We start from the raw sequence: 53,589 nt of genomic DNA, 5'->3' as shown, positions 1-53,589 counted from the left end.
TGATGTAACATTGTTACAATCAGTTCAAATGCCACTAAAGATGAAGGTACATGTAGATTGTAAGAGTGGTGTTTATAAATAACCTATATTTCAGAAGAAAAAGGCGACACATCCGACTCGCGGAGTTCTAGCTTTTCTATATATCTAATACGGACACCCTGGCTTCCGGATCCCGGATCCGGGGTTTTCACCCCTACGATTTTGGTACGTCATGTACATCTTTTAGTAATATTAGACAATATGGCGGGTAATATGGACCAGGAGCTGTCAGAAGAAATCAATCACGTCTTTGAAGATATCTACGCTTCCAGTAAAGTTATATTTCTTTCTAAATAACAGATTAAGTTAAGTTATCTTAAGGTTGACTAGTATGAGAACTGATATAATCCTTAAAGACATGAAATTGGGTAGTGCAGGATGAAAAAACCCAAACAAAACAGGCAACATACACTTCACTGTCTTCAGTCCCGGCTTGATCCGTACATGTCAGCTGTCAATAAAAAAATAAAACACAGATGGGGCATCCATCTTTTTTTAAAACTATTTCCAGACAAAAAAATCGAGTTACCATCAAGTCTCTATAAAGATTGCAGGCTCTGAAACACATAATTTTTGTCCAACCTTTACAACAGTGCACAAGTCAAGAAGAGTTCCAGGCTTTACATTTGCACCGCCATTTCATTTGCTGAGATGCACTCTATTCATGATATCCCAGAGTCAATAGTTTCGGCGCCTTTAAGCTGTTTAACTAGTGCATGTTTCAGGGCTCACACTGGCTCAAATAAAATAATAGCCAATATTTTCTACTTAAAAAAATAATAGCCAAAAGTTCAGCGGACTATTCACGATTTAGCGATCAACAACATAAGCAGTTGATTAAATAAACATTACATATAAAACTTTTTCAGTTTTATAAAGATTCTCAAATAAACTGATACATTTGTGTATATTGATTACTACCTTTTTTTTAACATAGAACCACAACTTTAATTGTTATTATAGAACAAAATAAAAATGTTATATAGTACAATAACTGTATAAGAATAAAATAAAAGATTCATTATAACTTTACATAATGCTGTTATCAGACAATTTCTTTTGTTTGTTCTAATCAATTTTATCAGCTATAACCACTGTCAATTTCCACATTTCACACAGAACTGGAGATCTAGGTCATATTAGCCTATAGAAATAACACTTGCAAACTCATTCACAGAATGCAGCCTTTTTTTCTGAATAACTTACTGACAAATGGCATCATCACCAATGTAATACAAATTTTCTGCCATAATAGTAAAGATTTTTAAACAGAACATAGCTTATTTTCACCTTTAAATAAATATCAAAATTATCGGTGTCGCGAAAATATGTGACAATCGGATTTTTTCTGTTTTCTGAAGAAATATTCACAATTTTGGTTGTTGTGCAAATAGTTGGTTGGAAGTAAATACTTTTTAAATATTTTATCAATGTTTTCCACTGGCGATTTAGTCAAGCAGCTTAAAACAAAAAAAATCAAAATTTGCCATTACTGCAATTTACGGTAAATTTTGTGTTGGTCCTATCCATTTTATCAATTTTAAGAAGATTATTTTGTGGCTAATTGACGGATATTTGATGGCTATTATAATGCTGGACAATATCTTTAAAGTACTTAAACAATTTTACATATCGCATGTATTTTTATCACCTGCATGTATTTTTATCACCTCGGGCAATAGTAAGCAACGCGTGACCGATAAAAAGTTGACACTCAATTTTATCTACCCTGCTGGTGTTAATTGGGTCTACTGCAGTCATTATCGATTTTTACACCTTATGTACTGTTGGAAGTAAAAAATAATCGCCAGATTTTGTAGCCAAAATGCAAAAAATAATCGCCAATCTTATAAAATGATCGCAAATGGCGACTATGGCGACCGACAGCGTGAGCCCTGATGTTTTTATATTGACTTTAATCATTAAATAAAATACATATAAAGTAACTATGGCATGTTGTTTATCCCTGCAAACCATTTTATGTTTGTTACAAGTTCAAAAACACTTAAATAGTTTTGTACTTTAAAAGTAAACAGACCATGGATGCATCCATTGTTGTTTACAGTCATATGAAATGCCTTTTGATTACACCTATTTTTTCCTTATATAAATGGTACCAAATAACGGATCCATTCTGAACGGTCTTTCACAATTTTTAGAATGGGTCTGACAGTTTGGATATTTTTTCACAATTGTCATGGTACCGGACGGGACCCATTCACAATTTAAGTGAAAAATGGTTATTTTAAAAGGATATTTCACTGTAATGCAATATGTACAGCAAAAGAAGTTTTTAAATGAGCAAACCTGCAATGTAATTTGAAAATATATTTTATTTCATATAAAACTATCCATTATTTAGGAATGCCATACACCCTGGCTGTGGTCTTAAAGGGTGCACCTGTCTCACCTTGAATGCATTTACCATTTATCCTGATGAATAGCATCTGTTTTTTTGTCCCCCGCCTTTTCGAAGAAAAAAGGGGGATATAGAAATAGGCTCCGTCCGTCCGTCTGTCTGTCCAGCCTTCACACCTTCGTGTCCGGTCTATAACTTTGTTATTTATCAAAGGAATCTGAAATAACTTGGCACAAATGTTTGTTATAATAAGACAATGTGTCATGCGCAACAACATGCGCAATATGGTGTCCCGTCCATAACTTCTTCATAGATCAAGGGATTTTGAAGATACTTAACACAAATAGTCACAATGATAAGATGATATGTCAGGCGCAAAACATGGGTCCCTACCTCCAAGGTCACACTTAGAGGTCAAAGATTACATAGTCTGATGTAGGGTATGTTTTATGTCCAATCTATAACTTCTTCATAGTTCAAGGGATTTTGAAAATACTTGGCACAAATAGTAACAATAATAAGCTGATATGTCATGCAGAACACCTGCACCCCTACCTCCAGGGTCAAGGTCACACTTAGAGGTCAAAGCTTAACATGATAGATTTTTAAATTCCTTGTTTCATTTTATTTCTTTAATAAATTTATTGTTGCATTTGCAGATAAAGCATTGATCATAATCTTGGACTGAAAGCCCTGAGATCCATACCTCAATCTTTTGAAATAGCACAATTTTATGCTTCATATAAAACTTCCCGAGGCGGGGTAACTCTGTTACAAATTATTGTTACTTACAGAGCTGAAAAAATATATGTTCGTTTAAAAAATGCTTTTTTTCTCTATCTTTTTTAAACTTTATAAAAAATAATTAACTTATTATGAATTCTACTCTGCATCAATTAAAAACTAATTAACGTTTTCAAACAATATAAGCTGTACACCATATGTTACAGTGAATATTATGGGCACTTATAGTCACATGACACTTTAAAATGGAGGATAGAAATAGAAAAGGACCGGTAAAGACTTTCCAAAGGCTGTACATGTATTTGCAAAATTATGGCTTGCATAAACATTGATTGATTTTGCTTAAGTAAAAAGATAAAAAAAAATACAGCACATATGATGAAGGTGAAGTATTTTCAGTGAAGGGTCTCTGTCTTTCCACATGTTTTAATTATATGTTGTCAATACATGCTTGCAATGCAGTCAGCAACTTTTGACGTCATACGAGGTCATTTCACCAATTGTAAGGTCAAAACAAAAATGGCGTCGAAATAGATGAGCGTCAAAACATATAACCGGACGATACCATAATAAATCTAATAAACATTGGTTCTTTTTCCATCTGAAACATAATTCAACATTCTGTCTTTTAACAATAAAGGATTTTAAAATAACTTATCACTAGTATGTTAGGTCAAATTATTGAATTTTGGTTAGATTGTCATAATTTTGTACGGATTTGTTTTATACTTGGACAAAACATGACCAAATAAACATATTGAATAATTTAGGTGTGACTTTGACCTTTAATTGATCTTAACCTTCAACATCAAATTAATGAAATTCTCTTGTTTTTTTGCTGTGACTGGTTATAACTTTGTTATCTATTTATTGATTAACTTCATATTTAGTCACAACATCTTTTATGCCAGGACCTTTATATATATGTCAAACTCAAATTGATGACAATTTGTGTATGAAGGTTAAATTATTGAAATTTCACTGATTATTGCTATCATTTGCTGAAATCAATGGATTAATTTCGTACTTGGATGAAACAACCTTTTGGACAAGACCTTTTAAAAAGTTGAACTGACCTTGAATTTTAAATGACCTTGACCATCTAGGTCAAATTACTGAATGTGGTTAAGTTGTCATAATTTTATTATTTTTGGAGAGATTTGATTTATATGTGGACAAAAACAACTCTTGTGACCAAACTAACCTGATGAATAGTTAAGATATGACCTTGACCTTTGATTGACCTTGATGGTCAAATGATTGAATTTTGCTTATATTTTCTTAACTTTGTCATTTATTTATGGAAATGATTCATACTTTGAGAAGGTAATAAGTGTGACTAGACAGACCAATTAAAGTTAAAAAAAGGAAAATCCTAATTTTTTTCTTTAATTTTCTTTTTAACAATTTGTTTAACCCTTTCCCCCATGAGCATATTGTGAAAAATGGCCATTTTCACTGAAAAGCCTCCTCTTACAAGTTCAAACTGCTATGAAACTATGAAAAATGCTTCAATACTAATCAAACTTGGCACAAATGTTTACTGGACCATTGCCTTTGTAACGACATGCTCAGTCTTAAATTTCCTGTTATCATGACAACGAGGGGACATCTCAAAATTGCCAAAAATCACTATTTTGCCTTGATATTTTCCATCAAAATTTATTTCAAAGTGCTGCAACTTCTCAAGGGATTGAGATAGAGTCAAGGGCTTTTCAGCGTTGATTACACGTTACCTTATGATCAACCTGGGGTCATTTTAAGCCTCTCATAAGTCCAAAATTTTCTTGGCGATGAGGGGGACTCCGCCCCCTTTCAAACCCCCCAAACAGAAGGGGAACCCCCTGATGTATCTTTTGGATGGGGGGCGGCGCCAAAAAAGTGCTCACATTTTTTAGCAACATTTCTCAAACAAAAACATGTGTTTGGGGCCCAAATAGGACATTTTTTCACAATTTCAGGCCTAAAAAAAGGGGGGGGGTCGAAAGTGCGTTGTTTCGCGTATATATGTGGTAAAGAGTTAAACCGATTATTTGTTTGCTTATAGAAAAAGTAAAAAAGTTGACAGTTGCTCCCGTTAGGCAATGGCTCTTGTTTAAAGTCCTTTGATGATTGTGTCTACTTATGATTATTGATTTAGTAAAAAACAGTGAAATATTCTCATCAATAAATTACGAAATGTCCTGGTTAATGGATTATATGAAAGGTTAGATAATTTCCATAGCTACACATTTACTTGCCATAGCTTCACATTTGCTTAAGGTATTCACTTGAAAGGAAATGTCAGTGCTATGAACAGAAATAGAACAGATACTTTATTTAGGACTTCAACAGGGTACAATTATTAATACAAGATAGTTTCCAAGATAAGTTTGATAAAAATTACCTTGTGTCAAAAATTAGGTCACAGAAAAAAAAATCATTTTAAGTTTAAAGGAAACTTGTTAAGAGAGTTTGTTTTGAAGATTTCTAGTTCAAATTATTTGAACCATATTTAATATGTGTCATATAGAGTCAAAACCTTTAAGGTGAGTCAGGCTGGCTTCTATCTTATTCTTTCTGTCAGAAGGGTTATTCTAACCCTGGTGTGATAATGCATGGGTGCAAGTTTTCAGGCATATGCCTGAAGTTCAGGTTTTTTGTGACAAATTTCATCATGTTTAACTATATGATTATGTAGGAAAATTGATTATGAATGACAGTTTTCCGGTTTTTCCAAATTTTCAACTTGCACCCATGATAATGACATGGAAATAACTGGAATGCAGGCAATGGAAACTTTTCTAGCCACCAGTATATTGGGAAAAGGACCCTGGCATAAATTAGGCGGTCTTGAGGCATTGTAAAGAATTAAAAGAATCTTTGTTGTGTATGGCAATAATTTCCTGAGTCTGATCAATTTTCAGAAGGGTTTTTGTTAGTTTCCGTAATTTATTATGATTAACACATGAGGCTTTAATCATAGTATAGTTCTCATACATTTAACCATACTTAAACCGCTTGTTAGCCTTGTGGTGAGTACGACATAATGGTCAGGGTTGCCAGCAGACTTGAAAAGTCAGGGAAATCTGATATTTTTTCAAGGTCAGGGAATTGTCAGGGAATTTTGAAAATTGGTCAGTGAAGAATAAAAATCCTAAAAAGTCAGGGAAAAATAATTTTGAAGAATTTTCCTTATATGTATAAAGTAAAAACTGGAAAAAAAACATGTTCACCTCTTTTAAGAGCTAGAGCTTAGATATCAAGCATGTAACATCTTCTAGTGTGTGTCTACCAAGTTTGTTCAAATAAAAGTCCTTGGGTCAAAGGGGGGGGGGGTTACTGATTTTCCTTTTATGTACATAGTTAAAAAAAACGAAACAATATCTTCTTTGAAAAACACAAAGAGGTAGAGCTGTAATATTTGGCATGAAACATCTTTTAGTAAGTGTCTACCAAGTTTGTTAAAATAAAAGCCCTTGGGTCAAAACTGGTCCGGTCATGGGGGTCATTAATTTTCCTTATATGTATATATAGTAAAAACTAAAAAGTCTTCTTAGCTAGAGCTTAGATATTTTGCATGAAACATTTTCCAATGGGTGTTTACCAACTTTGTTCAAATAAAAGCCCTGGGGTCAAAATTATTCTTGTTCATGGAGAGTTTTTATATTCAGATGAGTAATTTCAGGGTCATCATGGCCCTCTTGTTATTAATTATATTGGCTATAATGGCAGTATTCTGTAGCTCAAGATAATAGTTTTGCTTCAGACTTGATCTTATCAAAAACATTTTACTGAACACAAAACTACCAAACTTAGATGTATAAAGCATGTTTTATTGACCATATTGTTAAAAGCATTAAAAAAAAACAACAAAAAAACTTATGGGTGCAGGGCTTTTTTCACAGGTTGGGGAAGCTGCCCTGCCCTTAATTTTGGGGATACATTAATGGTATATTTGCAAAAGGGGAAGAAAAAAAACTTGATGTAAATTATATTTTGTGTGAAAACTGCATGATTTTAAAGAATTTCTTTTTGGGGAAACAGTCCTATAATGGCTCCTGCTATAGAAGGAAAAAAAAGCCCTGGGGTGAATTGGACGTTTGTAGGGGAGGTGGAGACCGTTTAAGTTTGGTAGTTTTAGTCAGTGAAAAACCTAATTTGGTCAGTGAAAAGTCTGGGAAAAGTCAGGGAATTTTATTTATCTACGATGCTGGCAACCCTGATGGTAATCGCTTAGTTGAAAGTTTGATTCTTTGCGAAATCTTTTGTGTTTATTCTTAAACTTATTATGTTCTTTCATTGAATTTATATTCAATATGAATTGATAAATCATGTGTTAAATATCTAGCATTTATAAAAACATAGTGGTCAAGTTTTGCAAAAATATGATAGAAAAATATTAAAGAAAATATATATAAAAAATGTTTCATCACAATTCATACCTAAAACCTACAATTTGAAACTTAAAATCTTACACCCTGTCACAGAGACTAGTTTGCCAAGTGTTTTTGCAAATGTTATTCTTCAGTTTTACTTTAAGTTACACATGTACTTAGTATCTACATTAGAATCAGTAAGGTTTACTTTGGAATGCGAAAATTACCAACAAAAGGTCATTGAATATTCAAATGTCTCAGGTCAATATTGCCAAACAATAATATATAATGATCTTACTATGCATAAACATAAATAATTACGTATGTTAAATTAAATGTACAGGAAGTTGTTGTATTTTACAGTAGTCAGATATCAAAGTACAGGTTTGTACCTTATTATGATAATGGGTGGATTACAAAACCTGACTGTTTTAGGTGTTATCTTTCCCAATGATCAATGCTTTATCTCCATGTTTACTTGTTTTATAAAGAAGTGATAAAATGACAAATTTTCATGATTTATATGTTGCAATTATATTGTTCTCCAGTACTGATTAAATAAGTCATGCGGTGATAGAAGTGGAGCTAAAATTAGAAATAGATTAAGTTACTCAAATTATATTACGTAAATCAGAAGTGGATGTTATTTTATTTCAAAAATGAAAGTGAAGAAAAAATATATTAGGAGTATAGAAAAAGGATATTAAAAATAAGAAGGTTTAATATGAGATGAGCTAGGGTGTGTTTTCACAAATCAGTGTAAAGATGATGTTTGAATTTTCAGATGACCCGAATAATGACATCATAGGAGAGACTGGAAACTTTGCAATCGATGTTCAAACTCGGACACCCAAAAGTTCAAAAGTCTGGAAGCTGAACTATCTTGTAAGTGTTTAGATTTACAGATTTTTATAAATTATGTCCCCTGAAAAGAGGTACATGATCGTTATTTAATGGTCTGTCTGTAAAGGAGAGCTAGGGAACATTTTTTAGAACAGTTAAGATATACTATGTTCATCTTGAAGTGAAATATTTTAATTGTAGAAATTTATTAAAATCTAAGAAAATTCTTGCTGAAACAGAAACTGTCTTAATTTGAATAAGATAATGTCCAAACTGTGTTTGGGAAGCTGCATTCCCTATTACTGGTAAAGTTAATTTGGTCCTTTAAGAAAACAGGCAGTTTTTTTAATGGCACAATGTATTTATATTGTGGTTGCTGGTAAGGGTGTAGAATCACGGATGTGGTAGAATAAAAACATAACATGCATTCTCTGTATGTACTCAAAAGATTTTTTATAAATTAAAAAAAAAATGTTTAACAGCTATCAGTATATTTAAGCATAATATATCTTATAATTATTCATTCCATCTATACTGTTGAATAAGTACTCTATACCTAGTCTGCATGACCAACCAATTTTACATTTAGTGATATTACAAGACCATCAGCTATAACTATACAAGACCTAGGTTTGCAGCCCAAGGTCATAAAACTTAGACTCAAGTTTGGAAAATATTTCATAAAAATGCATTGATGGGTCATTTTTGGTCAACAATTATGTCATTTCTGATGACTTGCTTAAAATGTATTTGACATATTGACAACATGTCACACACAAGAATTGGGTATCCAGCTCAAAGGTCAAGAAGACATATGTCACCCAGTTATTTTAAATTGTGATTAATTTTGTGAAATATGAATAGATGTAACTTTATCATTCACAGATGGATTTTGAAATGAATATGCATAAATGTCTGGCACATTGAGCTGTAATGTGTTGTAGACACGGCACAAAGGCCAAGGTCACAGTTAATATTTGAAGCAAATGTTTTTGTTTAAAAAATTTTGGTAACCATACCTTCCCTGTGGGTCAAAGGTCATGGTTTCTTTCCTGGGACATTTGTCTGTTTCTTATATGTATTGTGCTAGTTTGAAAATGTCATAATTGAGCACTTCTTTCTATTTAAGGAAATAGATTATAAATTGTGAAATGGTCAATGGCTATCTGATATCATGTCAGGAAGATCTTTCTAATCTATATAATATCTTGACTCTTGTTTACATACATGTAGTACAGTATATATTAAATCTTTTATACAGTTTAGGTGGCTGATGTATAGTGATGACTGACTTTCCTTATTAGATTTGTCATGCTTTTATTACCTTTGGCATAGATATAGGCCAGCCTGCACGTCCTTTCAGACTAGCTAGTCTCAATACTGTTGGTAGCTCAAGTTTTATTATATTGAAACCCCTTTAAGGCAAGGTCATTACACAAATTCAACAGTTTAAGGGATTGTCCAACAATAATATTGACCTGTCACTCTTGCTTTTGACTGTATGGTCAATTCCATAAACCTTACGATCTACATGTAAATTGATATGAATGTATATAACCAGTTGTTAGATGGTCTAAGTTAGAATCTCTCTTACAGCAATTGGTAAAGGTCTTTCACTTTAAGAATATAGACATAAACTCGTAGGTTCGAATCCTGGATCAGCCACTTTTATTTCTTTTGACTGCAACAGAGACCATGATATGGAGAAAATTATTATAAACCTTGATGATATATATATATAGTGATGGCTCAAGCAGTGACACAGCAATTGCCAGTATGCGCAGTACTACTGACAGTTCTAGAGAAATCTACTTGTCGATTCATCGATTTGTTATATAGAGAAGCTGTACTTTTTATCTGAGACTTATTATTTTAACATTATGTAATGAAATATAAAAATGTAACTGTGTATAAAAACCTCTACTTTGAAATAATGTGTTGTTGGTTAGGAACGAACAAGAGACCTTCAGATCTGCAGCCTGACATCTATACCAATACACCACTTTTAACTAACATGTGATGTAAACAAATAAATAGCGATATATTTGATTTATCCGTTAGATGCCAGTTTTTTGCCCCAAAAAAAGAGTCCCAGGTAATTTTGTTGGAAATATATTTGCTTTTTCCCCGAGTATACATTTATTTACCCATTATAAACAGGTTCTTGTGTAACGGGGAAATTAACAAACCCATAAAAATATTTTTTAAATCTTTTTTTTTATTTTTAAAAAAATTTCCCCCAAGTACACCAAAATTTACATGTCTATTCAGGGGGGGAGGGGGGGCCCCGCTTTTTTTTGGGGAATTCCCCCCTATTTTCCCAGAGGCGGGGGGAAAATTTTAAGAAAAAAGAAAAAAAAAAATTTCAAAAAATGTAAAATTCTAAAATTTTCCCCGAAAAAAAACCCCCCCGGTTTTTAAAAACCCTAGAATAGACACTGCTTTTAACATGTAATCACAAGGTGTTGTCACTTTATTTCACAAGCAAGAAAACTTCATGTTTATTTAGCAAATTGCATGTGAACATATTAAAATATTTTCTATTGATAATAACAGTGCAAGCTTTCCTCATACATAATTCTTGCATAAATCTAAGGTAATATGTATTTCGCAATCCCTTGATAAATACCGTAAATATCCTAATAAACGCCCCTCCCCTAATAAAAGCCCTCCCCCAGGCTTTTTGATATGGAAAAAAATCTGCTCATCAGTGGTGAACTCTTTAATAAATCCGTAATTTTATTCAAATCCTTCAGAATCCATTTTATTTCAAAGTAAAAACAAAAATGTATTACATGAACTTGAAATCTTAACACATTTTATTGTTATTACCAACACTTGTTAACACTAAATGTATTTTCAATGATTTTTGGATTTAGGAAAAAACCTGTTGTAATAATAGCCCCCCTTTTGGAAAATGTTTAGCCCAAGGGGGCGTTTAATAGGAATTTTACGGTAACAGTACCCAGTAGTACATACAATATTAATATTGCATCATATTGAAATTTAACACCCCGTTACTACCTTGTCATTATTATGATTTTTAAAAAGTAGAACTAAACAGAAAAAACCCAGCACACACTCACTCAAAAAAGAAAGAAACTTTAGAAATGCGCCTAAATCAAAATCAACAAAAAAGGACAAAACCTGTAAAAAGCATTGAGGAAAATGCATGACAGATGAGATTTTAGAATGAGATAACATATAACGGTTACTATGCAATAGTTGTATAGTTATTTTACAATGCTTTTAAGTTGTAACTGTATATTGGCACATTAAGTGTCGTAATGAAAAGGATTTTTTTCTCTTAAACAAAAGGCAACCTGTGTTTTATAATGTTTAAATAACAGATTTATATCATTTATAGCATGCTAGATGCTTATTATATGATGAAAAAAACAGCATTAAATGTGAAATAATTTTACTGTCATAATAGTAGCAAAACATAAACCAGGTAATATTATGTCATCAATAAAAAAAAGTAATCTTTGTAATTTTATTAATGTCTAGAAAGCAATGGCCAATGAATATCAATTCAGAAACTGTAACAGAAAAACCAAAGATAAAAAAGAAATATTGTAATTGAAATAATAGCATTTTTTGTAAGCTTTTTACCTTTAGAAGGCTGGTGAAAACTGATTCTACCAACATAACCCGTGCATGTTATGAATTATTGTAAATGATGATGATATTTAAGTTAAGATAAAAATGAGCATTTTGAACTTTGAAGACCTGTGTCACAAGAAAAAAACTAGGCTTTCAGACCCTGGGGTATAGTCTAACATGACTCATTACTGATAAAAATTTGGGATTAAAATTTCCTGAAATAAAGCACAGTTTACGACCATGTTTCTTCATACGACACCAGTACTGGTTGGTTCCAGGAAGCGGACTCGAATGTGATTAATATAAGTTGCAAGAACTTGCTTCGCAATTGAGTTTAAATAAATATGTTTAAACCAAAGCACAGTTTAAATGTTAGTGCACAAGTCCTATTATCAAATCAGCCGAAGAAAGTTTCAAATATCACTTTAAGCAAGTTAAAAAGTTACAGCAACCTTAAATGGTAAATACATGGATTGCTGGTTAAGTCTGACTTGGCTCTTGGTGATGTTTTATCATGTATTGAATTGTAATTAATATAAGAATCAGATTCAGTAAAGGGATACTCAGGTAAATAAATGACAAAAATATTAAAAGGATTAAATGTACTCAAAGTCCCAGAATGAATTTCGGTATAAATTCTATATATTTCAGGTTTGAAGCGTAAATATGTCTAGATATATTGAACTAAATTTAGACGCTGACAGAATCATCAAGTAGTTTTAAAACAAGCCATGTGACTTGAATTAACCTTGGAAGTTACAATAACAGATATTGTGGATATTGTATGATTGACACAAGTCTAGGTCATTTATTTGACATGTTCTTTAACGTTTCCAGAGTTCACTGTGGCAACTATTTTGAAATCTAAAGCTCTAACCTGGGTCAAGATAGGAAACCACCATTTTATTCTTTATAAAGAAGTTTTGTTCCTTTGACTGCCTAGTGTATTTATTTTGAGGACATTTACAGAATAATGAATAAAAAAATCAAAACAAAGAAATGAAAATTTTGCCTGTGTCTCCCTTTAAGGCTTACATTGGATATGAACACTTGCTTTGCGGTCAAGCTTAAGTTATGTCTTTCTTTCCAAGAAGTGGGGGTATATTGTTTTGCTCATGTAGTAAATCAATTTGCAAGTTTTATCTGATATAGAGAACACTTGACCTACAGTCCTTGAGATTTGGTTTGGAGTTTTTTTTCATTGTTGATGACCTCAATTGATTTTGTTGTCAGTAGTTATAGGTCATTATGACATTGGCCATAAAAAGCTTATCTGATTATTTTATCGAGAACAATTTTGCCAAACATTCTAAGATGTGGCCAGAATCTTGGTATTGACCTGTTGACAATTATCAATCAAAGTCAGGAAGTCTAAAGGTTAAAGTCACTGTGACCTTCATCACAAAAAGCATGAATGATCATTGATTGAATGATTGAACTTGGTCTGCAACCTGTCCTTAAGATTTAGTTCGATGGTTGGTCAGAGATGACCGAATCATTTTGAGGTCAGTAGATGACAGGTCAAAGGTTACGGTCACTTCGACCCTGACCACTTAAAGATTGTCGAATCAATTATTTGAGATTGCCTTTGCCTAGGGTCTAGAGATTGGATATGACCTGTAAATTGCCCATACTGATTTTGTGGTTAAGTCAATGACATGGTAGTTACTGTGTCTTAGACTGAAAAAAAAGTTTATCTGATCATTTACTTTCAATGCATTTGTCTAGAGTCCATATAGTTGTTAGGCAGGGTTGTCATTAACATTTTTTGCAGAAGGTTTGTTTTGAACTTGAGGCGGTCATTTCTGTCTTTATCATGCATAACAAAGAGTGTTTTCTTAATTTTGAGGCGGCCCATAATGCATTTGAGACAGGCATTTTGGCCTCCTGCCGCCTCTTAATGACAACCCTGGTTAGGTAGGTTGGTCATGACTGTTACAAGATCCCACATAGTTTTAAAGTCAGTAGGATAAGGCCAATGTAATCGTTATAAATGAATTGGTCTGCAGAGCAAAGTTCAGATTAGGTAACATGAGTGATTGGATGTCATTGGGGGTGGGGGTAAACATGTTTCACAAACATCCCATGTTTAAACTTCATTCACTAAATGAGCTAAAATGTCCTTTTCTTTACAGGAGGCAGCCATTTATTTACAAGAAGGAGAAAACAATGATAAATTTTACACACACCCTAGAAGTCATGAAGCCTTGCCTGCATACCAAATTGCTCATAATAGATGGTTCCATGTGCTTGATCTTGTTGCAGCGGTGCTTGTACTCCTACTGGCAGCTTGTGAGAGGCCAGCTGTAGATTTCCTTAAGTTACCTGTGGGGGTAAGCTGGTATAGTAAACAAGATGCATTTAGTTTCCTTATTGGTTCAATTTGTTTTCAGCTCACCTGTCACAAAGTGACAGGGTGAGCTTTTGTGATCCCTTTTCGTCCGTCTGTCCGGCGTCCGTCCATAAACTTTTGCTTCAAATGACATCTCCTCATAAACCACTAAGCCAATTTCATCCAAACTTCACAGGAATGTTCCTTTGGTGGTCACCTTTAAATATTGTTCAAAGAATTTAATTCCATGCAGAACTCTGGTTGCCATGGCAACCGAAACAAAAAACTTTAAATATCTTCTTTTAAAGAACCCAAAGAGCTAGAGCTTAGATATTTGGCATGAAGCATCCTCAAATGAGTGTCTACCAAGTTTGTTCAAATAAAAGCCCTGGGGTCAAAATTGGCCCGGCCCCAGGGGGTCATTAATTTTTTCTATATGCATAAAGTAAAAACTTAAAAAATCTTCTTTTAAAGAACCCAAAGAGCTAGAGCTTAGATATTTGGCATGAAACATCTTCTAATGAGTGTCTACCAAGTTTGTTCAAATAAAAGCCCTTGGGTCAAAATTGGCCCCGCCCCAGGGGGTCACTGATTTTCCCTTTATGCATATAGTAAAAACTTAAAAAATCTTCTTTGAAAAAACCCAAATAGCTAGAGTTTAGATATTAAGCATGAAACATCTTCTAATAAGTGTCTACAAAGTTTGTTCAAATAAAAGCCCTGGGGTCAAAACTGGCCCCGCCCCAGGGGTGTCATTGTTTTTAACTATATGTGTATAGTAAAAACTTAAAAATCTTCTTTTAAAAAACCCAATGAGCTAGAGCTTAGATGTTTAGCATGAAACATCTTCTTATGGGTGTCTACCAAGTTTGTTCAAATAAAAGCCCTTGGGTTAAAATTAACTCTGCCGGGGGGGGGGGGAGAAGGTCATTGATTTTCCTTATATATGTGTATAGCAAAAACTTAACATCATGAAAAATCTTCTAATGCGTGTTTAAATTCCAAGTTTGTTCAAATAAAAGCCCTGGGGTTTAAACTGTGGCAGGAAAAACAGCTTTAGAAGAATATTGTTCCCAATTTTAGTCCAAAGGACGTGGATGACTGGAACATTAATATTTTTTTTTGTGCAGATTTTAGTTGTTTGTACATTTGAAGTAGAAGTCTATTTTTATTTGTCATTTGTTATAAATTCATGAATATTCATATACACGGATAATGAGAAAGATGTTTACAAAGAAAATGTTCAACTTGCTTTAAGAGTAAATTTGCATGGTTCTAATTATAGCATTTATGTTCTGTATATATATGTATAGTTCTATATATAGATTTTTAGTCCCCTACCGGTTTAACCGGAGGGGACTTTAGGTTTACCCTCCGTCCGTCTGTCTGTCCGTCCGTCAGTCCGTCCGTCCACAAAACTGGATCCCGCAATAACGCAAAAAGTACTGAAAATATTTTTATGAAACTTGATATATGGATAGATGGCAGTATGGAGATTATGCACGTCTTTTTTGTGTCGCCTTGAAAAGGTGACATATAGGGGTTACTTTCGTCGGCGGTGTCGGCGGCGTCTGTGTCGGCGTCGTTGTCGGTGTCGTTGTCGGCGTCGTTGTCGGCGTCCCCTAAAGCTTGTCCGGAGCATAACTCAGTCACTATAAGTCTGATTGACTTCAAACTTGGTATGCATGCTTCTTTCAATAACCCGAAGTGCAGTGCACAAGGACCGGTACTCTGCAGTTCTTATTTTTTGAGTTATTGCCCTTTGTTAATTTTCATACTTTAATTTTGTCCGGGCCATTTCTCTTCAACTAAAAAAGCTATGGACTTGAAACTTCATAGGATGATAGATCTCATTATTAAGAAGTGCAGTGCACAAGAACCAGTACTCTGCACTTCCTAATTTTTGAGTTATTGCCCTTTGTTAATTTTCATACTTTATTTTTGTCCGGGCCATTTCTCCTAATGTATAAAAGCCATGGACTTGAAACTTCATAGGATGATAGGTCTCATTAAGAAGAAGTGCAGTGCACAAGAACTGGAACTCTGCATTTCTTATTTTTTGAGTTATTGCCCTTTGTTTATTTTCATACTTTAATTTTGTCCGGGCCATTTCTCCTTAAGTATAAAAGCTATGGACTTGAAACTTCATAGGATAATAGATCTCATTATTAAGAAGTGCAGTGCACAAGAATCGGTACTCTGCATTTCTTAATTTTTGAGTTATGGCCCTTTGTTAATTTTCATACTTAATTTTTGTCCAGGCCATTTCTCCGAAAGTATAAAAGTTATGGACTTGAAACTTCATAGGATGATAGATCTCATTAAAAAGAAGTGCAGTGCATAAGAACTGATACTCTGCATTTCTTATTTTTGAGTTATTGCCCTTTGTTGATTTTCTTACTTTATTTTTGTCCTGGTCATTTCTCCTCGAGTATGAAAGCTATTTACTTGAAACATCATAGAATGAAAGATCTTATTGATAAGAAGTGCAGTGTACAGAAACTGCTGCTCTGCACTTATTATTTTTTTAGTTATTGCCCTTTGTTATTTTTCATATTTCATTTTTGTCCTGGCCATTTCCCCTAAACTACATTGTTCACAAGGCGACACATCCGACTCGCGGAGTTCTAGTTTTTTCTTCCTATGTTGAAAATTCTGGTTGCTATGGCAACAAATAGTCTGAAAATATGGCAAATTTAACACATAAACTGGATCCAGTGATAACTCAAAAAGTACTGAAAATATTTTTATGAAACTTGAAATATGGGTAGATGGCAGTCGGGAGATTATGCACATCTTTTTCTTTTCTTCCTATGTTGAAAATTCTGGTTGCTATGGCAACAAATAGCCTGAATTTCAAGATTTCTGATTTAAATTTTTCAGCTTTTTCACTATATGTTCTTTATTTCTTAAGGTGTTTACTTCAAACTTTAAATATAAGTTTCTGGTCATCAACCACATCATATGTGACAAGGTTTATAACTCTAGCACAAAAATATCAGTATTACCTCCCTTGAACTTAGATTTTTTAGGGGAAAAAATGTTGTCTTTTTTAAACAACTTCTTTATTTCCTAATGTATCTACTTCAAACTTCATATATATGTTTCTTATTATCACTCGACATTTTTGAGAAGGTGAAATACTCTAGCAAGACTATTTCCAGAATTATGTCCCCCTTGAACTTAGATTTTTTTCGAGAAACTGGTATTTTCACTCCAACTTCTTCATTCCTTATATGATTTACTTTAAAATCCCACATCGTAATAATATGACAAGGTTGTATAAACATAATTTCCTTACTAAGCATGGAAACTTAACACATTACTGTGATATAGACAAATTTATTTTATTATGTTTTGTGGTCGATATTTTCAAATACAGACTTCATCCTCAAATTCATTATGAATGGCAATACACAGGAGTGTATGACAATTAAAGAACTTTTTGAGGGACCGGTAGGGGACTACTGTATTGCCCGCAATACTATCAAATGCTTGTTGTTCTTATAATAGGGACATGGTTATAGATGCATGTTTCTTTTTATAGGTTCATGGATCCCTGGAAATTCTACTGTTGCTGGTTCTCAGCTTGGAGTTAGGAATCAGAATGAAATGGTTGGGCTGGAAAGTCTATTTTCATCATCCAAGAACTGTTATGAAGGTAAATCAAAGTTATAATTTGTAAAGAAATTCATTTTATTAGCTTGACTGTTCGAAGAATTTGGAGAGTTATTATACTCTGTCAGTCATTGCTGCATTGGTGTCAAACTTTGGTTTAGATTTTGTTTGTAAGTTTATATCTAGAGAATGGGTTGAAGCTTTACACACTTACTTTAGAGCATAATAGGAGATCACTGTCTGAGGCCCATAACTCTGGATTTTGACAGAATTATGTCCCTTTTTTCACTAAGAAAATATTACATTATACAGGCTCTTGCTTTACTCTCTAGCACTGAGAATAGTCAAGCATGCTGTTCTACTGACAGGTCTTGTAAACATGGTTAAATGAATGTTGGCAGCAGGTGAGTCATTCTGTGCACACAAAAAAAACGCCAAAAACATAAAAAATCAAACATTTTTCTCATAGGATTTTAACATTTTTAAGCTAATTTTCACAGAATGATTGTAAACAAGTGTCTTGTTTTAATGGAAAGCCTTGTTTTGTGATATTTTCCTATCACTTGTTTGATTTATTCCTGCGACTTTTGTGTAATGAATTTATGCTGCTTTGAATTGGAAACAGTTCATTTAAAGTTTAAGTTTCAAAAGATTTCAGTATCAAAATGCAAAAAATGAGCTGCCACTAGTATAGAGCAACGTCAGACTGTACAGTTGTGAAGACAGACAGGCGTGACTATGCTGGTGACAAATGCTAATCACTTCTGGTTGCAGCAGGTTAGGCATTACAGTACTTTTTAATGTGTGTCCACCCGCCTTTTCAGGCACTGAGATGTCCCCAACCTTGTCCTTAAAGATTATTATATGCCTAAAGGTGACCTGTAAATTTGGAGTTCAAAATTTTTAATTCAATAATTCACTGAATGATATAAAATATGTATGTACTTTTCAATGTAATTTAAGTGTCATTCATATAAAAATGTACATGATATACTTTACTGTATAAAATTGCCAATTACATGTGTTATGTCTTTGCAATTTTATATAATGTATGTTATATGGACATTTAAATTTTTTTAGGTGGTTACACATTCTTTTACAAATGAAGAAAAGTTGTTTTTTTTAAATGATAAAATCAAAGTGTGTTGTTTTTTCAGACGTGTATGTTGTGTATTATGTTGACAGAAGCTGTTGTTGTATTGATTAGACAGACCAATCATTTTCGTGTTACACGGGCATTGCGACCAATATTTCTACTGAATTCCCATTATTGCAGGAGTGTTAGAAGGTAAGGCTTTTCATTTGTAATAATTGTACATTTTGATTAGTATTTTTCTTTATGTATTATTTATTGAAACAAGTGTTTGAATAATATTGAATATTTGAATCAGATTTTAACATTTAACCCTCAATCTTTGATGTTATGGATTTTCCTGGTTTTTAATTTCGAACAGTCCATTCAAACTGAAAGGGATTTCAATATCAAAATATAAAAAAACTTTAGTTACCAACAGAATGTTGAACAGTCCATTAAACCACAGACTGTACAACAGATGTGAAGGCAAGTCTGGCTCTATACTGGTGACAAAGGCTAATCATTGGGTTCCCTAGCAACCCCCCCCCCACCCCCCGAACTGGATTACTTTAGGGTTTTTTCCCAGGATTTTGTGAACTTGACCCATACCCATGGAACTGGGAATTTCAGCGATATTTTGTTAAAAATTGGGAAAAAATGCATGATTGAAAATTTGCAGTGATTAAATGAATGCAAACAACACTGTCTAGGATGGCATCTTCAAAAATTTAAGCACTATAACAGTGAAGAAGTCGTTATTTTCAAAGATTTTAGAGTTTTTTTACTCAACATTTTTATTTTGTAATTTTTAATTGGGAATTTTTTCCTGTGGATTGGGAAAATAATATTCTATTTTCAATTGGGAATATGACCGAATATCGGCTATAAAACAAGCAAAAAAAAATCCCTGTACTTTATTCTTTTAATAGACAAGAGATGCATTAGGAATTTTGGAAATGGCTGATTTAATGTTCAGGATATTTTGAAACTAATTGTCAACTGCTTTGTTTAGGGACATTAGTAAAAAAAAACAACAACTTTAAGTGAGTAACATACTGATACAATATAGAACTAAGTCAGAATGAATACAAGTGCGGGCTGGTCTGGCTCTTTATTAGTGGGAAAGGCCCAAAGTGATCACCACTGCTGTTTAAAAAGTTAAAGTCTTTATTGACATACCTTACAGAATTTTCAAAAGTTGTGGAGTTAGTGAAACTATAAATTAAAAATTAAATTTATATCCTTGATGAACTGTTGACCTTTGAGTTGATAACTTTTCATGTTAGATGTAAATATTTTACTTAAATTGTACTTTAATTATATGTATTTTGTTTGTGTATACTAAAATAATGAATTGATACCTGTTTACATTAAATAATGAACTGATACCTGTTTACATTTGATGTTTCAAATAACATTTTTAAGACAATAATGTGTAAATTAAACAGCGCTCTGTTGCTCATTTTAATAGTAAAAAGTTTTTCTTCATTTGTTTTTTCAGAATAGCACGACAAACATTGCAGTCCCTCCCCCCTATTTTTGACATGTTAGTTCTACTCATGTTCATAATGCTGATATTTTCTATTTTAGGTAAGTATAAGTTCATTTAATATAATTGTTGTGTCATATTCATGTTATTCACAGTAAGTCACTGTTTTATTGAGAAGAATGGTAAAGTGTGTGTCTTGTATATCTGAATTTGTTCACTTGGTCATATGTGATATCAAAGATTATGAAAATAAAACTTGTTTTTGTGACTAGCTTTAGAATATGTTACGACTTACTAAGTCTGCACTGGGGATACACTCAAAACTGTACCTGATTCAGCAGTTACACAAAACTACTTGATTTGGATAATAAATAAATACAGGGTATTCACCAAAACTGTACTTGATAAAGCAGCATATGGTTGGTCTCTTTGTCTTCTAGTACTAACATTCATTCCAACAGTGTTTCATTATTATGTGACTGGAAAAATAAAGTTGAAGGCAATTTAAAAAAAGAAAATAGTTTCAAATATAAATGTATAAATGCATATCAGGGTGACATTTGTATAGTCATTAAAACAAAATATATATTGCTAGTAGGGCATCCATGGCAGAGTGGTTGATGACATTGAACTACTTGCACTTCACATATCCCTCTGGGCTTTAATTTCACTCAAGACTTCACACTGTTTCATGTGAAGCACCTATCAAACTATAGCTTAAGGAAGGTCTTTTATTCTGCACTGGTGCCTCCTTGTGCTTTTAACGGGCACTCAAAGTTGTCCTCCCAACAGTAAAGCTAAAAAGTTGCTATATGACTTTTCAGCTTTGACGTGAATAAAAACCAAGTCAAAAAAAACAAAAAAACTATTTAGGCACACATAAGTGATGTAATTCTTCAGTCATGTAGATGTTTAGGTCTTAATTTGTTAATTATGTTATCGAAATAAGTATTTCCATACCCCTATATTGTGGTAAATGTGAACTGTACAAACCTTTATGTATATACTGATGCATGAAGTATTTTACACCCTGTCTTACAGTCTGACCGCTAGTATCAAACATACATAGATTAGCTGTAGAGTTGTTTAGAACATGTTTTATTTATTTCTTTTACAGGATATTATTTATTCTCCACTGTGCCAAATAATCCTGTAAGTTATTTTATATAAATATTACCACCTTTGATCCCATACTTACATGTATAACATAGACAGTAAAGATGAGTGGCGGCATGGCTGAGTGGTTTAACATGTTGGGCTAGTAGTCTAAGTATTGCTGGCTGTTTGGGCTGACTGGGCTCAGGCCCCTGTCAGGGGTAAGCCGTTGTTTCCTTGAGCAAGAAACTTTACTCTCATTGCTTAATACTGGTTGATTCCAGGAAGATTCAAAAATTTATCTTAGCTTACTACATAATTAACCTAAATTAAACTTACTACAAACTAAAGATGTTAGGAGTTGCATTGTTTTGAAATTGTAAAACAAATATAAGATTTTAAAGAATAAAAAATGAAATTTTAATATAGGCATCAAAAACCAATGCATTTCAAGATATAAGTTTGACAAATAGTAAATGATGCTAAATTACATTTTATTGGGGTTTTGAAGATTGTTATAATGAACCATCCAGTTGTAACCATGCCCCTATTCAGCCCCTTCTCCACCTATTAAAAACTCCTCATCGCTGTGACAGAGACTTTGATTTCTTTAAGCTATCCAGCTAGCTTACGGAATGTCAGTGGTTCTACTCAGGTGCCTGTTCGTTCCTGAAATAATACATTGAAGGGCACCTGAGGTCTTCCTCCACCAGTAAAGCTAGAACATCACCATATAGTGAAAATATCATATTCACCTGTGCATTGTTTAACACTTTGGTGTACAACTTCATATCTCATCAACTAGTAAAAATATTTGCTTTTAAGTTAACACATTGACTGTGACATTATAATTGAATGTCACTATCTAAGGTCAATAACTCTAGCATTCATTTTGACTGAATGATTGCCCCTTTTTTACATAGAAAAGTTTTGGTTAAAGTTTTATATACAAGATCAATCTTCAACAGTAAAAGTATTCACTTATAATTACACACAGTCTTTGAAATCACATTCCAAGGCCCACAACTCTGACATGGTGTGTGTCTGATTCATTGTTCTTCTTGAATTTAGGAAATACCTGGTTATAGTTTCGCTTCAGAACTACTGAAGGTACTCATTTGATAATTGATATGTTTCTGTTAGGATCAAAATTGAAGGTCAAGTCCAAGGCCTAAAATTCTGGCTTGGGTTTTGACTGATGTATGGCCCTTTGTGAACTCAGAAAAATCCAGATTTAAGTTTTTTATGAAAGATCAATCTTTAAACTACAGAAAATGGGCATTTGAAGCTTAACACATGTCTGTGTGATTATAAATGATGGTCACTTTCCAAAAGTTCTTATTATGCTATGTATTTTGAATGAAATCTTTCCTTTTTGGTATTTCCTACATTTCCAGGCTCTTGTTTCAAGCACTAAAATCAAAACCTGAAAATACAATCACCTTTGCAACAATTTAAAAAAAAAATCTCAAGAAAAACATTTTGTAAAAATTAGGGATTTATCTTTGAGGGTATTTGGAAGCATATGGATGCAATTAATTGATTAGCTGTTTTTTTCCTTAGTTTTCTTTGCATTAGTTTGGGATATTTGTTGTTGTTGTTTTTATAATTTTTGATTTTAGACTTTTATCATAAGGGAATTGTTTTATTTTTCAGTATTTTGCAACGTTAAAGGACAGTTTTATAAGTTTATTTATATTGCTGACTACTGCAAAGTAAGTATTTTCTATGTTGCTATAGATCATTATCACATGTTGTTTTTTAAACACATTAAGTAAATTATACTGTATATTAGCTATAGATCATTATCACATGTTGTTTTTTAAACACATTAAGTAAATTATACTGTATATTATCCCTAGATAAAACATATTTGGTGTAACAGTTTACACACTGTTATTTAAATAAGCTAATTGATTTCTGTATGTATTATTAAATGTATCTAGAAAAATAAGGAGTGCTGTTGTACTCACCCAGGCGTCTGTGTCACCGTTGCACTATGATAATGTTTTTTGTGTGCAAGTTTTTATCTCCCAAACATTTTTTCATTTATTTGAGAACATAATAAGAGGTCACTGGTGAAGGGCCATAACTCTATCATGCATTTTGACAGAATTATGGTACCCAGTTTCCCCAAAACCTCAAGGTTATTCTTAATTTGAAATAGGGAAAAATGTCTATGGGAGCTAGCAAAGATAGTTGGGGTCTTAACAAACACTATTGCCAGTGATAGATCTTCATGTGTACATTGTTTACTGGCATAATCCTTGCCGTATAACCAATCTCAAAGATTAACTTCTTATGATATACATGTATTTTCATTTTGTCAATGGACTAAATAGATTTCAAAGTAGGTTAAGTTTGTTACACTAAAGTATTGAGTCATAAGTTAGAGCAGCCAACAAGTTTTAGGTAGTGTCTAAAATTTTTCAACAATTTATAATCATTGCTTTTTAAATAATGGCATGTATTTTCAGTTATTGTTGTATAAATAATTGCACGTATTTTCAGTTATCCTGACGTGATGTTACCAGCTTATAATGACAGTAGATTTGCAGCACTTTTCTTTATAGTATACCTTGCTATAGAATTATACTTTGTTATGAATTTGGTATGTATTTTCTAAGATATTCTTTTTTTTTTTAATTTGTAACTTTATTTTCTGATTTCACATACAAACATTATAACATATCTTGAATTTTACAAAGACATACAATATTATATAAATGCATATAAATTCACAAGGACATTACATACTTATAGTATTTTCTAAATGTATATGAACAAACATTAGACATTTTCAGATACTTCTTTATAATTTACAGTTAACATTTGACCTATTCTCTATTTTACTATAAATGAATATAGCAATGTTTTTTTTTTGAGCTCGTAAAATCAAAAATGAACATTAATTTTCTTATAAACAAACTATTCTCTGAAATTGTTACAGTCTAAGTCTAAGTTCGTTTGAATATTCAATATCACCTTTTCTGAGTATATAGAAAATTTAACATGTTCTGAGACCTTGTTACAAATTCACAAGTACATACAATAAATTATAATCATATACAATTCTTAGTCATTATAAAAGACATTTATTAGGATATATATCTATTACTTATACAGAACTCAAAGATGGCTAGAGAGAATATTACATCCATTTACTGGAAAGGAAAAAAACAACAACAATAATATGCCTTCTGAACAGTCATGAATAATGACTAATGTCTTTGTTAAAATTATTATAGTATATATACCTTGTTATAATGATTTGCCTGTAATTCCAGATTGAATTTTTTTTATATACAAAAGAGTTATCTAAAATATGAAAAAACATATGCATTAAGGGGTCAATTTAAATCTTAGAATTATCTACATGAACTCAAGCAGAATGACACTATTCTTGCATAGTTCTAACAATATAAGATGTTAAATGCATAGTTTTAACAAAATCATATGAATGTTTAAAGTTTGAAGAAAAAAAAAAAAAAAAATTCTTGTTATACTAATTTTTCTAAAGAATAAAAATTCATTAAATGATACAGTGGGGTGACTATGACGGAGTGGTTAGGGTCACTGACTTTGAAATCCTTTACTCCTAACTTTGTGAATCAAACATCAACACCAAAGAACTTGATCCTTTCATAAGAAAAGATGTCCAGGTCCATGTCGCCATATCAATTTAACAGTGCTAATGAGAACCAAGTTAAAAAGCAAAAATGTAGAAAATTATATAATTTCTAATTATTAATGATGAAAAGAAATGTTCACTATTAAAACACAGATTTTATGAAACCGGTTTTACAGAATAAATGTTATAAAGCTTACAACATGCTTCATATGCAACATTTCTGGTCATATATGTTCTATGTTTCTTATTTTATAGTTTTTGGCTGTAGTGTATGACACATTCTCAGGGTTTGAAAAGAAAAAGTTGCGTAAACTTTTCTTCCATAAAAGAGAAGGTTGCAGACTGGCCTTTAAATTACTGACCACTAAAAAGGTATGTCAATCTAGAAGTTAAAATGCTCTCCTTCCTTATTTTAAACTAGTAAGTTAGGGAAAGGCCATTCATTGTTATAGTTATAGGGGGATATAGTTTTGGCGTTATCCGTCCGTCCATCCGTCCGTCCGAATTTCGTTTCCGGAGTAGTTCTCTGCAACTACTGGCTGGAATTCAACAAAACTTTATGGGAATTATCAATATCAAGAGGAGATGTGCATATCATCGGCTTGTTCCGGTCCGACCCTTTAACTCAAGAGTTATGGCCCTTGATTAGTTATGTAGTATGTATTTAGAGTAAAAATTGTTTCCGCACTACTTCTCTGCAACTACTGGCTGGAATTCAACGAAACTTTATGGGAATCATCAATATCAAGAGGAGATGCGCATATCGTCGGCTTGTTCCGGTCCGACCCTGTAACTCAGAATTATGGCCCTTGATTAGTTATGTAGTATGTATATAGAGTAAAAATCGTTTCCGGAGTAGTTCTCTGCAACTACTGGCTGGAATGCAAAGAAACTTTATGGGAATCATCAATACAAAGAGGAGATGCGCATATTGTCGGCTTGTTCCGGTCAGACACTTTAAGAGTTATGGCCCTTGATTAGTTATTCAATATGCATATGGAGTAATAATCGTTTCCGCACTACTTCTCTGCAACTACTGGCTGGAATTCAACAAAACTTTATGGGAACCTTCAATACCAAGAGGAGATGCGCATATCATCGGCTTGTTCCGGTCAGACACTTTAACTCAGAGTTATGGCCCTTGATTAGTTATGCAGTATGCATATGGAGTAAAAATCGTTTCCGCACTACCTCTCTGCAACTACTGGCTGGAATTCAACGAAACTTTATGGGAACCTTCAATACCAAGAGGAGATGCGCATATCATCGGCTTGTTCCGGTCAGACACTTTAACTCAGAGTTATGGCCCTTGATTAGTTATGCAGTATGCATATGGAGTAAAAATCGTTTCCGCGCTACTTCTCTGCAACTACTGGCTGGAATTCAACGAAACTTTATGGGAACCTTCAATACCAAGAGGAGATGCGCATATCGTCGGTTTGTTCTGGTCAGACACTTTAACTCAGAGTTATGGCCCTTGATTAGTTATGCAGTATCCATATGGAAAAATATTTGTTTCCTCGCTACTTCTCTGCTTCTACTGGCTGGAATTCAATGAAACTTTATGGGACACTAAGAGGAGATGTGCATATAGTAGCCTTGTTCCCGGTCAGATATTTATGGCCCTTGATTAGTTATGTAGTATGCATACATCTCATTGGCATTTCCAGATTTTACTATTTAACACAAAGTTATGGCTCTGTTATTGCCCTGAATATTTATCAAGTTCAAAGAATATTACTGTTAATGCCATGATAAATTTATAAATAAAGCCTTATGTCTTCAGTTGTTGTGTTAATAATAACCAGTACTCGGTGGGGGATATAAATTCAACGAATTTGCTTGTTATAAAAGGCATCTTGAGTCTGCTCCCCCCCAGAAAAAGTAGAAAGTCACTGTATGATCCTAACAATGTTTAAAGCTTTTGATAAACAAATGTTTACACGCCTCTGCGGTCGAGGGAGGGGTTAGAGTCGATGACTTCTAATCCAGTTATCTCTCTGGCTTGGGATCGATCCCCAGGAGATGCTTTGGCAGTTTAGCACGGAGGAAGGTAGTCTTGTACTGGTGTTACTCTCCAGGAACGATGGTTAGGAATCTACCTGCTTATATGACTGAAATACTGTTGGAAAAAGGCATAAAATGAAACAAACAAACAAAAATATAAACAAATGTCACTGATGCGTTATAAATAGATCTAGGGACTCTGTTTACAATGATACGATGCACTTTTCCAAGATAAAATTACTGAAATGTTGAATTTGAAACTACACAGAATTGTTTTTTCACCAGAAAATTTAAAACTGTAGGTAGCTTTAACTAAAAATAGAAAATCTTAAAAAAAACTCCAACCCACGAAATGAAAATGTAGGGTTTAATGCAGTGTTCACATGTTGGAGAAAGCTTCAATTAACATTTTTCTATTTTACATATTACAGGATCAAAAGTTAATCTCATTGAGGGCATTTCTTGGAATTTTGGAATATTTTAGACCAGACCTGAGTAAGTTTATGTTATAAATAGCTAATTATTTCATGTAAGTAAGCTATCTAGCTAGGTTACAGAATGTCATTAGTTCTATGTAAGTAGCTGATTGTGCCTGAAATAATGCAAGAAGGAGCAACAAGGTCTTTCTCTAAACTCCTGGGCCCGTGTTCACAAAGATTTAAGGATCAGGATCAAATCTAAAAACTTTAATATTCTTCAATGTTCATGCTCATAGATTAAAATCTAATATTAATTTGATAAAACTGGACTTGCAATAGCAAGTTTATGAAATTTTAGTATAAATTGTTGTTATTTTTGCAAGATACGGGCATTTTACAGTTGATCCAAATATTGATCCTGATCCTAAAATTGTTCCTGATTTTGATCAGAATATTTTTGTATTTGTTTTGTTATTTGTTGATTTCATCCCCAAATAATTTGATTTCTTTGCAAATCAGCAATTTATTACATTTTGAATATATACCATTTAATTCAAGGAAAACACAATTAATTTTAGTAACATAAAACAACGAAAATAAAATCAGGATCACTTAATCCTGATCCTGATCTATTCTTAGTGAACTCAGGGCCTGAACCCAATAGTCACAATAAGACCTTAACACTCTTGGTGTGTCCAAAAAAAATTTAAATAGATAAATTGATTTTTAAATTCTCAGTGCCAAATTTTGAATATTGTATTTTTCTTGTCATATTTTATTCATAGTGTGTAAATATTATTAATTTACAGGTAGAAAAGATGGATATTTGATGTTTAAAGCATTGAACACAAAAAAGAATGGTAAACTGAGTTTAGAGGAGTTTTATGAGATTTACGATTTCTGTGATCTCAAATGGAAGGTAAATAGCAAAATATCAAATGTTCTTTTTTTCGGTCTGTTTTAAACCTGCTGAGTAATGGATTTGCCAAACTTATAATTTGGAACAGTCCATTCAAAGTATAAGGGATACCATCATTGAGCTGCACAGATGTGTATGAAGGTTGGCCTGGCTTCATACTGCTTGCAAACTGAATCACTTTCAGTCCCTGAGCTGATTAAAAGTAAAGTTATAGTGGCAGAATTGAGGGTTTAGAGGAAAGTTTTACTAAGGATAGTTTGATTTTATGGTATCCAACATTTTGTTATCAGGTATCTGTAGTTCATATCTCCCTTTCTGAATTTATTGATCTTGATCTGGTTCACTGACCTTTGACATCTTTGAATGATCCATTGTCGGTGATGATTATTATTATTTAATTGTATTTATAATGTGTTTTTATCATCAGGAACTCATCAAAACAGAACTATACTCCCTGTGGCCACCTGAGCTGAAAATAGAAAAAAATCTTTGAATATTTGTAAAATAATAATTTCAGGGGTCATTGCCAAGCTTTATATAAAAGAGTTTTCCTTGAACCTTTGTGAAATATATTGATGCATAGAACTTCACTTCTCTCATATAAAGTCATGCTTTAGCTTTATACAGGCAATATTTTGTAATGTTACTAGGTAACATTTTGCTACTAATATTCTTTTTCCACAGATTTTTCTTACACTGGCTGAACTATTTCTATGACAGTTTCTAAAATCATACAGTTTAAATGGTTGTAGTTTGTAACTTATGTTAAAGAGCAAATTGATCAGGTTCTATTGTTCACAGTATTGGATATATATATAAGTCTTATATACATGTTGTAGTTCTATATTTTATTGCAGTCTACGTCTGTAGAGGAGGAACTTTGGTCATCTAACTTCAGACATCCGTGTAACAAAATATTTAAAGGTATATATTTCAAAGATATAATTTCTGTAAGCACACAGTAACAATTTTACAGTTTAAATACTGTTTTATCTAGAAATATATTAAAATAAATATGTATATAGCAATTTATGTTACTGCAATTTTTTAAGTTATTAAACAGTAATCAAATATAAAAGACTGGGAATGTTAGTTCAAAATCATCATATTTGAACAATGCATTTGTTTGCTTTTAAAATCTTTTAGATATTGGATATAACAGCCTTTCTGATTGGACAGTCCCATAGTTGACTCATCTATGTCAAAGGTCAATATTGTATTACTCAGCCAAAATGTATTAAAAGATACAGTTTGGTGCAGTTTCAGTTACAGTTTTTGCAAGACATGTTAAAAAAAAGAAAATATAAGGTATTCTTTTGTAAATGATGCCCAGAAAATTGAAAGTTATTCAAAGAGTTGTTTTAAACAGTATTTTGATTTTATATATGATTACTGTTTGATGATTCAAAAGATTTACAGTAACATATAAGTGACGATTCGACTCTCATGAGTAATCATCAGGGTTATAAAAGGTATGTAAGGTTCATTTCATGTTAAATTATTAATGTAAGCATGACTTAAGACTAATTGAAAATTATAAAATCAAAAATATAGGTGAGTTGGATGGCCTATAAAGATTAAGTGAAATTTATACATGTTATTTTGTGTGTGTTTTATTTTCAGCATTATACTGGTTTGCCACATGGAAATGGTTTGATAGGGTGATTTGTAAGTATGCAAGTAGTTAAAATATCTTTATATATGTATCATAGTTCATTTTAATTAAACTTTTTAAAGGTAGATGCTTTTTGTCATGCAGCTCTTCTTAAGAAATGTGTAATCAAATATTGTTTCTTTATTTAGTCCTGTTATTTCTGAAATTTAGCATTTAATTTAATTAAGAAAAAAATAGGGTCAACATAACGAAATCATGATCAATGCAAACAATCAGGGTCAATGTAAATAAAATCATTTTCAATGTAAGTAAAATTAGGGTCAATTTAAACAAAATCAGGGTCATTGTAACAAAGTCTGGGTCAATGTAAATAAATCTGGGAGAATGTAACAAAATCAGGATCAATGTAAAAATTCAGGATCAATGTAAAAACCAAATCTGGGTCAATGTAACTGAATTAGAGACAATGAAAAGGAAAATCTATAAGAGTCTATGAAGATGAAATTAAAGCCAATGGAACTGAAAGAGCCATTGTAGGTAACATTAGGGTCAATGTAAATGAAATATGGGTCAATGTAAAATAAGAAATCTGAGTTGCATTTCAAAACAAAATTAGAGTAGTGCAAAAGTGTTTGGGGTCAAGGTAAACAAAAGTCAGGTTCAATGTAAACATGAGTGTAAACAAAAACCTAAGGTCATTGTAAACAAAAATCAGAATAGTTTACATCAAATGAAATAAGAATCATTGGAAAACAAAATTGGGATCTGTACACAAAGTTAAAATCAGTTAATTCTAAGGATAGTTACATCAGTTTGGATTCAAATGAAATTAGGATAACAAATGGGAGCTGTACTCAAATTTTGAATCAGTTAATCCTAATTCTTACTATTTTGTGAAAATGGGGCCTATATATAGTACATGTATATCCTCCTGTATAATTGTATGACAAAGTTTTTGTTATAATATTATTTATTTATTGTAGATTTGATAATAACAGCCAACTTTGTATCAATCCTGATAGAGACAATACAGTTCTCAATGAAGGGGATGTCTGTAAGCTCCCATACTTACAATCTCTCCTATACATCAATAGCTTTTGTGTGCAGTAAGTAACACTTACATTTATTATTGATATTTATACATCATTATGTGACCACCTTTGTTCAGTGTCATTGAATTCATATCAACTGTCTTTCACACCGTTTTGTATATTTTACTAGATTCATGAAATGTTTTTTATGCCCCTGGAATCTATAAATCAGAGATAATGGTTTTTGTCATTGACCAAAAGCTCAAGGTCGTCACAGGGGCATTGTGTTCACTCAAACATAGCACTTGCTTCATCTTACTGTATATTTGATAGCGGTGCAAAAGGAAAGACTGGGCATACCTAACTATGTTGCTTCTTTAAATAAAGTCTAAATTATTATTATTATCTTTGTTCACATTGAGTAAAAGGGTAGTCAAAAACAACGCAGAACTATATTGGGATTATCAAGTCTTACTGGTTCCCCTCTGTGAATTAATTTAGATACAAGGTGGCACCTGAGTAGATTCACCAACCTACTGTTAGGCTTTCTGGATAAGTTCATCAATTAAACACCCTGGTAGGATTTGAACACCACAGTAATTTTAGTGGCTACTTTAATAAAATCAAATAAAATGTTAGGATTATAATGTATAAGTTAAAAAGGCTATCAAGATGTTAGACTTATGGAATCATTGAAATATTGATGATGCATGATAAGTACAATGTAGAAGATTTCAATTAGAATGGAAAACAGTTGAAAAGTTTCTTGTATGAAATTATTTCCTTCATTGTTTCTATTTTCTTCAGTTTATTGTGTGGAAGCAATGATAAAAGTATTGGGAAAAGGCCCACTGGAATATTTTACAAATGGTTGGGACTTGTAAGTATGAATTATTTGCATTGTTTTCATGAAGTTGAAAGGTTGATATAATATTCATAATTTGTGAAGGCCCTTATTAACATTTTTAGAGTAACAAAATGCATGTGAAAAGTGTAGTTCAAACTTGTGCTCTCTGGTGTTCAAACTCACATAAACCACTGAACCAAAGAACTGATTTCTTTGACTGATACAATTATTTAAGACAATTTTGGTAGATATGTGCAATATGGTATTATGAATGTTAGGTTAATATACAGGTATATTTGGCAGGTTTGAAAAGTTGCTAAAACATGTATATATTCAGTTTTATATGTTATAAAAAAGATGCCTAATGCACCAGAAAATATCTTGCATTGTCTTGAACTTAAACTTAGAGCTGCATACCGCCAGATGAGCCAAAATATTTCAAGAAAATCAACCTTAGGAAAAATGTAATAAGATTTTAAGAAAAGTAAACATATTCACCACTCAAGAAATAGTTCACATTTAATATGCACATAACAACTGCTTTTGCAGTATTTATCACCATATTTCTACTGTGTGGGGCAATTTTTGCATATTGTGACCCATTTTAGTTATTTTCATAGTAAGTACTGTTTGCAATGTGTAAATTACTTTCTTTGTTCACTTGACAATATTTTAATGTTTTAATACATTTTAAATTTTTTCATAACATTAGCATGAATCTGGAGGCATGCTTCTTTAAGACCTTCACCTTACAATCTTGGAAACAATTTAACACATAAATGTACATTTTAATAGTGTTTTTCATAAAAAAACAAGATAGGCCCAAAATGTTTAGCTGGTTTGGGTAAATCTTCTCATTTAGGGGAATTTTAAAATTTGAATAGGGACTTTTCAAAACTTTTGTCCATGTTTTATTTAACTTCTATCATAAAAAAATCACTTCCAACATAAAAAAATCACTTCCAACAAAGCAAATTTCCTTTTACTACATTATGACTTAGGTATGATTAATGGTTTCAGGTTTGATTTTCTGGTGACAATTCTCAGTCTGGCAGGTGTGTTAGGGGAAGCATATTATGACAGCTTCTATTATGTAACTGTGCTACGACCGTTTAGATTACTGAGGTAAGAACTGTCCTAATTCAGAGCTGTAGAATTCTGTCTCTTTCTTGTGACAGATCTGGCTGCCATGCCATACAGCCCACTTAGCTCAGTAGAGAATAAATAACTGATTTGCAATTCAGAGGTCATTGGTTTGATTCTCTGGTAAGGCAAAATTTCGCTATGACAATAAATCTTTGACATCAAGTCTAATGGTCATTTGTTTGTAATGACTGATTCAGAGATTACATTGAATTAGTAATCTGTCACTTGTGGAGAAAAAGTAATTACAAACTTAGTTTTCAAGCAAAATAAGTAGGTAGACTAACCACTAAGATTTGACCAATTTTTTTATGTAGAAATTGGCATTAATAAAACCCAGACAAACAAATAAAACAAACTAAGGTACGATATTGCTAGTGCTAAACTTTTTTCTCTTCTTTTGCATATTATTTTAATGTTATGAAACACCAATGATGTAATTGATTGTAGATAAAATGGATTGTTTTTTAAAACTTTGTATTCTTATTTTTTTAGATTATTTAAGATAAAGAAAAGGTATAGAGACGTGCTTGGTACATTATTCATGTTGATGAACAGATTATCAGGGTTTGTATCTCATTATCATCATGAATGTATTACGATATTTCATAGATAAATAATCACTTGTTACATAGTTTTTACCATATTGTTGATGTTATAAGACTTTGATGTTCAAGTCATTCTGTATTTGCAAGTTTCATTAGCTCAGTAAGGAGACTTGGAGGATACTTTATCACCTTAGTGCAATAACTGGTTCACTCCTATTAAATTTAGAAGGACTTTACCTGTTATTGCACTAAGGTGACAATGTGCAGATCTTAGATGCATGAACTTATATCCTCTGCAAGGCACAAGTTTCATAGTCAGTTATGGTTTTTTAATCCTATAGTATAAGTTAACCAATACTGCTCCAAATAATTGATATAGGAAAATTGGAAATTACTTCGGGGGAAAAGGTGTTAGTATTGGTATAGAATCATGGATGTTTTGTTGAGGTAATTGTCAAACAATTGACAACTGAAATACTTTGAACTGATTAAATGCATCAGTATGAAAGATAGACCCTGTTAACTATAGCAATGATTGTAACCAAAGACTTTGTTTTCTATAATGTGAGAATCTGTCAAGTTATATTCCCAGGAGGTCAGTGATTTTACCAATGTATGCTTGTAAGAATACATGCAGTTATAAAAGTAGATGCTATAATAACCTTTTGAGTTACTTGATACACATTCCTCAAAATGAACTACATTTTCTTTCAGATTGGTCATTGTGATAATATTGGTGTATTATTTCTTTGCCATTATTGCTATGGAAGTTTATCTGAATACTGATCTTACTAATTGTTGCAAGTAAGTTTTTATCCATCAGTTACCATAGAGTTATTGAGATCAGGTAGGTGAGATAGTGAAGTGAGATAAGATGAGTGAGATATTGAATGAAGTAGGGTGTCTGTGAGGTAAGATGTGTGAGATATTGAGTAAGGTAAGGGGTGAGTGAGGTAAAATGAATCAGATAGTAATCACAGTAACGTAAAAAGTGAGTGAGGTAAAGTGAGTTTGTGATTGAGGTACGGGATAAGTGGGGTGAGATAGTGATTTTTAAAGGTAAGATGAGTTATGTAATGTGAGAAAGTGGGTGAGGTATTTAGGTGTGTCAAGATGAGTGAATAGTGATTGAGGTAAGTGAGTGAGATAGTGATTGAGGTGAGCGAGATAGTGATTGAGGTAAGTGAGTGAGATAGTGATTGAGGTAAGTGAGTGAGATAGATAGTGAGTGAGGTAAGTGAGTGAGATAGTGATTGAGGTGAGTGAGATAGTGATTGATGTAAGAGTGTGAGATAGTGAGTGAGGTAAGTGAGTGAGATAGTGATTGAGGTGAGTGAGATAGTGATTGAGGTTAGTGAGTGAGATAGTGATTGAGGTAAGTGATTGATGTTAGTGAGTGAGAAAGTGAGTGAGTGAGATAGTGATTGAGGTAAGTGAGTGAGACAGTGATTGAGGTGAGTGAGATAGTGATTGAGGTAAGTGAGTGAGATAGTGATTGATGTAAGTGAGTGAAATAGTGATTGAGGTAATTGAGTGAGATTGTGATTGAGGTGAGTGAGATAGTGATTGAGGTAGGTGAGTGAGACAGTGATTGATGTGAGTGAGATAGTGAGTGAGGTAAGTGAGTGAGATAGTGATTGAGATAGTGATTGAGATTAGTGAGTGAGATAGTGATTGTGATAAGTGAGTGAGATAGTGATTGAGGTAAGGTGTCTCTCTCAACAGTTTTCAGTGATTAAAATGATGATGTCTTCTTGTAACAGGGGGCTAAGCTCTACTTTAAAGTGCTGCTTGGTAAGGGAATTAATCAGCAACTTCATAAAATGGAGGCTGACATTCTTACACTTAGCCATCACTAGGTTACAAATAACCATTTCCAACTATATGATTTAGTTTACACAGAAATTAATTTACTTTGTGTTGGAAGCTGTAAGTTTGTTGAAGCAGAATATATTCCCGGAACAATCCAGTACTAAGCAATAACTAGATTTCTTAGAAATAAGGAAGTACTTTCAACTTATTCACTTCCAAAGAGTTCATTTCCTGAACTATCACAGTGTATATTTGTGTTGACTAAACAATGCCATTAGTTTAGTTAAATTTTACCCACAATACCTGGGTTGTGACCAAAAGGCCCCATAAAGAAGTACTGAGGTCTGAGAGTATATGTATAATGAATGTGTTAAAATGAAACAAAATCAACATAATGCGTTTGCGACCAGCATGGATCCAGACCAGCATGCGCATCCGAGCAGTCTTATCAGAATCCATGCTGTTCGCTATCAGTTTCTCCACTTGTTATACCTTGGTTAGCGAACAGCATGGATCCTGATCAGACTGCGCGGATGCGCAAGCTGGTCTAGATTCATGCTGGTCGCAAACCCATTATGTTGGTTTTGTCATGGCTTGGCTCATTTGAATATTTACATTGTTGGTAGTGGTATTAAATGGTTTTATGTTCATGCTTTTTTTTCTTCAGAAACACAACTGTGGAATCTTACTATGCAAAAAGCAATGTGACTCAGGGTTATTATTACCTCAATAACTTCCACAATATCTTTATATCAGGAGGTAAGCATTGGCAAATATTTCATGTGTGTATTTTGCTTGTATAGTTTCTGATTTCCTGAAGTTGATGAAAGGTTGTTTTTTTTTTACTCACTTAATAATTATTTCAGTTCTATAAAGACCTTATGACATTGCATGTTTGTAACATCACTTTTCATTGGATAATCATGTTTTTGTTATTTATATATACACAGCTGCTGTCAATTTTTGATGGATTTTTCCTGTAAGGAATTTTGCAGTATAATATATATACATGTACATGTATTTGCTATTAAAGATTCATAGTATTTGCAGTATAACTCAAGCTCAGTGGGAATGGATATATAAGATTACAAACAGAAGAATAAAAATGCTGAAGTTATGTTAATTTATATGAGCCGTGTCTCGACAAAATCAACATAGTGGGTTTGCGACCAGCATGGATCCAGACCAGCCTGCGCATCCGCGCAGTCTGATCATGATCCATGCTGTTCGCTTACCAACCCTATAACAACTAAAGAAACTGATAGCGAACAGCATGGATCCTGATCAGACTGCGAGGATGCTCAGTCTGGTCTGGATCCATGCTGGTCGCAAACGGACAATGTTGGTTTTGTCATGGCGCGGCTCATAATAATTTTCTTGTATTTTTAGTGACATTATTTGAGCTAACTGTAGTAAACAACTGGTATATTATAATGGAAGGATATGCCCACCATGTCAGTGAATGGTCACGATTGTACTTCATGTGTTTTTATATAGTCATGATGGTAAGGTATATTACAATAAGTTATAATACAGCATATCTTACCATTTGATAAGATGGGGCGTCCGTGGCTGAGTGGTTAAGGTCGTTGACTTCAAACCACTTGCCCCTCACCAATGTGGGTTCGAATCCTGACAGGGACTTGGATTCTTTCATGTGAGGAAGCTATCCAGCTAGCTTACGAAACGTCGGTGGTTCTACTCAGGTGCCCGTTCGTGCCTGAAATAATGCACGGAAGGCCACCTGAGGTCTTTCCTCCACCAGTACAGCTGGAACGTCGCCATATGACCTATACTGTGTCAGTGTGACGTAAAACCTGATCAAACAAAAAAATTTGACAAGATAATTACCCCTTAACTTGCTGGAACAGAAAGTAAGCCTTAGGTTCCAATAAAGAGCCAGATCTTAGGTATTTGATTGGTCAGAAACTGTCACAGACTGTACATTGACCAATGAAAATCCTGACATTTCAGACAGAATTCTGATAAAAGTTTTATAACCTCAAGGCCAGGTTCTGTCCATAGAAAAGGGCAAATGTGACACTTATAAAGTTTAATTATTGATTTAAGAGCATGTTAGACCCTAAATATGCCAGTATAGTCACATGAAGAAAGTAACGTCCAGTGTGAAAATATTTGTCATAAAGGTAGCAAAATGTAAACAAAGTAGTATTTTGACTTCTGTACAAAATTACTGTAAATGTACTTTTTTCCAAAAAGCAACAGTAGCAAAAGATGAGGCAGGTACATGACCAATGAGTTAAATTTTGGAAACTATAAAGTGACATGAAAAAGTTTTTGAAAGCATTATTTGGGTTCAATGGGGCTCTAAAAATTACCAGTGTTTCTGTAGTAAAAAGGGAATAAACAGGATATATCTTACATAATATACCATGATCATTAAAGTAGATTGCAAGAATTCATTATGTGCTTTGCATTGTTTTTAATATGATCCTGACTGACATTCCACACATTGGTGTCCCTCTGGTGGTCCGTCATTTTCTGTGCTGGTAATAATTTGCACCTGACCTACAAACAATCAAATACGAATATGCCTGGATAAACTATGGTCATATGTAAAATATGTTTGAAAAAAATAATTTCAATAATTGTTCTTTTGACAGGTGGTGATGAATATAGTTGTAGCATTTGTACTCGAGTTGTTTTTATTCCGGATTACATACAGACGTGCTATGCATCTAGAGGATATTGATGGTGAGTCTACTTTTACTTTATCCTATTTTTATAATTAATTAGTATAATACATATCCAGGGTGTCCATGGCTGGTTAGTGTGTGTGTGTTCTAAGTTTATTTAGGGTCCATCCACCCTTTCAGGCTCTTTGAGTATGACCCTCCCTGGACAAAAGTCACCAATCATGTCCTTAAATAGTATTAAATTGCCAAATGGTGACCTTTTTTTTTTTAATCCAGTAGTTCATTAAATATAAAAATATGTTATTTCTTTTGTGGCTGGTTAGCTTTAAATTCCTCAACACTTGTAATTATTAATTTATAAATCAACCTAACTGAATTTTTCTCATGTGAAGAACTTGTATAGCTGGTAGTTTAGTGTAGGTCAGTAGCTCCACCCAGAGTTCAAGGGTTTTCATGAAGGGCATTGTAATATTATATTGATTTTAGCATTAAACAAAGTAGAGCTTAATATAGTAAGTGTCTATGTGTATTAAACAATCCCAGCCCTCACTCCCCACCCCAAAACAAAAAAATACCGTAGTAATAATAAAAAAAAAAAAAAAGAGATCTAAGTCTCATAGTAAGTTATAGTGCCTATTTAAGTTAATATTGCAGGCTATTTGATTAAATGGAAATTAATGTAACTGTTTATTTGGACATTTATAAATATGGTTTGTCATCTTTTGAATAAAGCACTCTTTTGTTTGGTGGTAAATGCCGTAGACAAAGAAAGTATATGTCTGTTACAGAATTTAGGACTTCTTTTTAAACAGAAGACTGCTGGGATATGACTAAAATGACAGTTAAATAGATGATATGCCTCAGTAACAAAACAAAACTTAAATCTCATATATTCAGGCTACAGTGTTAGCTAATTAATAAATTAACTACATGTGTCTAGGGAGTAAAAGTCACTGATATAAAACCATTTGTTCCCAAATGGCGATTATAATAATGACAGATGTCCACTCCTGATTGAAATTCTGCTGGGATGGACACCTGAAAGTTTCTCTCCACCAGTAAAGCTGTGAAATTGCCACAACAAATGCCAGTGTGCCATGACAGTGTGAGATAAGACCCAAGTGTAACATGTGTTGTTATGTATTTTTACAGATCATTTAAAGTTAACAAAGGAGATAAGCTTGAGTGTTGATGAGAAACATATGTGTGATCAACCAGACAGTATTATGTTAGGTGACCATATCTTCAACCAGGCTCACTCCCCTGACATATCTGTAAGTATATACCATGGATTTGTTTACGAAACATATCGGTCTCAGCGGTGTTTTTATAATATATTACCAGTTTTCAGTTTTGATGTGTAGGAATTAACCACGAAAGCCGTGGGCCTGAGTGGTTAATTTTTTCGCATCAAAACAACAAAACCGGTGTTAAATAGCCAATAAACATCGCTCAGACCGATATTATTTAAGAAATAACATCGGCCTGAGAGGTGTATATCGGCTATTTAACATTGGTTTGGAGTTTTGATGCGTAGGACGACAAAACTGGTGTTAAATAGGCGATATACACCTCTCCGGCCGATGTTATTTCGACTCTAACAGGATAAAATAAGGAAAATCACTAATGTTATTTTTCAAGCGGAAATAACTTCCAGTGCCGATTTTCGTATAACGCTGATCGTTTTTCGCACCCTACTGTTGCAAAGATATAGAAATTATCAAACAAAAGAAATAATAAGAAAAAAATGTTATTTTATCCAGTTTTCAACAATAAAAACTTACGTCGTATTGTGTTTACATCTGTGTCCAATTTATCATTCTTGTATGTACGAAATAACGTCAGCTTGTTTATGAATGAGTTGTTTACTTAGGATGACGTCATTACGCTGCTCACTGATTGGCGCCGTTTTGTTAAAATATTTATTAATCGATATGGATCTAATATGTGGTGTTAGTGTACATGAGATATTATTTTAATATTGTATGAAAAGAAAAAATTAAACGAACTGAAAATATAAATAAAAATGCTTTTTATTGTTGCTTTAAAATGCTTTGAAAACTACACAATTGAGGGTGAAAACATAACAGCGCATATACAAGTAGTCCCTAACCGGTGTTTATTGGCAGTTTAACACCAGTTTTTTCCTTCTTTGTCTATAGTGACAAAATCATGTGAGTGTTAGAATTTGATTCTAATACGACAAAATAAGAAAAATTTTATTGCTTTTTTTCCAAGCAAAGATTACTTCTGCTGCCGATTTTCATATAAAGCTGTGTGATTTCGCACCCTACTGTCGCTTAGATACAAAAGAAATAAAAAGAAAAAAAAAAATGTTATTTTATCAAGTTTTCTACAATTTAAACTTACATTTCAGACTGGAATGTATTTTGTTTACATCAGTGCTCGATCTTTCATTCTTGTCCGTTTAAGGTAGTACACCCCTAATGGGCACTATAAGGAACTGTTAAATTGACAACATAGGACAGTTATATGCCTTAAATGTCACCTGTATGCAAAATTTAAACAAAATTTACCGTGTGGTTTATGAGTTATGGACATTTTTCTGAACTAAAACTTTGCCATTAGAAGGGCTTTTTTCAGAAATGGGGAAACTCTAAATAATCTATAATATCATCATTATGAAAAATGTTTTTCTATTGCTCATTGTTCAGAAACAAATAATGACATTTAGGTAACAAATTAAACAAGCCAAATGATTGTTTTTAAACGAAATGTTTTTAAAATGTAAAAAAATGTAATCCTACTCCACCCACTTTTAACACTTATTTGACCATTTCCATGTGTAAAAAGCCTTTTTTAAAATATCCCTAAAATTTTCAACAATTAGGGGCTGTTTTCAAAGTTTGCCTAAATTTTCTTTAATGTATATTGGTTGGTCTTGCAAAATATAAAATACTTTTACCGTGTAGTTTTTATTTTATTAAACTTTGAAAATATCTGGTATCATATTTGCTATTAAATTTGGCATTATTTAGTAAATAAATACCTACACAATTTTTTTTAATTAAAATTAAGCATTTTTTTCTTCCATTAGGGATCTGAGAGATTAATAAAAAATGTTAAAAAGAAAAAAAAAGTTGCCCCTTCTCGGGGTTGAACCCACGCCCCTCGGTTTCAATACACTTTACAGTGATTCTAGAATACTCTTCAAAGTGGAGATAGTGCATTAGGGGTGTATTACCTTAAAATGACTTCATTCTGGCACCTTTAGTTGTATACTTATTATGATGTCATTACCGTGCTTAGGAATTTGTGCTGATTTGTCTTTAATCATATAAGTTTTATTTATGATCTGATATGGATCAAACCTGCGGTATTAATGTGAGATATTATTTGAACATTATATGAAAAGAAAACATTGCAAGAAGGGAAAATATCAATGAAAATAGGTAACCTTATGTTCAACCGGACTCATTTATCTAAAATATCCGCAAAAGGTATATGTATATTCAGTGGATTCCTGATATTAACAGAACACATGACTTTGTCCAGACATGCTCATCTGACATAGAAGTAAGTACAGTCAAACATGTATTAAGTGACTTCCCAAGGGAAACACAAAATATGGTCTCTTAAGACAAAGCATGAGAAAAAAAAGTAAGAATTAATACATGACATATCTCTTTGGCAGTTGGGAAGTTTTTTCAGCTTCAACTTTAGGATTAATTTAACTGCTGATAAAGTTCAAGGTCAATTCAATGCAGTCTAAATATCAACAGCAAAACATAAACACAATCTCAGTAGGGGTGGAGAGTTGCATTGTTCTATTGCTTTTATTGGATAATACACGTCATGCGTATAAGAAACTTCATTTGCATACGCTAAAAACGGTTTGGAAAATTGAGTTTTTCACACTTTTGATTATTGACACATGTGAAATCACGAGGCGACTTTCTCTACAAACACAAACACTTTACAGGTGAAAGTGGTCGTTTGATGAAAAGATTGGCCCCAGTTAGCGAACTAATTAATAGTCGCCGGTGGCATTGAGCAAAAGTCGCTGAATACATTAAAGGTGTATAGAGAAAATGAGACGGGGGGGGGGGGTGTCAGGGAACAGGGGAATATACAGTGGTTGCATAACACAAGTCACTTAATGCACATTGTCCCATGGGCAAGTTAGACTGTATTTAACATGGTTTTGTTATATAAGCATAATAGGTGGTCTCTGTTTAACCAGACTCATGTTATGATATAGACAAATAACTAACTTAATTCACATTTTGAAAATATTATGCTAATTTATCTTAATGTTGAATACCATTATGAAGTGCCTGTTATAATTTAAATTTTGTATTTTCAGACACCTTTGTTATATAGAGGGGAGAGAACTAGAAGTAAAGAAGATTTCAGCTTGAGAATGTATCAGGATGAAGTTATGGTGTGTATATGTTATTTTTCTCTTATTTTTGACCTATGATAGTATACTTATCATAATTTAATAAGTTTATTTTACTATTTATTTACAGGAGTATTTCACCAATATCATAATTTAATAAGTTTATTATATTATTTTACCATTTATTAACAGGCTTGGATACAGGAGGAGAACCACGAGAGGGAGGACGTCATAAGTGGACTGGAGGAAATGAGGCGGCATCGTAGATCAACTGCTAATTCTCATAATGGAATCATGTGATAGTATGTAGACAAGAGGCGGAGTCTTAGATCACAAGAGGTGGAGTCACAGATTATCCACCAACCCTTATATTGGAATCATGTGATACTGTCTAGATAAAAGGTGGAGTCATAGATCATCCATCAACTCTTATGGTGGAATCATGTGATATTATCTTGATGAAAGACCCAGTCATAAATCACTGTTTAACTCACATAGTGTAGTCATTTGATATTATCTATGCAAGAGGCGGAGTCATATATCGCAAGAGGTGGAGTCATACATTATCAACTAATCCTCTTAATGGAATCATGTGATGTTATCTAGGGAAAAGGTGTTGTCATATATCAACCACCAACTCTCATATTAGAGTCATGGGATATATAGACTGAGTAGGTGTCATGGATCAACTACACACTTTCATAATTGAAATATGTGTTATTACCTGGACAAGAGGCGGAGTCATAGATCATCCATCAACTCTCATAATGGAATCATGTGATATTATCTAGACAACAGTCGCAGTCTAGATTAACCATCAACTCTCATAATGGAATCATGTGATATTATCAAGACTGAGCCATAGACAAAAAATTAAACACCAACTGTCATAATGACATCATCTAACATTACCTGGTCAAGAGGCGGAGTCTAGATCATTAACAAACTCTTATACAATAAAGTGGAGAGGGTTTTTTTGTACTGAATGAAGTACATGTATTTCTATTATAATTTTATTGATTGGACTATTTTAATGTAAAATTTATTTCTTATCTGTCTGATTGAAGTATCCGGTTATATGTTATGAAGTTGGAAATAGCTGTTAAATATAATATTTATTATAATAACAGAATGGATGTACAGTTGTCATGCATACAGAAGTAGCGAGATAATTAGCTCTAACATAGTTGAATTATGGTGCTTTACCAAAATAATCAAAGAACTGATAATCATTTACATGACAACTCTACGTTTTGAAAATAAACAAACAAAAAAAAATCAAAAATTGGAAGTTGAGAAAATGAATTCTTGCCATTAAATGTAGTGTGCCTTTCTTTGCCTTATTGTAATACTTAGAAAGTTATTTTTACAAACCAGATTATCAAACTGTTTGTACACCTGGTATGAGATAAACTAAGAACTATGTTTTGCTTTGTTCAGTGTAAATGTTACAGAAGGTATAGATTGAACACATGATGTTATGTCTTCCTTTGCTCTGATTTATAATTAGAATTGTTATTACATAATTGTTAATTGATGAACTTGAAGCAGAACACCTGAAAACTTTAATTTTTTTGGATAGATTGTAAGTGTAGAAATAAAGTGATTTAATTGAGAGTAAAACTCATATTATCTGCTGAAGTCATCACTTACTTGTTAAAAGGGGAACAAAGTCTTGTTAACCCTTTAGAAACAGGGTAGAATTTTGATGATAAAAAAGTAACTTTTGCCATTATATATATCATATACCAGTGGTAATGATTTTATACCTGTGATAATGACTGTATACCAGTGATAATGACTGTACACCAGTGATAATGACTGTATACCAGTGATAGTGACTGTATACCAGTGATAATGACTGTAAACCAGTGATAGTGACTGTAAACCAGTGATAATGACTGTAAACCAGTGATAGTGACTGTACACCAGTGATAATGACTGTATACCAGTGATAGTGACTGTATACCAGTGATAATGACTGTATACCAGTGATAATGACTGTAAACCAGTGATAATGACTGTATACCAGTGATAATGACTGTAACTTGGTGAAAATGACTGTAACTGGGTGAAAATGACTGTAAACCAGTGATTATGACTGTAAACCAGTGATAATGACTGTATACCAATGATAGTGACTGTATACCAGTGGTAATGACTGTATACCAGTGATAACGACTGTATAGTATACCAGTGACAATGATAATGTGACAAACAACTAACAATTAGAAAAGCGGTCAAACTCGGCATACCATTTTATTACCAAAAAGTAATAAAATCTTATGTCGATTGTGCATATTCTCTTCCTTAATCTGTTTCCTAAGACAAAACAAAACCCAACAAAACAGAAGACTTTTTACAATATTATTAACAAGACAAAAAAGCAAGTGTGCTCACTATATTGGTTATAAAGGTAAAGCGGCACAAAGTACTAGTTGCTTATCCAATATGTCCCATATTTTTAGAAGAATTATCTTGCTCCACTTGAATCATACCACTTTTAGTATTTTATATGATTTGTAGTTATGCAATAACTTCTTGTATTTTGATGAAATTTTGTTTTACTTTTTAACATTGTTACTTTATTCTAATTTGTTATGAATTTCAAAGCGGAAATGTGATATTACTATATGCATGTGATAGTTGTACTATTTTATATATATCTTCTCTGTGAACGACAGATGTGGTGTTAAGTTCATGTCTGTGTATCTGTACAAAAATTGCATTATTTTTAAACGTCATTAAGAGGTCATGTTGACCAATGGTTTATTCTCACAAGTGATCAAATCTGCTGTAAATTATCCGAGTTACATGGTATTACAAGAGTTATTGCCCCTGTCTTGCTTACATTATTGTCATATTATAGCTTGTTGATAATATTATGTTGAATTCACTCATTTTGTAAATATTTTTGTTTTATGAAATTTTTTAAAGTATCTGCATGTAATGCATATTTACCGCTAGACTGTACAAAAAAAGATTACAGCCTTAAAGTGACATTGTGCTCATTTTTCATTGTCAAGTAGAGATGAATTGAGTTTTTTATCGTTTATGCGAAATATATTAATTACAGCAAAATGAAATCTTACATTTGTTTTCACATGTCCACTCACTGTATTACCTTTAGATGGGCATAATGTCACTTTAAATGAGATTGTATAGTATTATATTGATATATAGGACAGAGGCTATTTATTTAACTGTACAGAATTAAGGATCAAGGAAATTATACAAATGTCAATATGCAATGATACCTTTATGGAGAATTAATTTTAAAGACTCAACACGACATGTGTACCCCCTCTATATCTTGTAATTCAAAATTGTTGTTTATTTAATTTTTTAGCAAGTTGTTATATTGTGTTACTGCTTCCTGTTACAAGATAATGTTTCTGACTAACATGCTGTGATATCTAGTGCACATGACAGAACAAATCTTGTATACATGGAAAGTTTATCTGAATTAATGAATTCTTTAGAGAAATATAGTCTTTAAAGGTTATTAAATTAAAACAATATTATGAAAGAAGAAAAAGATGTCTGTCATGCAACAATTTTTTTTATGAAATTGAATGTATAGTGGTTAATATAACCCATTCTTGCATATCAGACAGGATTATCTACTGTTTACACCGGTGCTACAAAACCCTGTCTTACACCCCCCATGTAAGACAAGTCGCGTGCTTTAAATGACGTCATTGCTGCTCGCCTTTTATGAATGAATTGTGTTCTTAGGATGACGTCACTTAACCGTTATGAATGAAGCTGTAAGTTCATACGCTACTATTAGAAAAAAGTGCGTAATGAGAATATCAGTTTTCGTAATTTCTGTTCTAAAATAATTGATATGTAATATGCAAGAAAAAGAATTAAACACCGGCTGTCGGTGCAGACGGGAATATCTAGCTCTTGGGTGACTGTTTACGGCGGAAACTCGGCAGAGCCTCGTTACCGCCATAAACAGTCACCCTCGAGCTAGATATTCCGGTCTGTACCGGCAGCCGGTGTAAGATTCTTATAGTGTCTAATGCACATGAAAAAAGTATACCTGATTAAACATTGTACATGTATATAATGCAAAGTTAATTGGATTGATGAATTCTTTACAGAAATATAGTCTTTAAAGTTAAATAAAAACATTATAATGAAAGAACAAGGAAAAAGGTCCATCATACAGTTTTATATATTTACAGTTGTTATGATTTACCAGAATATTTAGCCAGTAACATTTTTCCCTTAAGGTATAATTAGTTACAATTGTTGCATAGAGAAGTGCTTGCCTATTATATGGAACATAATTGCAATATTTGATCCTTGTGCTATATACGTTTCCCTGTATTTTTACAAATGAATAAAGATTCATATTATTTTAAAGGCCCATTCAGCCCCAGAAATGTTTTTGTTTTTTAAAAGATTTTTTTTTTAAATATATTTTTGATGTCTTGTTATAATTCTGAGGAAGTGAGTCATGTATAGCTTAGAGTGCATATTGGGTGTTCTTCGTAAATAAGAAAGCTAAAAACGAGCGGAGCTTGCAAAGCGACTGTAGCTTTCTTATTTACGAAGAACATCCAATATGCACTCTAACCGTCTTAGTGCTCCGCCCACTTGCGTTTTATAATATAAAACCTCCAGTTTATATAAAATCTGTTCTATTAAGATTTGTAACCTGAAAATTTGAAAAATCCTCGTTGGTGATTGGCTTAAAAAAATTGGGGAGCACTAACTTTGGCTTCTGTTACTTACTGGCAATTTTAAAATATGAAAGTCAAATTACTATGTAGTTTACATTTTGCTGCTTTTATTACAAATATTTTCACATTCTGAGCTACTGTCATCAGGTGATCAATATGCATCTGACATAATCTAAAAACATTATTTAAATGTTAAAGTCTCATGTTTGCTCTTTTTAATGAAGGAACAATCTTCTTGTTTCTGAGACATAATGTGCCTTTAATTTCTTTTACAATAATTTCCAGAAATTTCATAAATATCTGCTTTTATTCACATTGTTTTGTCAGTATTGTAAATTAAATATGCAAATAATTTGTCATTATTTTATTTTGTTATGGCTTAACCATGATATTAAAACATTGTTATAAACAAGAGTACCCAGTGTTCAGTAATCACATGGTGCAATACTCACATTTATAGTGACTGTAAGATGTAAACATAGTTGTTATGTTTGTTTGTCATAGACAATATATTGTCATATATTACAATACCATTTTAAGAAAAATAAAAGAAATTTAATTTTGTATATATATCTTGTGTGAAGTTTATTTTATCATTATCAAAGTGTTTGTCTCCATAAGGGACAGAAGCTGTGGCGAGTTATATAGTTTTTCCATACAAAATGTTTTTACACCTCTGGTAACATTTACAATCACTTAGTAAGAAGTAAAGTACACAACAGCCATAACACTCTTGAATTTTATCATGTTTTTTTCTCTTCCCCTTATTAACATTAGCGCAATGGCATCACATGCAGTGCTCTTTTTTTACATATAAAGGAGCAATACTTCTAGCTTACACTCAGAAGCTCTCTGGTCCATCTAAAGTGCCTTCATACAAGTATCTGATGAAATGCAGTCTTTATCAATATAGCTCGAAATTCTCTATGACCATTCAGGTTTACACAACTATGACAATTGGAGGATGACTTTTATTTGTTACTTTGAAGTTTCAACTTCAGTTACTTTCAACACATTTAAATTTCAACACCTCATATAATGTAGATATGACAATTCCCATGCAATGACTTTAGAATAGCATTTTAATGCTATTATATTGTAAACGAACTAAAGACATTTCAGGACTCAGAAACATAATTTCATCAATTGACTTAATTAAATAGGAAAACTTTTCCCGTCATTATCTAGCAAAGCTTGCTGTTAATACTGCTGATTTTTCTGCCCTGAAGATTGTCCCATTTCTGACTAGTATCATAATCTGACCAATGAAAATGTACTCTGTCCATAGCACAGGAACTTGTGATATCAAAGCAGCAAGTTTTTCTGAGACAATTTGATTGAAAGCATGACCTCCGAAATCTCATTTAGATCAGATCATCGTTTTTGTTACGTTACTTTTCGTTATGAGGCCAAAGGTTCTGGAGCGTTGGTTAGGATATGATGAAATGGCTTTTCCTCCAATACTAAATAAACTGACTGATATTGACTGATGATACTTTTGTTAAGACAGGCAAGTTTGAAGTAATATTCAATGAATTGGCAAAGAATTATAAACTCACTCGAAGCCTCTATTCAATTTTATTCAAAAGTCATTTATCTATAAATGACAAAACACAACACATTAAACATTGTGAAATACTAAAAAAGTGCCGTTATTAAAATTACAAACCTTTAATATCAGCATGTTTAATTTATACAGAAAAGAATTTTGTTAAAATGATATGGAAAGTGAAAGCAAAAATGTTTTAGAAACTGGCAGATTAAAATTGATCAATATGTCAAATTGCATAAAAAATGAGTTAAATTGTCAAATTAACTTCTGTAACACAAACAAATCATTAAAAAATAATGAAAAAATATAATAGGTACAAATAATTTACACATTCAATAAATTTGGAAAATACATAAAACTTGATCTGTAAAATTTCAATTACAAAAAAAGAAGAAAAAAACAACAATTACAACACAGAATTGTTTCTCAAACACTGAATTAAACTAATGTAAAATTGTTGAATTAAATTTAAACAAGGGTCTGTTACTCTTGTATTACATAAAGTACATACTAATTCTTATTCATGCAATCAAGTTACATCAATGAAACAACATAATGGTCAATATATGTTTCCCTGAAAAAATTGCCTGTCATTGATGAAATGCGGCTGTAAAATTTTCCCTTGAAACAAAAACAAAACAATTAAGTCCAACATTTGCATCTTCTGCTAACAAGGGAAACAACTCAAATAATCACATTTTCCTAAAAAACAAATTTTTATTTATCATGTTTGTTCAGTTGTATCCCCATTACTCTGATATTCTGTGTATTTATGACTTTTACCATAAACTTTATCTGCTGGATATTTTAGCCCATTTTGTTCTATTTTCTTCAGCACAGAACTAGGAAGGTCTATATGACATTTCTCAGCTAGACGTATAAGATACAACAGTACATCACCCATCTCTTGTCCAACATGTTCTTTTTCAGCATCTGTGAAGTCTAAAACCAGAAATAAAGAAATGTTTATGAACCTAGCTATGATGTACAATGTTCAATGTAATATCTACAAGAAAAGCATTGATGCAAAGCATCAAAGGGCGTCCAAACAGCAGGTGCAGATGAACTAGTAGATATATGATGACAAGATATTCTTATAAACTTTTCCATGGTTCATTGGGTTTTACCAGAATTGTATATCACTTTTGAATGAACGGACGAAAGACATTGTTCATTATTTATAACTTTGATCGGCATGCTAGAAATTAAAATATTACTTGTTATTTCTTTATGATCGTGGTTATTAATAGCAACGGATATACATGTATACAATCATTTATAATCCATATGTGTAACGCATGATCAACACCATACTTGTGTAATTGTCCCTTATTATGTTATTGCTATTAACGAGGACCCCCTCTTAAGGTATCTGTTCACACTAAGTAACAATATGACACTTGTTATATTACCATGTAGATCATGTTGAGCATAATTGTTTATTATACAATAAATGTAATTTCTATTTTAATAAAAAAAAATTACAGATTTTATGAATATTGTTTTCTTTTCTTTTTTTGTGTGTGTTTTATGCGCTATTTTAATACTGAGTTTTTATGTTTACTACTATTTTAAGAATTCAATTGTCATAATGATCGACGATTATAAGTCAACTTAACTGGAAAAAATCAGTAAATCATTCAATTTATAATATTGTTTATTCTTAAACCATATACATGTACATTTGTATTTTTCTTTATCATTTTTTAAATTATCAACCAATTGAATAATTCATAAAATCTGATTTGTAACTTTGAATAATTCCTCGGAATCTTTACTAAACACGAATAACAAATTATATAAAATGTTTTAAAGTTGATAGTGTCATATTAATGCCATAAAAATGTACATTTTTTTCTCAATTATTGTACATATTTATTGTTTTTATCTCATATAGATAAAATATAACATGCGATTTGTGTTGTTGGTTTTTTTTCGACTTGTATGTTTATGTATAATAATAATCAATAAATTCGAGAGTTGATCTGTGTTTATTAATTATTGTAACCAAACTAAGTGACAAACATTCATTTTGAAAAAAAGCTTATTTATCTGTAAAATATTTGTTCTGTTCTGTAACGATATCTACTCCAAAACCGGGAGAGACCGGAAATAAACGTGTGGTACTATTCGCCGGTCATTAGTAAATCCCGGGAGAGACCGAGAATTACCGATAGGAGTACATCCCTCTATAAATAGATTTTCGGAATATTTAGGTCATCAACTCATCATTCTATTAACAGCTTTCGGAATAACATACCATAATAACCCACTGTGTACTACAAAATGATAAGCAAAAATACCCCGAAGAGCGCGATTTATTGACGGAAAAGGTTATTTCATTTGAAAATGTTTGCATTGCGAAATTCTCCAGTTCGCCATTCATTGTACATATCGCGACTAATTAATAATCAAGCACCCTCATACCGATCGGAATGATCGGCTTTTATTATTGGCAACTATAAAAGGCTCGAGAAGTTGCTGTCGCCCTTTCACAAAATCTCATTTCATTCCAATAGGCGCCGCGCTTCGGCGCGGACGCCAACAATATGAAACTGAGTAATAATATTACATTATGCTTTTTGTTGAATAGTTACATAAAAGCAACATAGACAAAGAATCATAATTCAGCAAAAGTGCTTTCCTTGATAGTTAACAGGTATTTCATTAATATGATTATAATTTTGCTTTTATGCATTATACTTTTTTGCCATGCCTTACAGATAAGTGCAATCATACGAATAAGTGCATAAAGATGAGAGGCATCATAGTGAATTGTCATAATCAAGGTTGTCTCTATAAAACTATTGCTCCTTCCAGGATTTGCTCCTCAATTCTGAAGTTGACAAACCTTTTATTCCCTTTATTGAATTAATTAAGCAAAATCTTCTGTAACATACCTGGCAGTCCTTCTTTCACCTCCCCTTTCCACTGACTGAAATAAATTTCAAAATGTTGAATTACATTTAATTAGTACTGTCACCTTTTAAATAAACAATAAAAAAAGTATCAAAATTTGTAGGCACAAGTAACTGCATTTCATCAGGCCCAATCTTTGTTCTTAGTCAGTGGGAAAGGAAACATAGTAGGAGATCTCTGTATGGATTGAAAACAAAAATAATACATGAAAAGACTTTGTTTAAATTACTTTTTTCATGAGAAGCAAATAAAAGTGCAAGGATTTTCACATTCCATCGTACAAGCTTTTGTTTTGGTTGCACCAACACAGTAAAGGTCATATGGCATCTTTCCAGCTTTACTGGTGGAGGAAGACCTCAGGTGCCCTTCTGTGCATTATTTCAGGCAGATACTAAGGGAACTTGAGTAGAACCACTGATGTTCTGTAGGCTTAAGTTGGATAGCTTCCAACAGATTCAAACCATCAGTGGTGAGGGGCGAATGGTTTGAAGTCAACAACCTTAACCACCCAGCCATAGAAGACCCACAGCACAGGCTTAAGCTTTTGAGAAAAAGAAAAATATTTTGAAGAAAATAAGAAATTCACATTGAATTTGGTAGTGAACAAGTTCTCCAAGTTACAAGCGAACATGATAGTGAACAAGCATACCAAGATCAAAGTGTCAATAACTTTAATAGTCCTGAGGTAATTGCTCATAACAAATAGCTAACCAGGGCAAATAAATAACAAAGGGTCAATAACTTAACAGAAAATATATATACTATATAGGATCTTATTATCTCCTCCTTTTAAAAGAGCATCCTTGTATGATAAGTGACATGTTAAATAGTTTCTGAAAAAAAAAATGAACCAAAACCAAAAGGTTAAATTTAACAAAGACACCGGTCATGACAAAAGCTTCATTTTTTCCCCAAAAAAGTAGAGCTAAAAAGATGCATTAATGACAAGTCTAATGAACTTACAATATTTCTGCTAATTCACCAACTTCACCGACCAGAGCTAACAGCAAGTTTCTTGGAGAATGGTACTGATCCCAGTTCCTGTCAGCAGCAAATTTATTCTGTTTCTCTCGTCTGTAAATTTATATATAGAACTTTAATGCTAATATAACTGAGTTTGACTTTCTTTATCAAACAAAACAAGAAACAAAGAGGTACAGGATAGCTTTTTGCCTATATATGTATGTTTACCTATCAACTTATTGCTATTCTACGACAGTCTACAACAGTCATAATTTTCAGCAATGCAGAGTAGGTCATTTGGTCACATTCAAGGTCATCAAAGTTCTAATGAGTTAACTGGCTGAAATTTGACCTTTAACTGTGACATTGACCTTGTAGTCGGGCTATTGAAATGAAGATGTTTAATGTGATAAAGATTTAACTCAAGTATCATTGTTATCTCTAAAGTAGTTCAAATATAGAGGGGACAAAACCTTGCAGGTTCAAACCTTTTAAGGTCAATTTTAAAAAAGAAAAAAAAAAGCTACAGTTATGTTGTCACTGACATTGCTGTCCTTTCCAAAAACTTTAATGATGATCATGCTGCCTTCATGCTTGGTCACATGCTTTTTTACATGAATGAGCTGGGGCACTTTGAACAGAAATATATGCAAAGATAGTTAAGAAATATACTTCGAAATAAATTGAAAATCATATTTTTATGCTTTTCTTAGCCCGATTTGAGTAAAAAGCGTTTAAACGCTTTTCATTTTGGGTCAGTTTTTTACAATTTGAATAATTATTCTGGATAAACAAGGTATGCAAATGATCTGAAATTTTGCACAAAGATTAGTGTTCTAAACCTGTATCAAATGGTACATTTATCTGGACAAAATATTTTCAGTGCCATCATGTCAAAAAACCTCAGT

At 32.5% G+C, this 53,589-nt stretch overlaps 2 protein-coding genes across 2 annotated transcripts; one reads left to right on the top strand and one right to left on the bottom strand.

The window, feature by feature from the left end:
- Positions 1-232: 232 nt before the first annotated feature.
- LOC132738384 (two pore channel protein 1-like) lies at positions 233-43,412 on the top strand. Its single transcript, XM_060725876.1, has 25 exons — positions 233-310; positions 8,285-8,385; positions 14,085-14,282; positions 17,829-17,942; positions 19,057-19,187; positions 20,476-20,564; positions 21,581-21,615; positions 23,215-23,273; positions 24,070-24,169; positions 25,445-25,561; positions 27,628-27,691; positions 28,425-28,534; positions 29,392-29,458; positions 30,158-30,202; positions 31,133-31,255; positions 31,988-32,060; positions 33,048-33,152; positions 33,666-33,737; positions 34,433-34,522; positions 36,198-36,289; positions 36,920-37,035; positions 38,155-38,245; positions 39,340-39,461; positions 42,515-42,592; positions 42,743-43,412. The coding sequence occupies exons 1-25, from the start codon at positions 241-243 to the stop codon at positions 42,848-42,850; spliced, it is 2,370 nt and encodes a 789-aa protein (XP_060581859.1). The 5' UTR covers positions 233-240; the 3' UTR covers positions 42,851-43,412.
- A 5,402-nt stretch (positions 43,413-48,814) lies between these two features.
- LOC132738383 (dCTP pyrophosphatase 1-like) lies at positions 48,815-52,792 on the bottom strand (the record flags this gene model as incomplete). Its single annotated transcript, XM_060725875.1, is given in 3 exon segments — positions 48,815-49,741; positions 51,700-51,734; positions 52,682-52,792. Coding segments are annotated over 3 exon segments (364 nt in total), but the record flags the coding sequence as incomplete, so codon positions are not given.
- Positions 52,793-53,589: the final 797 nt, after the last annotated feature.

Source organism: Ruditapes philippinarum, unplaced genomic scaffold (genome assembly GCF_026571515.1).
Source record: "Ruditapes philippinarum isolate M1 unplaced genomic scaffold, ASM2657151v2 ctg917_1_1_1_1, whole genome shotgun sequence".
NCBI lineage: Eukaryota > Metazoa > Mollusca > Bivalvia > Venerida > Veneridae > Ruditapes > Ruditapes philippinarum.
The sequence above is the reverse complement of the archived record's forward strand: the minus strand, read 5'-3'. Positions and strand labels throughout refer to the sequence as shown.

Bases quoted from the DNA above. Each gene is read 5' to 3' on its own strand.
- LOC132738384 (XM_060725876.1), top strand. From the start codon at position 241: ATGGCGGGTAATATGGACCAGGAGCTGTCAGAAGAAATCAATCACGTC. The intron at 31,256-31,987 runs GTAAGTAACACT...TATTTTCTTCAG, and splicing joins ATCAATAGCTTTTGTGTGCA to TTTATTGTGTGGAAGCAATG. The intron at 38,246-39,339 runs GTGAGTCTACTT...GTATTTTTACAG, and splicing joins GCATCTAGAGGATATTGATG to ATCATTTAAAGTTAACAAAG.